The 62,613-nt window shown below is 54.8% G+C and overlaps 1 protein-coding gene across 1 annotated transcript; it reads left to right on the top strand.

The window, feature by feature from the left end:
* Positions 1-11,281: 11,281 nt before the first annotated feature.
* RIPK4 (receptor interacting serine/threonine kinase 4) lies at positions 11,282-27,841 on the top strand. The gene is made up of 8 exons (XM_082655421.1): positions 11,282-11,320; positions 12,155-12,446; positions 17,986-18,134; positions 19,710-19,759; positions 21,257-21,415; positions 22,181-22,284; positions 23,503-23,764; positions 25,480-27,841. Exons 2-8 carry the CDS (start codon positions 12,162-12,164, stop codon positions 26,637-26,639), a joined length of 2,169 nt encoding a protein of 722 aa, XP_082511547.1. The 5' UTR covers positions 11,282-11,320; positions 12,155-12,161; the 3' UTR covers positions 26,640-27,841.
* The last annotated feature ends 34,772 nt before the right edge of the window (positions 27,842-62,613 follow it).

The following is a 62,613-nucleotide window of genomic DNA, read 5'->3' as shown; positions in this document are numbered from 1 at the left end:
GAATTCTTAGGGAGAAGGGCCAGCAGCATCCCCGGGGTCGCGGTCCTCTCTGCCCCTTCCCTGCTCACCAGCGCTCCCGGGCGCCACAACTACTGAGCCGGGGCTCTAGAGCCCGCGAACCACAGCTGCTGAAGCCCGTGCGCCTAGGGCCCGTGCTCCGCAGCAAGAGAAGCCGCCGCAGTGAGAAGCTCGCGCACCGCAACGGAGAGTAGCCCCCGCTCGCCGCAACTAGAGAAAACCCGCGCGCAGCAACGAGGACCCAACGCAGCCAAAAATAAATAAATAAAACAAATTTTTAAAAAGAAGTTTTCAGTGATATAAAAATTCTTGACACTGGAGTGGGTTCAGTCATTTCAGCGAATATGAATGTTTACAAAATTATAGATAAGATTTCTCTGTTTACTAAGAAACTTGCTATAGCTCATTAAGATGCAAAATTCAATCCAGTATGCATTTTCTTATGTAATAGTCTAATAAGATTTATTGTATTTGAAAGCTAACGTTAAAAGTTTTGAAATTCAATTGTATATGCTTGATCTCATATATAAAACGGTATGTTAGGAATTTTTTTTAAAGCTTACAAGTGCTAAAACATCTACAGTTTAAAAATGATGCATCTTTATATTTTGTGCCTTTTAAATGACTTGCTGTGTTGATTTTAAATCTTTTCACCTAGTTCATCGCTGTTACTTGCCATGTATTTAGGTTAAATATTTGCACAAGAAAATGACTATAAAAAATTTCCTTTGGAGTTTCTTAGATGGCCATGCAGTAACCATGAAGGTTTATCTCCTCACACAGTAAAATAAACAATGCTAAAATAACCATTAAAATATTGAAACTATAACTTCTTAAATCAGTGATTTGTTTTATTTTATTGAAGTATAGTTGATGTAAGTTACAGGTGTACAACATAGTGATTGACAATTTTTAAAGGTTATACTCCATTTATAGTTATTCTAAAATATTGGCTGTATTCCCTGTGTTGTACAAAATATCCTTGTAGCTTATTTTATACATTACAGTTTGTACCTCTTAACCACCTACCCCTATATTGCCCGTCTCCCTACTGGTAACTACTAGTTTGTTCTCTATATCTATGAGTCTCTTTCTCATTGGAAGTTACTTTTATACTTGGAAACGTCAACCTTACCCCCCAACGACCAATGACCATTAACATAAATAATGATTACTGTCCTATAACCCCACAGGGTCTGGAACCCACCTGTCTTCACGATTCCTGCAAGGGACTTTGTTTTCCTTGTACAGATTAAAAACCTGACCCTCAGAGTGGGCTGAGTGGCCGGTATGAGGACGCTAGTGAAGTTGGAGGCCAGTCCGCCCCGCTGTGGCCTGGATCTTTGGACCCATCCTCCTGCAGCTGGGGGCTGGCCCAGGAGCCCAACGCTGAGCCTGCTGCAGACACTCCGTAAATATGTGTCGAGTGGAGCAAGCAGGTGATTGAAGAAATGAAACTGGTGTGTTTTATTACTAGACTGGTGTGGACTGTTAGTCACCGATGCCGCTGAACTTCCTGTAGATGAGACTCTGATGTGAAAGCAAGTCTAGAGAAAGGTGCCACAAACAGCACCGATGACTCATTTTCTACTCAGTTTGCTTTTTTCCCACCAAAATAATGACCATGCTTATATATTTCAAGGTATCTTTATATATTTTAAATCCGATTATTTTTAAAATGTTAGTTTAAATGTTAGTTACATTTGCCACAAACAAGCTTGAAATAACCATTTGCCACTCCAGTCTCAAGGGGACCAACTGTGATTTCAAGATTATATGGAAAAGGACGCGGCTGCCTGATCTTCCCGAGGCCCTGGAACAAGCACTGTCCTGTTCCAATGTGTGAGCACCCGCGGAAGAGAAGCCCCGGGAGAGAATGGGTTCAGTTACTGGCTGTAAAATTCGATTACGTGCCCAGGGGAAGGTAAGGTCTGTGGAAGCTGAGTCTGAGGCTTCTGTGTGCTGGCTAAGATCAACCTCTCCTTTTCCGTGACTAACATAAAAATACAGATGACGTCATTAGAATGCTCCCGCATCCTGCCCCCATTATTCATCTCATGTGGCCAAAAATAAATCTTCCTTCACTGCACAGTCTACACCGATGAGTGTTTTTTTAGGCGTAGAAATTCGCAATTACACTTCCCGACCTCTGACCCAGATATCTTTCCAAGAGCAGGTTGCATTCAGGCTGGGAATTTTTTTTTCCTCCCAAAGGTGGAAAAACATCTTCTCAAATGGTCTGTTCTACAAGTGAAAAGAAGCCCTACTCTAGGAAAGAACGGGAACTCCTGCTGTCTTCGGAATGCACTTTAGATTTGCTGTCGGGGTAACTGGAAAAAAAAAATGTTACTCTCAAAGTGGAAACTTCGATGTAAAAAAGCGAAAGGTGGATCTCCAGGAAATTACGCTGAGTGCAAAATGCCAATTCCAAAATCTCCCACGCTATGCGATTCCTGTGTGCAAACATAATGTATTTTGAAATAACACAATTTTAGAAATAGAAGGAAGATTAGTGGCGGACGGGGCTTGGGAGTTCGGTTATCAAAGGGCCACGGGAGGGGTTCTCACGTGATGTAATGTCCCATAAACTGACTGTAGTGACAGATACACGAACCTACACAGGTGATCGCATTGTATAGAACTTCTTACTCACTGACAACGACAAATAACATTGGGGAAGTCTGAATAAGACCGGTGGATTGTATCAAAGTATCTACTTTTTTCTTTTTTGGCAAAGTTTTGCAAAGTGATAGCACTGGGGAAGCATTTGGCGGAGTGAATTATTTTTTATAACTGCATATGACTCTACAATCATCTAAACACCCGCGCACACGCAGGTCAACAGCCGCCCGCGGCGCCCGGGCGCCTTCTCACGCAGAGTACACGGGGAGACAGCGCCGGGTCCTCACCGGTCTTTGGATCCTTTTGCTGCGACCTGGCCCGGGGGGCGGGTCGCGTTGCGGACGTGACGTCAGTGGGCGGGGCGTGCACCTGGGCACCTGGGCTGCCGCGGCGGCGCGGAGCTGCGGCTAGACGCGCGCCATGGAGGGCGAGAGCCGGAGCCCGTGGGCCCTGGGGCTGCTGCGCACGTTCGACGCGGACGAGTTCGCGGGCTGGGAGAAGGTCGGCTCGGGCGGCTTCGGGCAGGTGTACAAGGTGCGCCACGTCCACTGGAAGACGTGGCTCGCCATCAAGTGCTCGCCGAGCCTGCACGTCGACGACAGGTCAGCGGCCCGGGCGGGGGCGGCGGCGCTGGGGCGGGCGGCGGGGCCCGGCCTCACAGCGGCGCGCGGCGGCGGGCCGGGGCCGGGGTGCTTGGATTCCGGGCGTTCCCGTTCTCTCCACCTGAGTCGCCTCGGGAGCAGCCTCGGAAGGAGAACCAAGCGCCGGGCGAGGCCGTGAGCCCCCGGCGGGGTCTGCGCCTTTTGCTCGGCCGGAGGGACGTTGGGGGTGGTTTGGCGAGCTCTGGGTCTAACTGCTCACGCCGGTGCCCCGGGCTGCGGCTCCTACGGGGAGCCTCGGGAAGCCGCGTTTGCCTAAGACGGTGTTCAGCGCCCGGCATTGTTACCTGGCTTCCGGTGAGCCCCGGATTTTCAGGGTCGCGGGCTCACCTTGCGCCTTGGACCCGCGCCCCTCGGAGGCTCGTCCGGCCCGCCCAGGACCCACCCGGGCGCTGCGGTTTGCGCCCGGCTTAGAAAAAGTGCCGTGTGGGATCTGGGCTTTGTGAGTGAGTTAGACTCCGTTCGACTTACTTAGTAATTTACTTTGGAGCACAAATTGGTGTAAGACGGTAATTATTTCGGTCAGAAGCCCTGGCTTGGCTTGGCCAGGCCTCCTCGGCGCCCGGGCACTTGAGCGTCGGCGTTACCCGGCTTGGGCCTGGCCGTGGGGTCCGGCAGGCGGCCCGGGGTGCCAGGTTCCAACATTCAGCGCTCTCTGGCCGTACCGTCTCGTTTTAGCTGACTTAATTTAGAGGCCGAGCCTCTGCGGAGCGGCCTTGCACTTATGGTTGGACCATAGTGCCCTCCTGGACCCCAGTTTCCCCATCCCCAAACTGGGAGGCCACCTGCCTGTCCCTCGGTAACAGAGGTGCTCAAGTTAAAGAAGACGGTTGGAAAGGACCGGAGCTGCCCCAGTTAAATTCGGTCGGTGGATTGTGGTCTGTGTATATCATTTTAGGGGTGGGGTGGGAGGAGGGTCTTGAGAAGTAGCTCTTTTGGGGTGAGGGGTGTTCACTCTTTACGGTTGCGTTTTAATAATTTATAAGCTTCGGTTGAGCGCGTTTAAGTTGCCTATCCTTTGGTGACGTTTGCGTTCTACATGGAAGGTGTGTGGTGTTTTGTGTTCTGTGTGGAGAGCGCCCTGTACAGTCAGCCCCGAACAGACACAGCCTCAGAAAAGCAGCTCCTTTGCTGTCTCAGAGACCTGGTTTCCAATCCGCGGCTTCTTGAACGCTGGGGCCTCTGAACTCCAGCTTTTCACCCCCAGAATGGTGGTGCGCGCGTCCCTGGACTGAGGTGCACAGAGGATTGCAGCGTGTGCCCCCTCAGGTCCCGGAGGGGAGGAAGCCCCCGCGCACTTAGTGGCTTTGTGTTTTCCTCCTGGCCTGGGAGGTTATACAGCAGAACTGTTGGTGGCTTTTTGCTCTAAGCGTCGAGCACAGTGTCTCTTGGAAACTTCAGCAGGGTGGTGGCGAGTGTCGCGCAAATATCACTAACGCGCAGGGGAGCTGCTTGTGAAGCTGTGCTTCCCTCGGATCCCAGGAACTTCTCAGGCCGGGAGGGGCGCCCTGGCTATTTTGCTGAAATCCAAACCTCTTTGAACGCCGGTCCCTAGTTAGAGCCTGCAAGGCGCGACTCTTGCCAGTGTGTGGGTATTTTTACGCTCTCGGGGACGTTTATTTGCCTGCTGGAGTCTTCTGGCCGAGTTTTCTTCATCAGCCGCAGGTTTTAGCACCAGCGTCTTGTATCGGAGGAGCCTAGTAAACAAGCACGTCCCCAGGCTGACTCAGCAGCCCGCACCCTCAGGGTCTGTTATTTCCAGCGACCAGGCCCTTGTTTCTTGGGTGGCCCAGGTGGAGGTGGGGTTTCTCCACGTGAGGCGGGCCACTTAGGATCTTGCATTGCCTCGTTGCAAAGCTTTTTGTCCTTTACCTGGAAGGCTTTCCTGCCCTGCCCCAAATAGGCAGGTGGTGGCATGTACTGGACAGCTGGGTAGAGGTCAGCATTGCCCAACAGGAAGAGATTCACCTCTTGCACTTTGCCAGGCTGGGCGGGGCCAGCTGGCGTTCTGCGTTAGCGGCAGGAGCTGGGCTCTCTGACTGAGACGGTGGTCACACCCCTGCTCCCTGTGAAGAAGAGTCTTCTAGGTTCGTTACTGACTCTCCCTGGCTTGAGACGCCCATTAGGCGCTTGTGTCAAGCCCGCTGTGGTGCAGAAGCAGCTGCCTGCCCTGCGGCATTGCCTCTAGGCCTGGAAATGGCTGCTGGGCTCCCCATCCTCCCAGGTTTTGGCAGGTGGCCTCGGTGCTCTTTTGATGAGCTGCCTCCCACCTTGACCCTTCTATTTGCGAGATGCTCCCTGGAGTGGGGAATAAGATTCTACTGGGGGTCCTAGGTGCAGCCCTCAGCCCCAAACCCCTCCCGGCTAAGCCTCGTCTCACCTGTTTGAAGGGTGGCGCCTCTCACCCCTGCCGTGAGGGCCTGACCTTTTCTTTCCCGGGGCCTCCTGCACTGGTTACATAGGGACCCACCGCCAGTACAGGTGTGGGTCCTTTTCATCGCCTGCTTCTCCCTCCGGGCAGGCCCCAGTCTTCATGCCACCCCTTGACCACAGCAGGGCCTGATCCCCAGCGTGCACCCCGGGCCCTCAGAGCAGCAGGCTGCCCCAGGCCACGTGAGCAGGTACTTCTGGGTGGGGAAGGTCAGGGGCTGCCCGGTCCCAGACACCCCTTGAAGTTCCCAGAGAGCAGAGAGACACCTGCCCAGGGGCTTCCAAGGGGCACCCCCGGGGAGTTCCCAAGTGACACCCCATTGATCTGCACTCGCTCTCCTTACGGGCACATCTGGGAGCTTTGGGGGAAGTGTAGCCACCCTGGCTGACCCTCATTGGGGATCACGAGGGTTTGGCCGGAGTCTAGCTGGGGGGGGGCGGGCATTCCCATTTAGGTGGGAACTAAGCCTTGGAGGTCCGTTCCTACGGCCCCCAGCCCCTGGCTCAGAGGAAGCCCAGGATAACTGAGCGCCTGCAGCTGCTGGAGCTTGGCCGCGGCTAGTCAGGGCGAGCCCGAGCAAACCCCGGGTGTGTAAGCACAGAGCTGACAATTGGACAAGCCCGGTTCTTGTCAGTTTAAAAATAGCAGTGTGGGAACCCCTCGCAGGCTCCCTGGGGACATAAGTGGATTGGTGCGCAGCGAGAAGGCCTGGCTGGGAGGCATCAGTAACAAATGATTAAACCGTTTTCCTGCTGCCTTTTCCCACAAGTGGTTCCCAGGTTTCTCCCTCTGAGGAGCACTTTGTTACAGGGTACCCTTCCCTATAGCCCGACCCTTTTCCCCCTTCCCGTAGTTTCCTGCTACTCCTCTTTCAGCAGGCCTGTCCCAGGGCCCGTGTTCTCCCCCTTCCAAGGTACATGCCTCCGGAAAGCTTCCCTCGCCCGCTGGATGTCTTTGGAATTTGTGGCTGGGCCTGGAGGAGAACCCCATTGCTTCTCCAGAAAGTGTCCTTTAGAAATAATCAGTCTGGTGAGATTCCTCACATCTCTCCCCACCCCGATGCCCTCCCCGGGGTGGGGGAGATACGCTTTAGCCAGCCTCAATTGGGAAGAAACATTGAATGGATGTAAGTGCTGTGGATAAAGTGTCTTTAACAAATTTTACCCCGACTTGGTCCTGTTAATGCCTAGATTTTCCATCTCCGACCAAGAGGGGTGGGGCAGGGGTGCTGTCCCCATTCCTGCTGGGAAACGGAATTAGCAACCCTTCCCCGAATGGGAGAAAGGAGGTGTGATGGGAATGATTACAGAGGAGAAATACGACGCCAGCCCCACTGAATCGTGCCTAATCGTAGACACGCTCTTAGCACGTCACCATTCTTAGGTTGTATGAATGAAACTGATGTCCGTGGACTCGGGTGGCCGGAAGGTCACTCGTCACCGGGTGGCGAGGGATTTGATGCCGATGGTGTGGCTGTGAGGAGGCTGGGCTCCTGAAGCCCCCCGGCCCCCCTCCTGCGCCTGGGCTCTGGGACTGGCTTGAAAATCGCTCAGGTGCTAAAGGGATAATAGTCATCACAGGCAATCCACCTCCAGTTCCCTTGTGCTGTTGTGGGCAGAAACCGGGAACACCGCGTCGAGGAAAATATATTAAAAAAATAATAATTGACACAGTGGTGGTTTCATTCTGGGTGAGAAGCACCTTCCCGTCTCCTCCAGCAGTGCCCGGAGAGGGCCCAGTCCAGGCTTATGGAATGGCTGATGCTGCCAGCTGCGGAGCTGGGGGGGAGTGGGTACTGGAGGGTATCCTAGGGGCAGCTGAAGAAAGGCCCCGAGGATGGGGTGGCTTGGATTTCGGCTCAGTGGTTACTAGAATGTAAACGGGATGAACATTTTTTGTGCCGACCCTTCTGAACGCTACCAAAGAGGGTGGTTAGGGGGCCCGGCCAACCCATTCCCCAGGCCTGAGTGAGGGGCTCCCTGGGGGGGGGGTCCCCTGGAACCCCCTGCTGGGTGATCCCGGGACCTCCTTCCTCGCCCCAGGGATGCAGCCATGGCGGGGTCCTCGGCTCTTAGGCATTTCTGACTGAGCTGTCACGGAGAGGTGATTTGTCCTGGAAACGAGGCCTTATCTTCCAGGATAGCTGGCCGTCCTCCACGAGCTGTCCTGGGATGCGTGGTCCGCGGGACCGAGCTGCCTGGTGTTGCTTCCGGAAAGGGTGCGGGCTGTCTGAGAACATTCCGGCTGTGGCCAGCTTTCTGGAGCAGACAGCTGCAGTGGCTCGCCCCCCCCCCCTTTTTTTAAACTAAGGTAAATGGGCTCTCAGTGCGGTGGGGAGGGCCCGGGGCGGGGGAGAGAGCCGCAAACCTGCTGACCTGGGTGCACTGGGGTGGGGCTCTCCCGCCAGCTGCTCTCCTCAGTCTAGTGAGCTCAGCCGTCAGAAGTCACCTGGCTCTGACGTATGCAGCCCTTTGGGCGAATGGAGCCTCACTTAACGACACCTTCAGCTTCAGCGGCATCGACATCCTCCTCAGCTGTCGGTCCGGCTGCCTCTCAGAACGTCTGCTGAAAGCGGAAAAAAGCCATCCTTGTGAGTGGCCGGTCTGTAACTCTGGAACCTGTAGTGCCTGGAAGCCTGCGGGCCTGGAGGGATCCTCCCGTGGTCTCCCGGCGGAAGCGGGTCTCTGTCTATCCTGTGGCCGGACCCGTGCCAGGGCCACGTGGGCGCAGAGTGCTGGACTCACGCTGGTGGGGAGCGGCGGCCCAGCGGCCACTTTAACAGAGAATAAAGGCAGTGGGACCAGACAGGTCGCAAAACTGCTTCTTAAAATAGGAAACAGAGCGGCAGCGGTACTGATCCCCGCCGTGACAGCTCGGGAGAGAGTGTTAGGAGTGTAGTTGAACTGGTTAGTGTAGGCGACGTGAGGTCTTCCCCGGGGAGGAGAAAGGAGATGGGCCCGAGGGCGCCGTTTTCTCTCCTTAACTGACAACCCTTATTTGAAATGTTGCTTGATGCAGCCCTTTCCTCTTTCAGATGTCCCTCGGGACCGGGCACGGCGCTGGGGTCTGCCTGCATGTCACCCTGGAACCCAGCAAGCACTGTGGCTGCAGCCGGCGCTGGCCGGCCTGGGCCAGGCACCTGAACCCACTCTTCAGCCCGGCCCGGGGACTTCCACGGGGGCTCTTGTGGACATCGTGTTTTCCATTCATTGGATCTTTGACCAGAGTGCTAAGAGAGCACGTCATGCCGAGCTCAGTTTTGTCCTAGAGTCATGTCATGATTCACTCCTGATACCTGTCGCACTCTTTCCTGACGCCAGGGGAATTCTTTTGCTCCTTGAGCCTGTTCAGAGCCAAAGTCTTGATCCCCTTGCCCCCTGCCTGCCCCGCTCCTGCTGATTCCATAAATGGGGAGCCACCCAGTGATTCCCAGTAGACGTCTAGGGTCATCCTTGCTACCTCCCTCTTCTCCACATCCAGTCGGTCACCAGGACTTAATGGTTCTCCCTCGAAAATGGGCCCTGCATCCACCAGCTTCCTCTCTCTGCACTCCTGGCAGCCGGGGCCCCGGTGACCACCCTGAGTGCCTTGTGGCCGCTCTGCCCCTGCTGCTTCCAGCCTGGGGCTCTGGTGTAGGAATGGGACAGACCTTACGAGCCCTCGCTGCTGCCCTCTGCCCACCTGAGTCAGGGACCCCCTTTATTAAACGTCCCCAGGTCCCTGTACTTCCCCTTCAAAGAACTTGGATTTTCAACTACACTTCTTTTTTTAGGGGTGATTTCCACCTTCTCCCCTAGAAGGTAAATACCCTGAAGGCGCAAGGAAGGGGTCTCTTAATTGGATGCAGATTAAAATTAAAGTAATTGCTGGGAGTACTTAGGTGGGTGATTCCAGACTGTAGGGGTTTATTTAAAAAAAATTTTTTTTGGCCGCACGGCATGGGCATGAGGGATCCTAGCTCCTCAAGCAGGAATCGAACCGGCACCCCCTGCAGTGGAAGTGCAGAGTCTTAACCACTGGACCGCCAGGGAAATCCCTTTAGTGGTTTATTTTAAATTTGGCTGAAAATGCGTGAGCTGTGTTCCAGTGGTTGTCAGGCTTAACTCTTGGCCTTTGGGGCTGGGTAAGTCTTTGCCTGGGGGGCTGTCCTGTGTGCTGCAAGGTGCAGGGTGGCGCTCCTGGCCTCTACCCACTGGATGTACCCAGCGGCGGTGCCCGATGTCCCCCGGAGGCAAAGTCCTCCCAGGGGAGAACCACTGGTCTGCACCCAGGGATCCTCTCCCTGAGACACCCGCCTTGGCCAGCGCTCACCTTGGGGAGGGCGGAGGGGCGGGAACTCCCCTCCCATATGCAGGGGCCGGACGCGCGGGCAGGGGTGCTGTGGTCCTGTCCAGCTGAGCCCACCGCAGGCGGAGCTGGGTGCTGCAGACCTTGGTAAACAGTGCGGCGTGGTTCCTCCTTGCAGGTGGCCTCCTCCCTGGGAAGTGTTTTCATACCTGTAAAGGAGGCCTGGGAGTGAGCTGCGGTCTCAGAGAGGAGGTCAGATCAGTAAGAAGCAGCCTCATTTCCGTGGTAGTTTCTGACTCTCCAGCAGTCTGGGAAGCAGGCGCAGGCGCGGTGGGGTGGGCAGTGCACCCAAGCTCCGGAAGAGCCCCCGTGGTGGGGACGGAGCCGTCCTGGGTCGTGGGCCGGGGGGCTTGTGTGGGAATCTGCATTCTCGGGCGGGGGCTTGGGGGTCCCTGAGGCCGCCCCGGCTGCTTCCTGCCTCAGTTCCCAGCTCCCATAGGCTGTGTGGTTCTAGACTCTTCCTTTAGGAGCTTCCTAGAAAGCGGGTTCCTGGCACCCACCTAGAGCCTGTGCTCCGGGAGCGGAGCCCGGGAGTCTGCGTTTCAGCCGTCTCCCGGGTGCTTTCTACGGTGGCCGTGGTTGAGAACAGGCCAGAGCTTGGCCTTGTGGGATGTGGCCTCTTCTCCTGAATGTACTCTGAGACTTTGACCCATCACGCTGACACCGACCAAGGCCCTGGATACCAGTCTGTAACGGCTGCACCAGGAAGTGGCCTTAGACCAGGGGTTGGCAGACGTTCCGTGAAGGGCAGAGAGTAGACCTTCGGGGCTCTGCAGGCCACGGGGTCTGCGTCGCAGCTACGCATCTCTGCCGCGAGTGCGGAGACGGCCTCCGCCCCGCTGGACGTGGACGGGCGAGACTGCCATGCAGTCAGTTTCTTTACAGAACAGGGGCTGGCTGTGGACAGCAGCTTGGTAGTCGCCCAGAAGTTAAACACTGAAGCACTACGTGACCAGGCAACTCTCCGCCTCGGCACGTATCCAAAGGAGTCGAAAGCAGGGACTTGAACACCTGTGTGTATAAATGTACAGCATTAGTCACAGTAACCGGAAGGTGGAAACGACCCAAGGTCGTGTCCATCAGCAGAGGAGCGCTAAACACAGTGTGTGTGCTCGTACAATGGAATCATGCTCAGCCATAGAGGGGTGACGTTTCGGTTTGTGCTACAGCGTGGATGGACCTGGACGACATATGATGAGTGAAATAAGCCAGTTACTAAAGGACGGATCCTACACGATTCCACGTATGTGAGATCCCTAGAGCAGGCAGGTTCATAGACGGCAAGGGGAAGAGAGGGTGGGAGCGGGGCCTGGAAGGAGGGGTTCCTGTTGAGTGGGCACAGAGTTCTTGTTGGGACGAAGACGAAGTTTTGGGTGGAGTGCGTGGTGTTGGTTGCACAATGTCGTGAACGGATATGATGCCCGTGAATTGCACACTTGGGAATGGTTACGGCGATAGATAGTATGTTACGTACATTTTACTACAGTTTAAATAATGGTTTTAAAAAGAAGGTGGCTCTTGGGCAGCGGTCTGCAGACCCTGCTTTAGACCAGGCTCCGTTGATTGCAGTGTGGGGTTAGGGTTTAGGAATGATGGGGCCAGCCAGAGTGATGGGCTTCACAGAGAAGGGGGCTGGGCTCTCTGGATGGATAATTCGTTAAAGCTTTTGGTCAAACCTAAACGTCCCTTCCGTCATCCCAAGGGAAGGGATTGTCAGTGTGGCCTCGTCATCTGCAGCTCGGAGCCTGCATTGGCTCAGTGCTACCGGAGGGTTTTCAGATAATGATTGCAGGCTCTCTCCTCCCTGCTTACAACAACCCCACGACGCGTAGATGCGTTTGAATAACCACGGACTGAAGACATGGGAAGGCCTAGAATTTAATTATGTGACATTAAAGTGAGCTCTGTGTGTGTGTGTGTGCGCGCGCACGCACACATACGTGCCCTTGTACACGTGTACATGCATTTTAGTAATTTTCTCAGCCGTGTGGAGCTGCTGATCTCCTGGCCACAGTGCCTGTGCCTGTGGCCAGGTGACCACTACGCACACATTCCTCACGTCTTTGAACTTTTCCAGGGAGCGCATGGAACTTTTGGAGGAAGCCAAGAAGATGGAGATGGCCAAGTTCCGTTACATCCTGCCCGTGTACGGCATCTGCCAGGAGCCCGTGGGCCTGGTCATGGAGTACATGGAGACGGGCTCCCTGGAGAAGCTGCTGGCCTCCGAGCCGCTGCCCTGGGACCTGCGCTTCCGCATCGTCCACGAGACGGCCGTGGGCATGAACTTCCTGCACTGCATGGCCCCGCCTCTCCTCCACCTGGACCTCAAGCCCGCCAACATCCTGCTGGACGCCCACTACCACGTCAAGGTAAGGACGTGAGGGGACCGGGTGGCCGGAGCGATGGATGCCCCGGGTGGGGGGCCGCGGGACTGGAACCTCAGGGCCAGCGAGGGGGCCGAAGAGGAGGTGGTTCCCTTGCGGGAAAGAACTCAAAGCAGAGGCCTCTCTCAGCATCAGGATCCCCAGTCTTGCCGTGTGTGGCTGGTAAAAACGCCACAGATGTGTAACTGGAAAATGGACTCTTATGAACAAGGGTCACGCCCCCAAGTCCTGGATCAGGACTCTAGGTTCTGGGCACCCCGGAAAAAGAGGCTGTGGGTTTGTGGATTCCGGTCTTACTGGCCATCTTACACAATCAGATTGAAGCGGACCTCGGCTCGGCCGTCTCCGTGTGGGCTGGGTCAGCCTGTTTCTCCTTGGTGGTTCCCGGGCTCAGGGTGATGGGAGTCTCGGGTTGCTCGGAAATGGGGGCTGCGGAGTGCTGTGGAGAGGGGCCCTGGAGGGACTCATTCTGTTCTCTTCCTTCAAGGCCTGTGAGTTCTGATTTTTTTTTTTTTTTTTTTTTTTTTTTGCGGTACGCGGGCCTCTCACTGTTGTGGCCTCTCCCGTTGCGGAGCACAGGCTCCGGACGCGCAGGCTCAGTGGCCATGGCTCACGGGCCCAGCCGCTCCGCGGCATGTGGGATCTTCCTGGACCGGGCACGAACCCGCGTCCCCTGCATCGGCAGGCGGACTCTACCACTGCGCCACCAGGGAAGCCCTGATCTTTTTTCTTTGATAAGTTTATAAAGCAGCAAAGCACGAGGGATAATATAACTAAAATCGGGTGCCGTCCCCTTGGAACTGGCCCTTGTTAGTGTGGTAGGTTTGTGTTTCTTTGAAGATGTCTCTCCCTTGGAAGGCCATCGTGTCACACCGTGGGGGGCACTAGCCGTGGCTTTCCCACTCAGTGACATGGGTTCTAGGCTCGCCCACCTGCTGAGGTCACCCTGTCCCTCAGGAGGGCGGGTCAGGAAGGGCCACACGCCGTGGCCGGGGTCCCGTCCGGCTCCTCGGCACCGTGGAAGGAGGGCTGGGCCCGGGGTCGCACACAGCCACCCCCCTGCACCCCGACTCTGCAGCAGGCACAGCACTCGGGCTGAGCCAGCCTGTGGCCAGTGGGGGAATCAGTTTCCACGTCGTACACTGAGCGACAAGGTGTCCTTAAGGCGGTGTCCTTCAAGAATAAGATTTTATCAGAAGCTGGAAGTACCCTTCCGCTAAAGTGAAGCGGGGAATTGAGGGAACAAACAAGTGGGTGGTTCCCAGCCTTCCTGAGTTCTAGCAGCCCTGCAGTCCTGTTTCCTTCTGGTTGGGGTGCTGGCTTCACACGTGGACTCTGTCCCCGACGAGCATTGCAGAGTTGTGATGACCAGCGTGGGGTCCGTGGGCACCAAGTCAGAGTGAAACCTTTGATCTCAAACTTGAATGAGCACAAGCAAGGGGAGGTGAGGATGGGTCCCCACTGTGCGCAAGGCCCTGTCTCTGGGAGCTGCCCCGTCTGCCAAGGGAGGTTCCGAGGGGACGGTGGCTCCTGCTAAGCCGGGGCTCCGAGGGGTTAAATCGAGGCCAGTGTTGTCCAGCTGTGTGTGGTTGAGCAGAGGTTCGAACCGGGTTCTGCGGCCCTGGAGCCCTTGGTCTCCCACCCGCCCCACTGCCGTACATGAGATGCTCACAGACATCACGGGTGGCACGCAGTGGCGCACGAGGGCAGACGGGGTAGCGGGCAGTAGGTGTCCAGACAGCCCCTGGGGGTGCAGTGGGAGAGGGGTCACTGGAACTCCAGCTCGGGTGAGGGTGTCACTGGATGGGACTGGTCTTCGGAGAGGACCAGTCAGGAGTGGGGGCACCTGCAGAAGGGCCTTTCGGAGGAGGAAGCAACCCAAGAAAAGTCACGGCAAGTTCTGGGTTTTTAGGGGCAGGAGAAGCAGGAGGCATAGTTGGATTAGGGTACAGGGTGTGGGGAGGCCTTCCACTCATCTTTAAGGATGCTGAGATGCCACTGTAATAGAACGTGCCTTTCTTAGGGAGACCCCACTGATTGCACCCCATCCCTTTGAACGGTCTTTTCAGAGTCACGGAGTGCAGTTGGCCCAGCGGGGCCTGTATCTCAGCTCACTCCCTTCCCACCATCCGGGCCGCTCTCCTAACAGCCATGTGGGATGTCTGGGGCAGGAGTCCCGCCCTTTGAGGACCACGGTGACATCCTCCTGGGCAGCACAGCCCTCGCGCGCTCTGTCCCCGGCAGGGGGGGTGGTGGCCCTGTCGCTGGGGGACGCCTCGCCTGGCTGTGGGCGTGTCGGCGAGGGCGTGTCGGCGAGGGCTGGTGCTCTGGGTGCTGGGAGTGGCCGGCACATAGTCTCCTCCTGTCCTGTCCACGCCGCGATGCTGACCTGCGTCCAGGGGTGGTCGCCGGTGCTGCGTACACAGTAGGACCGAACGCCCGCCCCGCAGGGCGCTGAGTGCCGCTCGCTGGCGCCCGGGGCTGATGTCCTTGTGGTCGTTTCTGCGCTGGCTCCCGGGGCTCCTTGCTTTGAGCGCTTTCTTCCTCCTCCGCTTGTCCACCCCGGCTTGGCAGGCCTGGCACTCGTGGCAGTTTTAGGAAGTGGGTGAACGTTCCTTAAAGGACCAAGGGGCTTGTTAATAAGGACCTGGGGTGGCTGGGAGCAGTGTCCACTGACAGGAAGGGAGGGGACACTGCAGCTCCGAGGAGGTGGCCAGGCCACCAGCCCCTCTTTCCCAAAGGTTGGGAATGCACTTCTGTGACTCCTTTTTTTTTTAAAATAAATAAATTTATTGATTGATTGATTTATGGCTGCATTGGGTCTTCGTTGCTGCTGCACACGGGCTTTCTCTAGTTGTGGCGAGTGGGGGCTACTCTGCGTTGCGGTGTGTGGGCTTCTCATTGTGGTGGCTTCTTTTGATGCAGCGCACGGGCTCTAGGCACGTGGGCATCAGTAGTTGTGGCTCGCGGGCTCTAGAGTGCAGGCTCAGTGGCTGTGGTGCACGGGCTTAGCTGTTCCGCGGCATGTGGGATCTTCCCGGACCAGGGCTCGAACCCGTGTCCCCTGCGTTGCCAGGCAGATTCCTAACCACTGCGCCACCAGGGAAGCCCTGTGACTCCTTAACCAGGTGGGCAGTCACCCTGCACAGCCCCAAACAAGCAGAAACTATATTCACAGGACGCGTTTTTTTCATCCTCAGGAACAGCTCAGCGGGAGCCTTATCTGAGGTTCTAAGTCGGCCGCTCGATTTCTGGGCAGTTTTTAGTTGATGGTTATTTTTAGCAATACAACTTTAATCTGGAATCTTGAAATAAGATCCTAGGTTGTCACTCCATCCCCTTCCCTTGGTCCCTGGAGGCTACATTTTTTGTCCATAGGTAGGATGACTGGAACTGAAAATTTCACAGCAACCACCTGTTTTTGGAAAGTGTATTCAAGACACTTTAATATTAAATTAATATGTGAGGTTAATATTAAGTATGCTAAGTATCACTACTAAAATATTAATTCTAGTGACAGGAGTGAACGCATTTCAAGTTGATAACGGAATAACTCGATTTAAAATCTCAAGCTATACTTGGGGCCCACTTTGCCCAGACCAGGCTGTATTCAGAGGGCTGGATACCCAGGGTCCTGTTCTCTGTGGTGCAGAATGGCCTTTCACTCCAAGGTGGCACGGCCCTGACCCGGCCCTTCGTTAGTCTCTGTTAGTCTCATCCAGCTGGGCCCGGCAGGGGAAGGGCCGTGTCCTGGGGGCCCCTGTGAGCACTGGCTCTGGGCAGTACCGAGGCGGACGCTGAGTGCGGGTTCGTTTGTAAATTATAGGGCGCTTGCTGTCCTCAGGGATTGCCACACTGTCCTGCTGTCTGGGAACCCGGGGACAGACGAGGCAGGCCCTCCCTGGGCGGGACAGGTGAGAAGGAGCAGGTGCAGAAATCCTGTGGGCCGGAGGGTCGGTGGCCATCAGAGAATTCTCATTTCTGAGTTTGCCTTTTGGTGCCGGAGGTTTCACGTAGAATTTAGGCTTATTTTCTTTGCGTCAAGTGTGTATCTTGAAGCAGCAGAAATAAGAAGAAAAGGCTGCCAACGTGGGGGTGGGGCACCAGGTGCCAGGATCCCTGCATGCCCGTCTGTCCTCAGTCCTGAATCTGACACGTCCACACTGCTGGGAGTTCGGTACTGAAACTTCCCCGCTCGTCCACCTGCTACCTTGCGTGGCTCTGTCCCCGGTCCCGAGCTGCAGGGTCGGGGTGATGGGTTCGTTCTGGGGAGCTAGCACTTCCCTTTCCCGAGTGGAAAGTTTCTTGGAGGTCGGAGAATGGACCGCTGCTGGGGACCCCGAAATGGCCAGGCCGGCCTCACTCGTGTGGACCCACACCCCCCCACCGGGCAGAGCCTGACTGCAGAAGTGGGGGCCGGGTCCAGTGTCACAGGCTTTCTTCCCATCCCCCACGCCCCCCCCCCCCCCGCAGATGTGGTCAGAGACCCCTTGGAGGAGCGAGTCCCCAGTCCTAAACCCGCCCTGCTCAGCGGTGATGATGCCAGGCCCCTGGCTCACCTTGTGGGCAGGCGAGCCCAGAACCAAAGGCCTGACTCGGCCGCATTTCCCATCACCCCAGAGGCGTGTTTGAGGGGAGCCCGGAGTTAACTAGAAGGCTTAGAAAAACCCACGCGCCTCGGAGGAGAATTTACGAAGGGGCCGTTTTCCACGTGGATCCTGAGTCCCTTAATGCCAGAGAGTGTGGCCTAATCCCACACAGCGTTTCACCGCCTCTGAGGGCTCTGATTCACACCCCGGGTTGCAGGAGGGGAGGGCGGGCGCCCCGCAGTGACTTCCCCCTTGTGGGTTCCCCTGAGCCTTCAGGACGCCTTGACCTTAGGATACGCGGAGGTAGAGGTGTATGGGGCCCGAGCTGCTGCGTCCAGGTGCCCCTTGGGCCGGTGGGCCCTGCGGCGGAGGGGATGTGTGTCACACCTGTCGTTTGGGTATTGTGTTTGGAGCCAGCAGGTGTCTGTTCCTAGAACGCTCCAGGTGGAGGACAGAGGGCCGCCGAGGTTGGCAGTTGTGTTTTGCTCGCTTTAAAGGGCTTCTGAAGGCGCGTTTCTCTTTGAAGAAGCAGCTGCTGCTTGCCCGCCGGCCCAGCTGTGCGATTGCATAACTGCTTTGCCTCTGAGGGTGCCCCCTCCCTTGCCTTCCTTCTGCCAGTGAATTCCTTCCTTCAAGTGTAATCTTTTCCCCTGTCCATCAAGCTCCTAATGGTTTCAGGCATGGTTCTTCCCAGGCTGGCTGGGCCTTCCCGCCTGCGCCGGGGAGCGCAGGTGATGTGAGAGCCATGGTGCCGATTCCTGAATGCAGCTGCTCAGCCGGGGGTGGGGGGTGGGGGTACTGCCCCTGCCCCCGACGTTGCCAGGGTCCTGGGGGAGGGCATGCTGATAAAACGTCCTGAAGCAGCAGCTCCGGCTGCCTCACTCAGCAAGCTGCCAGCCAAGCCTGATGAGCTCCTTCCCGCCACTGCATTGCAGATCTCCGACTTCGGGCTAGCCAAGTGCAACGGGCTGTCCCACTCGCAGGACCTCAGCATGGACGGCCTTTTCGGCACCATCGCCTACCTTCCTCCTGAGCGTATCCGGGAGAAGAGCCGGCTCTTCGACACCAAGCACGACGTGTACAGGTGTGTGTCAGGCGCGCAGCCCCAGGCCGCCAGGGGCTCCGCGCCTGGATTCCTTGTGCTCTGCAGGGGGACTTGGCCAGGGGCTCCTCCGTGCCGCCAGATAAGAGGTTCAGTCCAAAGGAAAGGGCTTTTAGGCGGAGGGTCCGGGCTACCCCAGGACTGGCTTACAAGAGGGAGTTCTCTGCTGTGAGCACTGCTGGCCCAGGATGGAGAACGTTAGTGGTTGGTGTCAGTTAGAGCCGGTTATGCAACCGGACGGGCAGCTCCCACACCGTGAAAGCTTTGGTGTTTGTAGGATGTAGGGAACATGGGCTCTATTGCTTGTCTGCTGAGAGAACCTGCTACTTCAAGTGGTCTCTGTGTCTGTCTGCGTGTGGATTCCGGCTCCAGAATCCAGTCCCCTGTGGCCCGGAACTCACACTTCCTAACGTCACTTACGCGTGACAGGAGCACAGACACCCTAGAGGCTGTTCACAGACTGGCACCGGGGATGTCTGTGCTGGAGAGCAAGCGTGAATCATTTGGCGCCTTCCTTTCCCACATGGTGAAGGTCTTAATCACTCAGACTTCTCGGAGAAGGAAAGCAGGAGGCGGGTGCCGGCAGGCACGTAAGCCCCTCATTGTGGTTCTTGTCTCACGCGGTGACTGTCACCCTGAGCCCCGCCTTCGGGTCACGGCCACCGCCTGGAGTCCTGGCCGACTGGTTTGACCGTAGCCGCCCGTGCACGTGCTTTGCTGGACTTTGAGCAGGACGTCTGTCAGGGACTGGTGCACAGGGCGCTGGGCACCCGCCTGTAGGGTTTGGGGAGAATAAGGTTCTCTGTTGATTTCTGAGTTGAGAGTTTCAACTTTTGAATTTGTAGATTTCAGTTACTTTTCAATGGGGACTTCTTGCCTTTCGGTAAACAGCTGCCCTTAACCCAGTGCAGGCTGGTAGCTCAGTGCTTGGACTTCTGATTCTGTTGTTATTTTTTTTTAATTTTACCAGATTGAGCTCTTTCGGGGTATATCCAGAGTAATCATATATATATAATTAATATATAAATGACATAAAGGTAACACACACACACACACACACACACACACACACATATATATTACACACAAGTATATATAATTTCTAACAACCAAAAAGGGCTCTGGGAGGTTCAGCCGGTGCCCCCTCATCTTTTCCACGCCCTCAGATGACGTCAGTGGGCTCGAGCCGCCCAGAGCTGTCGTCGGTATTTTGAGGCCCAGTGTTTGCAGGAAGATGGTGTGAGAGAAGCAGACTCCGCCGTTCTCCCCTCGAGCTGACGGTCCAGGAACCGGGTGGCGGTCCCTTCGGGAACCCCTCCTGCTGTTGGGACTGACGGTTCAGTTGATGGAGTTTTGTCTGTTGTCTGACATTTGAGCTTTCCACATGCCTTGTTCCACAGTAAGAGTATTTGCCCATTTAAAAAACTGCATGAAAGATACCTTGGTGTCCCCTCTCTGTCTCGGAGTCTCTCGAAGGCGCTGGGGTGGACTTCCTCAAGCTCGTCGCTGTGTTTGAGGCTCCGGCACGCAGACACTGACGTGCCTCTTCCCTTCCAGCTTCGCCATCGTGATCTGGGGCGTGCTCACGCAGAAGAAGCCGTTTGCGGGTGAGTGGACATGTCTAGGGGTGATGCAGCCGCCTCTCCCCGAGCAGTGGAGGGCGTGCTCTGTGGTCCTTTCTCTGTGTCAGAAGTGCCTGCGGATCACAGTCGGGGCCGCTCTGGGCCGTGGTGCTGGCGGGCCGTCTGGTGGGGAGCAGGGCTGCCTTGTCCTGCCCAGCAGGTCCGCACAGAGACCCACCCCCCACCTCATTGCAGGCTTTCATATATGCCGACGAGGCGCTCTGCCGTGCAGCTCACATACGGGGAAAGGCACCGATCTGATGGGGTCTGTTCAGTGACTCTTGTTAGGTACTAGCTCATTGTTTTGTGTGTGTGCTATAATACACGTAACATAAAATGTCTCATTTTAACCATTTAAACTGTACATTGTGGCATTAAGTGCATTCACGGTGCTGTATAGTCGTCACCACCGTCTGGTTTTAGAACATTCCGTCACCCCAAAAGGAAACCCCGGGCTGCTTAGGCAGTCACTCCCTTCCCCGCACCCCAGCCCCTGTTGACCACTGATCTACTTTCTGTCTGTGTAGGTTTGTCCGTTGTAGTGATTTCCAGATACATATTTTTTTAATTTTCTAATTTTTGATTGTAAAACACACATCACTTAAAAATGGCCATCTGAACCGTTTTGAAGTGTACAGTTTGGTCACGTGAAGTGTCTTCCCATTGTGGGGCAACCAGCCTCCAGAATCATTGGGTGGATGCTCCCCGGGTCAGCACACCCGGCCCGAGGGCTGTGGGTTTCCTCCCCCTGCCACGCACCCACCATGCTGATTTCCGGCCCCAAGGTCTCAGTACCTTGACTCGGTTTATTGGAAAAGTCAAGTACCTGGGCTACGCACTCTCTTCTGGTCTGACCAAAAAGATCTAAGAACGCAGATCAGAGTCAGCACGTGGCCCCCAGGTCTTTTGCAGGGTTTTGTCTGTACGTCGTTACCCTGTCTCCCTGCCATCTCCTGCTCAGTGGAGGTCCGTGGTCTGGATTCTTTTCAGCGTGGCCAGGTGGCACTGTCGCTCGGGCCGCCGGGGGCCTGCGCTTTGGGGTAGAAATTCAGGAGGACGTTTTCGTCACTGCAGGGCAGTTTGGGCCACTTGGGGCCGGGCGATGTGACTCGTGACTTTCAGCGTTCTTCCCTTTGGTGGGCGTGGGCCCCTTTGGAACCCATCTCGTTCCCTGTTTTTCTCCTTTGAACTTGGTTTTCCTTTGAGTTCGATGCCCAGAAAGACCTGCTCTGTGATACAAGGCAGTGATTCCATTTGGTAGATCACAGATAGTTTCTAAAACCTGGAAAACAGAGGACAGATGTGCCCTGCAAGGTGAAGGATTAAAGAATGCTCTGTGCTTTGAAAAGGAAATACCGTGTCTCCTGGGCGCTTGGTGGTGACGTGCCCCAAACTTTCCCACGGTTGTCACTCCTCCCGAAGATAAGAAATCCTGCCTCGGCCCCACGGAGCTGCCCTGACCTGTGCACCTGCCCTTTGCAGATGAGAAGAACATCCTGCACATCATGGTGAAAGTGGTGAAGGGCCACCGCCCCGAGCTGCCGCCTGTCTGCAGACCCAGGCCCCGCGCCTGCGAGAGTCTCCTGCGCCTCATGCAGAGGTGCTGGCACGGGGACCCCCGGGAGCGGCCCAGCTTCCAAGGTGAGTGCCCCCAGAGGGCGCCCGGAGTATTGCTGCTTGAGGGTCATGCCGCTGTCCCAGGTGACGGAGTCGACGGCCGGAACAGGGGAGGCTGTCCGGAGACAGGAGCGCCAGGGCGAGCCCGGCACCCGCAGGCTGTGCCCGCCGGTGGCCCCTGCCTGTGACGGGGGCGAGGAGGCTGGAGCCACGTGGTCAGCTCCAGCTGTCCACCCCCGGCTGTGGCCCGCTGCCCTCAGCGGCCTCCTCTTGGTGTTGCAGGTTCAGGTGCAGCAATGCATCTTTTAGGGACGATGCGACCGCTGGCCTGCGGCTTTCTTTGCATTTCTCATGGCGCCTTGTTCCTGGGGAACGGCTGTGTCCTTTGGTTAGGAGAGTGATCCTGACGCACTTGAAATTGATCACGACGTTTAAAACGTATGGGGAAACCAGCGTGAATGCGGTGGGAGCCTCTCGCCAGGAGCCGGCAGCCGGGCTGTCGGGGTACGCGCTCCGGCGGGTCTGGCTTCTTGGGGAAACGGGGCCTCCGTGGCTCCTGCTTGGAGTCTGGCCAGACCCTGCATGTGGTTGCCGATGGGGACCCGTGCGGGGTTGCCATGAGCTTGGCCGGGGGCCAGCAGCCTGGGAGGCCACAGTGCTGACCGGTCAAGAGGCTGGACCCTGCAGGTGCTGCCTCTTCTGTCCCGGCCTGAGGTCACACGTTTAACTGGAGCGTTTGTGTGAGTCAGTGTCGAGGCGCTATACCCTTTTGTGTTTTGTCCCCCAAAGAAATCACTTCTGAAACCGAGGACCTGTGTGAAAAACCTGATGATGAGGTGAAAGAGACAACTCCAGACCCGGATGTGAGAAACCCACCGGAGGCCGAGGCCGAGGTAATGGGGACCCTCCCGGGGGCCTGGTTCCCCCTAACCTGGCTTTGGGGGTTGAGTCTCTCTTTTCTGCAAATGCCCTGCCAGCCTGGACCACTCGCCCCCTGTTCTGAGGCTTGGGCCGTCCCCCGCCCCGCCCCTGCCTGCTCGGCCTTGGTGAGCTGGACTCGGAAGCCTGCAGGCCAGATGGGGGAGGGGGTCTGGGCTCTGGGGGTCTGGGGGTCTTTTTGCACCTGGAGGCTGGGGATCTGTCCACTTTCTAACTGCCTATACACGTTTTGTTTTATGAGTGCCACGCAGGTTAGGTGAGATGTGATCAATTCTAACTGCTAACTAAATAAATACCTTTCGGGTAGTAAGACTCGTGAAGTGGGGCCTGCTAAACTAAACTTTGTTGGGTGATATCTGGTGTTATCACCCCAGGCTGTGCTGTAGGGCCGGGAGATAAGTAAGCATTGATGGTGTTTCTGCTGTCTGAGCAGGAAGGGGCGTGTGCGTGAGGGCAGAGGGCAGAGGGGCAGGGAAGGGGACCCGGTCCCCACCACCCCCACAAGGGAAGAAAGGCCCAGGCGTGGTGTGACTCGGTGCGCCAGGCCACCAGTTCCCGAGGAGAGGGAAGATTGGGGACAGCTGGGCGGGAACCAGGAGGAATCACGAGCCACCTGCAGATTCTAACTCCTCGGCACAACCTGCGTTTCTCGCGGCCGGGCAGGAGGGGGCCCTCGGAAGGGCCCGTTAGGATGGGTTGGGGTGGAGTGCCGTGCTGTCCCTGTAGCTCGGCCCCTGCCCCCCACCCTTGTACACACGCGGCCCCCCAGCTAGACTCGCACAGCTCCGGGGAGGGTGGCGGGTTGTTAGGACCCCAGCCCATCTCCTTCCTCCGTTTCGTATCAGCGCTGACCTGTCCCGGGTGGACACGGCCAGCACACAGGCTTCACCTCCTGCAGCTTATTCACGTCTTGTCCGGATAACTCAGGGCCACGTCACTGCGCAGATGGGGCCCAGCATGGTGACGGGCATTCCGTCCCCATCGTCGTCTTTTCTTACCATGTCCTCCCGCCGGGTGGACCCAGCGCAGGGTCTCTGGGCCCCCTAGAACCATGGTAACGGGAGTTAAATTCCCTGCATGGCTCACGGGGGACCCACGTGTTCCCCACCTCCTCCGCCCGCCCCGTCAGGTCACGGATGGAGCCTCATCCCCTCCGTGTGCTGTCTCTGCAGGCGCCCGCGGCCACCCCGCTCAAGCGAGCCTCTGCCCCGACCTTTGACAACGACTACAGCCTCTCCGAGCTGCTGTCCCAGCTAGACTCGGGCATCTCCCAGACCCTCGAGGGCCCGGAAGAGCTCGGCCGCAGCTCCTCCGCGTGCAAACTCCCGTCGGCGAGCAGCGGCAAGAGGCTGTCGGGGGTGTCCTCGGTGGATTCTGCCTTCTCCTCCAGAGGGTCGCTGTCCTTGTCCTTCGAGCGGGAGTCTTCAGTGGGCGGTGAGTGGAGGGCCCATCCCTGGGAAATAATGTGCTTAACTGGGGGCCCGGGGGGCCGAGCAGAGAGTGAGCAACTGAACGGGCTTCCTGACCTCACGGTAGCTGTCCTGTGTTTTCTGCAGCCCTTCACTGATTGGGTTTGGCGTCAGTGCAAATGCAGAGATGCACGTGGGCTGAGCAGGTGTCACTTAGATGTAAGAGGGGTGAGTCACACCCCTGGCTGTGCGGGTGGGTCTCACCCGTGCCAGCCCGGCACGCAGGGGCTGACCTCCGGTTTGCAGGTTGAAGAACTCGAGCTGCATCAGGGAGCCCAGTGGATGTATGGAACCCCTCCCCCTGGAGACCTCTCTCTCTTGTAATGTCAGCCCTGTACCCCCTTTCCCAGACGGTGAGGGGAAAACACCCGCATTCCTTCTTATTCGTGCGCTCCCATCTACCACAGCCGTGCATGTTGATGGGCAAGCTGGCCTTGGAGGTTGTGAGTCCCTGGTCCTGTTTATATACCTTGGGTTTTCTGTCTAGAAGGTGCTTTCCCCTGCCCCTGCCCTGTCCCAGGTGCTGGCCCTCGGGTGGGGGCCTGCTGCTAACTACAGCCCCCTCGTTGCTGCCTGTGAGGATGACGTATGAGGTGTCCTTTCCGTGAGGAAAATATGCCTGCTCACACTTAGGGCTACAGTGCAGGGGTGGCCAGAGGGGCGCGGGAAGGGTACAGACCCCAGGAGGAAGGGGAACTTGTTTTTCCTGGGGAATCGGGGAGTTCCTCCTGGAATGAGGACTCTTCCTAGATGCCGTGGACCTCCTGGAATTTTTAGAGTGGAATACTTGGGATGAGAGGGGGCACTTAGGGTTGAGGAAACTCCTTACAGAGGCACAGAGGTGGGGAAGGCCTGGCTGGACTGGAGGTTAGCAGCCAGCGATGAGGCTGAAGAGAAAGAAGCACCCGTCTCCCACGGAGAAAGATGTGGAACTTTCTCTCGGGGCCTGCTACCCTCAAGTGACGTCTTCATGCTTGGAGAGGACCAGTCACTGGCCCATCTCAGAAGCAGTGTTAAAACACTAAGTCCCCATTGGGCTGATTCCATTTTCTTAATACACCCCATGCCCCCTCCTCCAACGCAGGGCCCCTTGAAAATGTTTCACGTGAGGGCGTCTCGTTTCATTTAAATCGGAACCCGACAATGTAATAGGATTTTTATGTTAAATTTAACCTTTACATCGTGAATAACAGTCCTTCTAAAATGGGAGACTCAGTCCTTTAAGGAGTATTCTAGAAAGCGTCCTTCATGATATTGCTGAGACAAGAGGCATCATTTGGAGGTTGGGCTGGGAGCAGGTGGTGGGCCCTGGAGGAGTGGCCTGGGCTAGGAGCTGCCAGCTCTCCAGTGGGTTGGGGGCTGCTGCCTGGTCTGTGCTGCCATTTCTGAGTACCAGCTGGGGCCTGAGTTTTACATCCCTTATCTAATCGCGACCCTACCGGATGGGTAGAATGATTTTTACTTTGTACCTCGACAGAAGAGCACTTTGGAGACATTCGTTGCCCTGCCCGAGGTCTCCCTACTCGATCTTAAATTAAACCAGCATGGACAGCACAGCACTTAAGCGATTTCAGATAAAAAGCGGCCTGGAGGCCACGGGGAGTTGGGGGCCATGTAGAAAACACTGGCCGGGCCCGGGGAGGCAGCCCCACGTGACCCCTGCACCTGCTCTTCCCACAGATCTCGGTGCCACCGACATCCAGAAGAAGAAGCTCGTGGATGCCATCGTGAACGGGGACACCAGCAGGCTGATGAAGATCCTGCAGCCCCAGGACGTCGACCTGGTCCTGGACGGCGGCGCCAGCCTGCTGCACCTGGCCGTGCAGGCTGGGCAGGAAGACTGCGTCAAGTGGCTGCTGCTTAACAACGCCAACCCCAATCTCACCAACAGGAAGGGCTCCACCCCCCTCCACGTGGCCGTGGAGAAGAGGGTGCGGGGCGTCGTGGAGCTCCTGCTGACCCGGAAGATCAGCGTCAATGCCGCGGACGAGGACCAGTGGACGGCCCTGCACTTCGCGGCCCAGAATGGGGACGAGGGCAGCACGCGGCTGCTGCTGGAGAAGAACGCCTCCATGCACGAGGCAGACTGCGAGGGCCGGACGCCCATGCACGTGGCCTGCCAGCACGGCCAGGAGAGCATTGTGCGTATCCTGCTGCGCCACGGCGTGGACGCCGGCCTGCCGGGGAAGGACGCCTGGGTGCCGCTGCACTACGCCGCCTGGCAGGGCCACCTGCCTATCGTCAAGCTGCTGGCCAAGCAGCCGGGGGTGAGCGTGGACGCCCAGACGCTGGATGGGAGGACGCCCCTGCACCTGGCCGCCCAGCGCGGGCACTACCGCGTGGCCCGCGTCCTCATCGACCTGCACTCCGACGTCAACGTCTGCGGCCTGCTGGCGCAGACGCCCCTGCACGTGGCCGCGGAGACGGGGCACACGAGCACCGCCAGGTTGCTCCTGCACCGGGGCGCCCGCAGGGAGGCCGTGACGGCTGAGGGCTGCACCGCACTGCACCTGGCCGCCCGCGGTGGGCACCTGGCGACCGTCAGGCTGCTGGTGGAGGAGCGGGCCGACGTGCTGGCCCGGGGGCCCCGCCGCCAGACGGCGCTGCACCTGGCCGCTGCCGGCGGGCACTCGGAGGTGGTGGCGGAGCTAGTCAGCGCCGACGTGCGTGACCTGTCTGACGAGCAGGGGCTCAGCGCACTGCACCTGGCCGCCCGGGGCCGGCACGCCAAGACGGTGGAGACGCTGCTCAGACACGGGGCCCACGTCAACCTGCAGAGCCTCAAGTTCCAGGGCGGCCCCGGCCCCTCCGCCGCGCTCCTCCGGCGAAGCAAGACCTAGCCTGCCGCCCCCGGAGACGGGGCCCCCGCGGGGTTCCTGTCCCCGCGCCGTGCTCCGCTCGCCCTGTCTGCGGCCTGCGGGATGCCTTCGAGAGGCGGGTGGCCGCCGACTTGGGATTCGCGCCGGCATCTGCTTGGGCATCGCCTGCGCACCCCCCCGACGAGGCTGGTCAGGGTGTGCGTGACCACTGCCCACGGGTGCGCCCGGCGTTGGAGGGACGGGGGGTCGGAGGCATTTGGCTGCACCCCCCGCTCCTGCCGTCGGTCCCTCGGTGACAGGGCCGTGAGCCCCCCCACCCCGTCGTGAGCGGAGCCACCTGTGGCTGGGAAGGTGGTGTGCAGGAAGAGCTGCGTCTTTTCTCTCCATTTGCAGCGGCAGGCAAAGAAGCCTGTTCCAGAAGGCTTTCGTGGAATTCTTGTTCTCCGGAAGAATACCTTTCATAGACGAACAGTGTCAGCTGTCGCTTTAGATCCGTGAAAAACTTCCATCTCATTGGATCGTCTGCCTTCTGCGCAACAAGTGTGAACTAGTGGTTGGTTTTTAAAGCAAAAACGGTCATCTCACCGGCCCTTTCATACCCAGATTTGTCCGTCACTCAGTCCTCGTGGGTGGCCACACACGTGTGCCGTGAGTGCTACCTGCCCTAATTCATGTCTCGTTGCAGAAAATGTTTGAACTTTAGAGTCAAGTGTCTAAAAGTCAAGAAAAATTCACTGACGGCCTCAGTTTTGGACTCAGAACAGTGTTAGCGAGCTAGATGCACCACCTTCCTCACCGTTTTCAGCCGTCAGTCTTGGCCGGGTAGCGGTTTGTGCCGAGTGATGCTGTTTTAGGGTCTCCAAGGGGGTTTCTGACCTGCCTTACAAACGGCTACTCTTTGCAGCGGCCTCAGCTTTTGGGGTGTGACCCCCCAAGTCAGCTCCAGGAGACAGCCTCACGGTCTTGGATGTAAAAACCCCGTTCTTTAGTTGTCACCTGTGTCCCACATGCACCCGCCCCCCAATACCATGATTAGAGTCAGTTTGCTGCAGGCCCCGACCCTGTATGCAAACACGCCCTTTGGACTGGTGTGTGAAACAGAGATTGATGTTAACGTACCATGTACGTTAATGTGAATCTGTGGGCAGGATCCTTCTTTTCTGTGACAGGAAGTATCCGGGCTGCTTAGAACTGGCTATGTTTTAATATGCCTTGTGCTTTGAATGTGTTGTGTTACTGTTGTATGTAGAACACGTGGAAGAAGAAGCTTCCGTTTGATGTCAATAAAGCTAAGTTCTCTTCCGACCTTTTTGAAACCGATGAGCCTACATTTTCATATACATGAGCTCGAAGAATCTGATTTCTGAAAACCAGATGTGAGGCAGTCACATGTGGGGTGGAGATGCCCTTTGGAAGGGCAATCTGTGTGCCCTGAATTTACCCGTGATCTGGGGGGGATGGAAGAGGTGGAAGGGTGGACCCGGGCTTCCTGCCTCCTTAGCCCGGGACCTTCCTCCTGCATGTGTGAACCGTTAGGGAAGAAGCTCCCAACACCAGAGTTTTTATTTCTTTGTAAGTTTTTTTTTTTGGCCATGCCCTATGGCATGCGGGGTCTTAGTTCCCCGGCCAGGGATTGAACCCACGCTTCCTGCGGTGGAAGCATGGAATCCTATAACCACTGGACCGTCAGGGAATTCCCCTTAACTTTACATTTTGAAAGAATTTTAAAATACAGAAAAGTTGTAAGAATAGCACATAGAACCCCGGTGTCCCCTTCGTAGATTTTCCCTTTGTTTCCATTTAATTCTTTTGCCTCGTCATTCCCTTTTCTTTCGGATCTACCCACCCATCCATCCCCCAACCCCCTCATCCGTTCATCTCTTCGTCCCCCGTGCACTTATCCATCCATCCATTCGCCCCACCCATCTCCCCACCCACCTGTCCATCTGTCCGTCCATCCACCTCTCTGAGTAGGTCGCGGAAAATAGGCCTCACGACCCCTAAGTACTTCAGTATGTGTTTCCTAAAAACAAGGACTGTAGCCACGGTGTATCTATCAAAATCGAGAAATGAACGTTGATACGATGCCATCATCTCATCTACAAATCCTTGTCAAGGGTTTACTGACTGTCCCCAGAGTGTCCTTTATAGGAGAACAACCAGCCAGCCACAGTCTCAGGGCTCCGTTCCATCCTGGCCCAGGATCTCGCTGTGTTGCGTTGTTAAGACTCTTCAGGCTTCAGCCCTCGTTTCTCAGTGTCGTCTTTCATGACCTTGCCTTCAGGGAGCTACAGCCGGTAATTTCGTGGACTGCCCTCAGCGTAGGTTTGTCTTAGTTCTCTTCTGGATTTGACCTAGGCTAAGCATTTTTTTTTTTAACATCTTTATTGGAGTATAATTGCTTTACAATGGTGGCTAAGCGCTTTTGGCAGAAACACCACAGACGTGACACCGTGTATGAAGTATAGCTTACCTTTTAATTTTTTGATTTGTATCATGTGCTCACGAATTCCTATTTGAACGCTTATTATCCTTTATTTTGGCGTTGGAATTATCCCTGATTTGGCCAGTTTGCACTGGCTCTCGCGTCCCTTTGATGCCTCCCCATCAGTCGTTGAGCACTTCCTGCTTTCTGACACAATGAGGTGGTCCAGGCACATGCTGTACTTCCTTCACCCCAGCCTCAGAAGCAGCCATTTCTCCAAGGAAACCAGTTTCCTTCGGTGAAGAATGGTATTTAGAAGCCGAGATCTGGGCGTTAGATACGCTCATTGTTCCTGGAGTGCCACTGCCTCTCGTCCCTCAGGAGACAGATCTGGGAAAAGCGTGTGTGTGTAACTTTCATGTATACACACATACATGTCCCCATGTCTTCTTGAGAACGATGATTTCACATCGATGCCTTCAATTACAGCCCGACACCCCAGGGTGTATTCCAGCTTCTCCGTACTTGTATCTGTTTCCTCTGACAGTGAGGAGGTTGGTCCCCATCGTCCTCAGTACATTGTGCCCATTCGCCCCGTCCCTATGCGTGTAACGAATCTGCCTGCTGTGCTGGCTGCCCCCTCAGCCTCTGTCCCTTCTCGCCGCCTGAGCCAGCAGGTCCCTCCCTGCCTGTGCCCAGCAGTGCGCCAGCTGAGAGCTCCCTGGTCCGTGGAACGAGGATTCTTTTAAAAATCCTTTTGCGCCAGGAGTCGAGACGCAGGAACTTTCACTTACTAAGCCTCTGCCGTTTGGCTTAAGTTTCCTTTTCTTCCGGTGTGCACCTTCTTCACTTCCCTTCCTGTCTTGAGGTAGTTTAACAACATTACATTTTTCCTTCTTTGCTTCCCGTAGAAGTCGGGCCTTTCCGCCATTTTTCTCTGATCCCTATTTCATGCTTTTTCATTTAGGAGCATCTTCTGGTTTGAGGACGGCATGAATTTTTCTTAGATTTTCTGCTCTAGAAAAAAAAAAAAGCCTCTTTGTTCTTGGGGGGAAACAAGAGTGAGTCTTTTTTTTTTTTTTTTTTTTTTTTGCGGTACGCGGGCCTCTCGCTGTTGTGGCCTCTCCCGTTGTGGAGCACAGGCTCCGGACACGCAGGCTCAGCGGCCATGGCTCACGGGCCCAGCCGCTCCGCGGCACGTGGGATCCTCCCGGACCGGGGCGGAACCTGCATCGGCAGGCAGACTCTCAACCACTGCACCACCAGGGAAGCCCCAAGAGTGCATCTTAAACTTCAGATGCTCTGCTGTTGCTCTGGGGCTGAGGGTCCCTTGGGACACCCCCAGATAGTGCCCCCTGGGGCCTGGCCCGGGGCAATATCAGAAAGACATGCCAGCCTTTTCTTCAGCAGCTCTGAGAAGTGGAGATGGTAGGTTCTGGAAGAGAAGAGGCTCTTAGCTGGAGCAAGTGGATGCCCAGGGCAGCGCCCTCCAGCACTGACATCCAGGTCCACAGATGACCCGGCTCACTGCAGAGTCCTTCCCGCAGCCTGGGAATGAGGTCAGAACCAGCACCGAACATACCCTTGTCACCACCCAGGACCACCCGCACGGGAACCACCCAGCACGTGGTAGCAGGGGTCTCAACCCCAGCCTCGGGGACGTAGTCCCCTGGGCTCAGGTGCCGCTTGACTTTATTGCCACCATGTCACTGTTAGAGACACACCTGCAGCCACACTCCAGAGCAGAGAGGTCGGACACCTGACCGTGACTGGTGTGTCCCTTCTGTTTCCACGGTTTCAGGACTCCGCGTCCAACAAGCGTTAGGCCATCGTGGGCGGGTGCAGATTCCTCCTGAATCCCCGCTGGGCAGAGGGCGGCAGCCGTTCAGCTCCTGGTGCGCTCCCGAGATGTCTGGGTGCGGAGGGCTCCCTCGCCAGACAACTGGCTTCCCACCTGAGCCCTCCCTCCGCAGCACTGACTCGCCAAGAGTCACCACCTTCCAGGTCTCTCAACCTGGTTCCAGTTCTCCGGGGCCTTTGTCTGCTGGAGGTATTTCACTGTCCAGTATCTTGGGTGAGGCAGGCAGTGTGATTAAGGCCTCCTGTTGACACGGCAGCAGAGAGAAAGTGGGCCTTTGCAGACGCTGGCATTCAGCAGAGTCCTTGCCCCTAAGCTTACGCTTCGGTGGCCGGCTTATGGAAAACTTTGACTCTTGGCCCTGGACAAGTTTTCCTCCCCACTCGGCCTCCCCTCCTCCCGTCCCCTTTTTCCCTTCTCCCCTTCCTCCCGCCTTCCATTCCTCCCTCCCTCCTCTCTCCTCCCATCCTTACCTCCCTCTCTTCCTCTTTCTCCTCCTCCTTTCCTTTATGATTATCCTATGAGGTCAGGGGCTCAGGATCTCCCACACAGGACCTGCACGACCTTCTCAGGTGCCGGAGCTCTAGGCATTCTGTTGTGTCCATATGCGCCAACATCGTGATCAGGGGACAGTGGCCCTGATGGTGACTGTTGAGTGAGAAGAGGCACCGGGTGGGCAGTATTCCAGGCAGTGGTGCTAGTCATAGCTTTGGGCCCCCTTGGCAAAGAAAAGTATACTGCTTTGTGCCAGTGTCAGGCATGGCTGGATCCAGGTGTTCACAAGTGTCACCCTTCCCCGGTGTTGGTTTCGTTAAGGGGCAGGCAGACCCCTTGCAAAAAAAAAAAAAAAAAAAAAAAAAAAAGGCCCTGGCCTCTCCAAGCTTAAATAACCTCAGTTCGAGGATCCCAGTAGAAAGAGGACTTCTTTCCCCCAGTATCTGCCCCTTCCCAACCCCCAAATTACACATCGTTCATAGAAACTTAGACAGTTTTTTTTCTCCCCACATTTTAACAGCCCTGGGAGAGTAGATGGCATCTTACAATTGAAGTTGGCAGAATTTTTTTCTCTTTTGGAGGTGCTTTAGGTAATGGTACATTTTATCATTCGTGGCATCTCAGAATTGCTGTAATATGGTGGCCTCTGTGCCTGGTAGCGCCATTCCTAAGACCAGTTGTTGTAGCCAGGGGAAGAGAACGTTCTCGTTGGCAGGCTGGGTCAGGCTGGGCAATCTCAGCCCGGAACATGGGGGTGGTAGCTTCCTAAAGGAAAATCAGGACACTTCTGCTGGAAAAGGTAGATTAGAGGCTGGGCAGTGACAGCTACAGGTGTCATCACACAGGGACCCCCACAGAGAGCCCTCGGAAGAGCTGGAACCACCTGGGGACCTGAGCTGCATGTGGAATGGGTGTCTGGGCATCTTCTCAGGAATGGGACAGAGGGGTCCCTGATCCAGGCCCCTCTCAGAACCCCGGGAGAAGGGCAGGGATGTCCCGGAAGGACCACCGTCAGCCAGGCCGTGGAGACAGTACCCAGTGGCTTCCCAGACACAGTGGGTGTGTCAGAGAGCAAATCTTGGGGTCACCCACTAGATGCATCAGAAGTGGGGGAAGAGCCCCTGTTCGCAGGCTCCGTGAGGTCGTCACCACCTCTGGAGGGAACAGGAGTCGTCCCTAGCTCCTGAACTTTGCCTGGAAGGGGAGGTACAGAGCCAGGACCCCTGCCCTCCCCAAGCCAAGCCGGACCTAAGAGGGTGCCCACCTGATTGAAGGGGACGAAGCCACCGAGTAACGGAAAGGCTTGTAGGAAAAATGCCCTTGCTCCGGTGACTGCCCCTGGGGGCTGCGGGAGGGAAGAGCGTTCCAGAGCCTCCCAGGTAACTGCTGTGGACCATGGTCCTGAAAGGGTTACACAAAGAGTAAGCTACCTCCCTGACTGTTGGAAAGCGCTAACATGTATAATAAAGATGTTTACACTACGAGAAGCAAGCTCGAATTAAAAAGAAAAGAAAAACGTTTGGCTGCTGGATGAGGATGAGAAAACAGTGCAATGGGAGACAAGACGGCCCAGGGCAGGGGGCGTCCCTGCTGGTCATTTCACACCTACGAGCACGTGTACGGAAGAGAATAAAGGGATAGCTGTACGTAGCTCCAGTAAGATGCTCGTCAGTCTGCAGGGTGCTGCCCCGGAGCGTGAGGGCCCAGGGTGCTGGGGGAGGACACCCACTTTCTATGACACGTGTCTGAGCTGGGTGCTCAGAGCCTGGAGGTTTCCTCAAGCTGTGGTCCCTCGGTGGCCACCAAAGAAAATGAGGTCTCCCTCCTTCCTTCCTCCCTGAGTCACTGCCTGGGCTGGTCGGGCCACCGGACAAGCGAGCCCCAGCTGAAGTGGCACCTGGCGGGGACAGTGAGTGTGGTCGGTGGGGAGGTGGCCCCCGCTCGGGAGAAAGCTGTCTCTTGGGGACACTGCTGCCTCCTCCGTGGGCTGTGGCCACGGGACCTCCTTTTCCTTTGGTCTTTCCTGGGTGGCTGTGGGGAGAGAGCCCTGCTAATTAACCAACCAGCTCCCCAGGACAGGAGGCATCTCCCTGTCTCTCAGCCTCTCCCGGTGCTTCTGGGAACAAAGCCAGCTGAATGTGTTGATCTGACATTAAAAACGTCAGTCTTCAGGGGTGAAGGTACCAGATTCTGAAGGGCATAGACAGACACAAGGAATCCTCAGCATCCTCCTGGGCCCCCTTAGACGCAGACCTCTCCCAGCCCCCTGCTCCATCAAAGGCGGGACACGTTTGAACCAGACGTGCCTGGACCCAGTGACCCCCGGTGTGTCTGGAGTGGTGTTGGGGGAAGGAACTCAATGAGGGGAAATTAGGCCAATTCTCTATCCTCGCAGGTGAGAGTGGCGCCTCCCCTGCCCCTCTAGCCTCTCTCCCTTCTCTCAGCACCCAGCACCTCTAGGCAGGAAAAGATCTATGGCCCTGACAGTTAAAGGTCCCCACCCTCCATCATCCTGCAGAGACACCTGCTCATTGATAAACCCGGCCCACGCACACAGGGCTTCCAAACATCACTTACTTACTCGTGTCAGGAAGATAAACAGTGAACCCCTCACAAGAAAGACAAAGACACCACCCCCAACCAGCCCAACAAGCAGAGAAAACAATCACAGAAAACAAAGTATGGAGAGAAAACTTAAAAATCTACAATTATCTCAGAGAGAAAACAGAAGATTTTTTTTGATGTGGACCATTTTTAAAGTCTTTATTGAATTTGTTACAATATTACTTCGGTTTTATGATTTGGTTTTTTGGCCACAAGGCATGTGGGATCTTAGCTCCCTGACCAGGGATCGAACCCACACCCCCTGCATTGGATGGCGAAGTCTTAACCACTGGACCACCAGGGAAGTTCCGAAAACAGAAGATTTTAAATAAATGGAAACCAGACAGGTGTGTGTGTGTGTGTGTCTGTGTGTCTGTGTGTGTAAACATTTAAAGAACAGAAACTGAAAATTTTTAAAATGTGATGGGAGAAATGAAAGTCTTAAAAGAAGGAAAGGTCAGAATCATTCCAGGAGGCCCAACATCCCAATAATAGGAGTTCCAGAAATAGAGAAGGAGGCAAACATGCCCAAAGTAAAGGATGTGACCCTCAGCTAGAGAAGGCCCATCACATGGTGCAGAGCAGTGTCTGGGTGGACAGCCGTCCAAAGCACAGCACCCTGGAAAGTCAGGATGGGGATGAAGAGGTGGTCCTAGAAGCTTCCGGGGGCTGGGGGGTGGATTCTAAATCAGATGACATTGGACTGCTAGACAACAAAAAAAAGCTAGAAGACAAGAGAACGATGCTGTCAACACTCTAAGGAAGGTGGTTTTTCAGTCTAGAACTTCTGTGAATTTTCTCCTTTAATGCTCAACTTTCTGTGTGTATTTCCATCTTCTTATCTCCCTGTGCTACAGTCTGCATGACTGACCCCTGAGCAGGAGGAGCTGTATCTTCTAGCTGCTGAGTGGAGCTGACTTTGTAACAGTGGGGCTGTGTCTCATCTGTAGGTAACTTATCCACTGACGTTTTTATTCCACTCACTCTATTTTTTATTTCTAAAAGTTTTACTTCATTCCTTCTGACTATGTCTTGTTCTTTTTCTTTTCAGTAGTACCTGTGTTCAGTTCCTTGTTTTACATCTATAATCAATTTAAACATGCCCGTTTAAACCTATTATCTGATAAGCCCATTACCTGAGGTTCTTAGGGACCTCATTTCTCTGTTTATTGGGTCTGCTGGTGGATTCTTTCCTTGTGTCCTACAATTTCAGATTGTGAGCTCATGTTCAGTAGGGCTCTACCTGGGGGCATCTTTTGTGCCTGGGCTGAGGGTTGGTCTTTCCCGAGGGGTGTTGTGTTTGTAAGATTCTCAGTTGTATTGTCAGCCTGTGATCATTTTTATGCTAATTTCAGGGCTCCGTGGGTCCCCAACTATGCAGACAGTACACATTTGAAACTCACACCCGAAGAGGACTGGCCCATCACAAGTTCTCTAGGTTGGTTTTGTTTTGTTATTGTTTTTTGTTTATTTTTTTAACCATCTGTGGCACAGGCTTTCAGGTCTTCTCTGTTTGCTGGTAGGTGGATAGATTCCTTTGTTGGGGTGGGGGGGCTTCAAGGGTCTCACTTATAACAGCTGCCTCACATGGGCCCCCAGCCTTATCTAGTGTCTTGGGATGTTGACCCAACTCCCCAGGTATGGAGACTGGTGTCATCTCACTGTCTGAAGCAGCTATGTTCACCAGGCTGGTCTTCACTTCTCTCTTCTCTTTGACCCTAGAGATTTTGTTCCTTTTCTTCCTGGTATGTTTAGCTGGTCATTTAAAGGGATTCTCACATCTTACACAGCATTTCTAGCTGTGTAGTAGGAAAGTCTTCATGTTTGGTCCACACGGGAAAGGGGCAGGTCCAATCATATTGACCTGGTCATAGTGATATATAAAGAGTGAATTCTGATTTCATGGTGGATGGTGACATAACTCCCTTGGGTGGCTGTGGGTATGGGTGGGGCTTCATCTTCCACAGTCAGAAATGAAGACCTAAAATCAAACAGAAAAAGCAGACCAGCAGGAGAGTTAACATGTGTGATGGGGTGAACACTAAAGCTTTGAACTTCAAGATTTGAACGTGGCTGCCCCGCTATGTGAGAGCGGGATCCGGGTGGTGGGCAACTGCTAGGGCAGGCGACGGCTGATTTCTGTTTCCTTGTCTTGAGCTTTTTACTTTTTACACTGTGTATTTTTACTGATTTGAGTTTGAAAACACACAAGCTAACATGAAAGAGTCTGAAAACGCCGCTGACACTTGGTTTTCCGATGAGAGGGGCCCCTGGGGCTTGGGAAAGAGCAGAAGGCAGGGTGTCACGGCAGAGACCCGTCTCGCTGAAGGATCCCAAATCTAGGGGATCTGCTTTCACTTTTTAGGGCAGCTGCCTTGACTTTCAACATCAATTCAACAAGCGTTCTTCAGTACTTCCCAAGTGCCGGTGCCTGAATTAGGAGCTGAGGACCTCCCGGCTTTCACGAGGGAGAATGGGAGATGCACACGCGTGACGCCCACCCAATCGACCTCAAAGACTTGCTCCGTTGATTTAGATCTGACACACTGACTTTGTAATTAATCCACGCAGATTTTCCTTTCTATGCAAACCCACCCTCAAAGGCTCACGGTGGCTTCTTGGGAAGGTGGCGTCACCAGGGAGCTTTCCCTCTCGTCCCTTTAGCCCGAGTGGGAAGAAGCAGTGTTTACTTGGTGCTGAGTCACTGGGTCAGGCTTCATTCGTGAACCTGTTCCTCCCGTTCCCTTCCCTTCCTCCTCCCAGACTCAGGATTTCCCTCTGTCTGTGGGAGGCTGAACCTCGACTGCTCTCTGAGACCCTAACCAGGTTTCCTCTAGCTGCCCCAGCATGTGGACCAACCTGGTTAGTTCACGTGGCTTGGGTGGGTGGTGGCAGCAGCGTGGGCCCCCCCGCCGAGAGCACCCCTGCGGCCTGGTCTGGTGGGTGTGGCCGAATCTGCTAAGGCGAGTGCACGCACCTTCCCTTCCCTTCCTTTCCCATCACGGCGGCCTCACCTCTGCTGGGAGGGCCGGAAACCTGGGTCCCAGGCCTGCCTGCTGCTCCTGCCTGCGTGCTCTTGGTCGAGCTGTGATGCCTGAAAACTGAGGGTCCAAAGGTCCATGAACTGTGAAGAACTATGGGTGGTATATACCCAAAGAGTTGCAGACAGGGACTCAGAGAAGTGCAACACACCACGCTCAGAGCAGCACGTTCACAACCAGCAAAGGGGGAAACAGCCCAAGGACCCAGCCACGGATGCCTGGATCGACCCAGTGCCGCATCTCCACACAGCGGAACGTGTGGAGCCACATTCAGCCGTAACGAGGAAGGAAGGACGGATGTCCGCTACCACGTGGATGAACCGCTAAGTCGCGACACTTGGTGGAAGATGACAGACACCATAGGTTACATATTGCATGATTCCATTGATGGGAAATGTCCCAGATGTGGTGGTCAGGCCTGGGGGCAGGGGCTGGCGAAAAACTGCTTGGTGGTCCAGGGTCTTCCTTCGGAGGGCGGGAAACGCTGGGGTAGCACAACACTGCGGATGTACTGGATGCTTCCAGTCGATGACTGTAAAATGGCTAATTTTATGTTGTGTGTGTTCACCTCAATAAATTAAAAAAAAAAAAAAAAAAAAGGTCCCTCAACAGAAGCAGTCCATGGCTGCCAGGACCCGAAGTAATGCCAGCAAAGGGCTGCTTGTCCGAGTTCCTCTTCGAGTCCCGCTAATGAGGTGGGTGGTGCCCGGTGCGCCCACACTTTACCCGGATTTCTGTCTTGTTTTATGCTTTGCCGCTTTTATAGGTATCAGGAAGCTGTGCGGCGTGAAGATGTTGGACTAAAGCATCCGTTCAGTCCATCTTTCACGCCTTCATTTCCGACGTCGTTTCCACCGACCACATTCCCGCCAAGCAGCCTGGGCCACCTCTTGTCCTCTGGGTCACAAAGGGCAGTGCCGCCAAGCCCACAGGCCCAGAGGTCCCCAGCCTGAGGAGTCAGCCCTCAGGTGGCCGCTGGGTGACGGTACTGGGAGGTCAGGGAGACCAGGAAGCCCCCTGCGCGTGCAGACAATGAGCTGGGGTGTGTCATGGGCTGGGACGCTGGGAGGGACTTGGAGGCTGGCCGGAAACAGGGGCTGCGGGAAGCAGCCTGTGTTGCCTTCAGGGTGAATTTTGGCCCCTTTTTGGAGTCAGCTGAGCAGTGGCTCAGTACACTGTCCCCTCCTGTGGCCCCAGCATGGGAATGAGGACGGAGCATCCTGGCCCGGCCTGGGCTCTTCCCAACAGATAGGATGAGCTATTAGGACCAGGTCTCGTGGGCTGGCGAGATGGGCTTCAGGCCAGGGTGGCTGTCCAGGCGTCCCCGCCTCCCACCCTGCCCTCCACCATTTCCTTCGTGGGTGGCCGGGCTCGCTCCCGGAGGAAATCTCCACGACACGACCCCCTGCGTGACTGGAGTCTCCACTCACAGGACACGTCTTCCTGGGGAGGGGGCAGCTCAGACCTGGGCCCCCAGAACCACACCTTCTGTAGGAGCTTCTAAAATGGCAAAACAAAGATACTCCCAAGATGTCGGAGGAGGCCTGGGTGGTCTGATGGGCTGTGTGGGCGCAGGGGTGGGTGGAGTTTCCCGGTGACTACCGGCAGCGGCGGCAGGAATGATCTCCACGCCCTGGCCGTGGCAGTGTCGAGGACGAGGGGTGGGGCTGACACATGCAGGAGGGGCTGGGGGAGTTCTGGGGGCTCTGCTGGGTTACTTGGCCCAAATCCGGCCCCCTCCAAAAGGCTCCTCCCAGCCCTGGCCGAGCCTGGGGAGCTGCGTGTCTGATGCTCGTCTCCTCCTGGTCTTGGGGGAGGGAGCAGGTCTGTCCAGAGAAACAGAACAAGAGGATGTGGAGATACATAAATTCAGAAATGTACCGTAAGGAATAGGCTTGTGCAATTACGGAGGCTGGGAAGTCCCGATCCTGTGGGGTGGGCCAGCAAGCTGGAGACCCAGCTCGAGTCTGAAGGTCGTCTGCTGCGGCAGCCCCCTTCTTCAGGGAAGGACGGCCTTTTGTTCTATTAAGTTCTTCAACTGATGGGGCGAGGCCCACCCACATCACAAAGGGCAATCTGCTTACTCCAGATCCACCAGTTTACATGCCCATCTCATCCAAAAACACCCTCGTGGGAAGTCCCTGGCCGTCCAGTGGTTAGGATCCGTGCCTCCGCTGCAGTGGGCACAGGTTTGATCCCTGGTCAGATCTCGCAAGCCGCACAGTGAGGCCAAAAAAAATTTAAAAATAAATAAATAAAAATGTAAAAATACAAAAACCTTCTCAGTAACATCAAGAATAATGTTGGACCAAATGTCTGGGCACCGTGGTGTAGCCAGGCTGATGAATAAAATTAAACATCACATTCCCCCCACCCTCACCAGCAGCTCTGGGTTCTGAGGGCTCTGCACAGCGTCACCAGCTCCCGTGGAGCCCCCTTCAGTTGGGTGAACATCAGTGGCCCCACCTGGCACCCAGGTAAACCCACAGAACCGAAGGTGCTGGCTTCCCAAGGGATGCAGGGTGGGTTGGCAGTGCCGCTGGGGCCTGGAGCACGCCTCCTCTCTGGAGATGAAACAGCAGGAGGGAAGAGGTTAATACAGACAAGCACACAGCCGCTGAGGACGCCGAGTCACGGGAACCCGCTTCTGCTGATCCGGGCACATTTTTCCTTCATTCATCAAAGCCAGAGATGGCCCGTTGGGACCTGCCACAGGAAATCATCACGTCAACCTACCTGAACACGCCTTCCTGGGTGGCCTCCGCGTCGTCCTCACTCACAGCCCGGCTCTCCCTCCACCTTCAGCCCCGGGGAAGGGCTCCCTGCGTTCCCACTGCCCCTCGGAGGGAAGATTCCTGGCCTGCCTGAGTCAGAGCATCACAGCCAGGGGCCTACTGCCCTGACCTTGTTGGTTCAAACCGAGGCCACTGTCGCCACAGCCCAGGGATGAGGAGGGTCCTGACTGGATGGGGCTGGGGGGTGGGTGACGGCACTGACAGCTTACACGTGGGAAGACCGGGGCCCCAGAGAGGCGAACCTATTGCCCAAGGTCATTTTCTAGTGAAAGTGTATCCCAAATACTGCATGAGACATCCTATGCTAAAAAGTTAGCCGTGGGGCTTCCCTGGTGGCGCAGTGGTTGGGAGTCCGCCTGCCAATGCAGGGGACACGGGTTCGTGCCCCAGTCTGGGAAGATCCCACATGCCGCGGAGCGGCTGGGCCCGTGAGCCATGGCCGCTGAGTCTGCGCGTCCGGAGCCTGTGCTCCGCAACAGGAGAGGCCACAGCAGTGAGAGGCCCGCGTATCGCAAAAAAAAAAAAAAAAAAAAAAGTTAGCCATAACACAGTTTATTAATTTTTAATTAAAATTTACATTTCTCAATTTTACTAACATTTTATTTGAAATTTTCAAAATGATTCATAATTTTAGCATAAGTATACCCCAAACATTGCGTGAGACTTACAAAAATTGATGAATAACTTATGGATATTTATAATTTATACTTGTACTTTATTATTTATGACTACTTATGATTAAAAAAATTGTTTATCTGAAATTCACCCTTAACTGGGTGCCCTATATATTATCTGGGCAACCCTATTTATATAACATCTTCCTAATCATTCTTGGTTGTTTGAAAATTATAAAACTCAAACATTTTTTAATTTGTTTTTGGTTTTATTGAAGTAGAGTTGATTTACAGTGTGTTAGTTTCAGATGTACAGCAAAGTGATTCAGTTTTATATATGTGTGTTAGTTTTCAGATTCTTTTTCATTATACAAGATATTATTACAAGATATAGAATGTAGTTCTTTGTGCTATACAGTAGGTCCTTATTATTTTATATATAATAGTGTGTATCTGCTAATCCCAAACTCTTAATTTATCCCTCGCCCCCGCAAAAAATTATTTTTATATACTTCAGAACTTGGATTTCTCCCATGTAAGTTTATTCCATTAGTTTTACTGCAACCCACAGATGTCATAATTCTATTAGAAAAGGGGTTAACATTTCTTGCGTTACAAAGACAACATGCTTTGCCATTTGCAACACCAGTCATGTAATGAGGGGAACAGGATTCTCTCCAGCCGGTGACTTGCTTGTTTCTTGTCTTTGCCTGCCACTTCGGGGCCAAGGACTCTGGGGGAGGCGTGAGGGTGACAGAATCAGAGGAGACACGGCCCTCGTCTGCAGAGGCTGCAGCCCCCAGTGGGCGCTGGGACAGGACACGGTGGCAAAGCGCCCGGGGTGGAGCTAGACTCTAGCCTTTGTCCAGCCCCACTTCCGGTCACCATCCTGGACCTCCCTCCTGGCCCCTGAGGGTCCAGCGGCCCCACTCACACATCTGTCCCCTCCCCCTGGGGCTTCCCGGCTGGGCCTGCTGCCCGCCCTCCCCCTCCTCCACACAGTCCTGGCCGTTTTCTCCAGGAAGGCTCTGTGCCCCACATCCAGGAGTGTCAGGTCCCCGCATGGACCCCGTCGGAGGATGCCCTTCGTCGCCTGTGGTACTTTCCCACGGGTTTGCACCGAAGGAACCGCTGAGGGCGTCTCCCCAGACACCTCTCCCCAGAACCACCAAAGAACAGGTAACAGGTACCACTCATAACAGGTGCCCCACCCCATCAGGAGAGGAGTCGTTTTCTTTCTGGCAGATGCCAGGCAGATGGGTGTAGGTAGCGGTGAAGGGTTGGGGGTGGCAAGGAGGAAGATGAGGGTGCGAGAAGAACATGTATTACACGATCCCATTCATACGAAATGTCCAGAACGGGCATGTCCATAGAAAAACAAAGGAGATTTTTGGTTGCCAGGGGCTGGGGGGGAATTGCAGGGTGTTAGTGAAAGGGTAGAGTGTTTCTTTCGGAAGCGATGGAAGTGAGCTAAAGTTGAGTGTGGGGGTGGTCGCACAGCTCTGGGAAGGTACCAAAAGCCACTACGCTGAACACGTGGAAGGGGTGAATTGTATGGTGTGTGAGTTGTATCTCAGTAAAGCTGTTTAAAAAAACAATGGCTGCTTGATAACCAGCCCCACTCCCCTCCCGCTGTGAAGTGAGCTTAGCTGAGCTGTGGACACAGCAGCTCCCAGGACAGGTTCGGTCTGGGATGTGGGCCCCCTCCCCCCGCCCTTAGCTGCCAATTCTACAGACGGGCTGCGTGCAGCCTCGGGCCTGACGTTCTCGATTCCATCCTCATGGGGAGGGCTGGCCTCCAGCTTCTAGGCCACGGGTGAACTGCTAACTGCTGTTTTCTGAACTTGTAGAGACAGAGGACACATGTTTGTGGATTGTGGCCACAGCCAAGCCCAGCAGATATGTTTATACGCTCCCCAGGGGAGCCCTCAGAGCCTCGGTGGCAAAGAGGTTGAATGACACCAAAAAGGGGCAGAGCCAGGACCCGACCCTGGTCTCTGATGCTGCCATTCTTGACCCTCTGCCCAGAGCTTCGGGCCACAGGCCTGGCCTCAAGAGGGACATCCCTGGACCAACAGAAGACACGGATTCTACAGTCCTGTGAGGAGGAAGCACCAGGAAGTTGCATGGGCAATGGCTGCAGGGGTGAGGTCTGAGGACAGCTGGTCGGTGCCAGGCCCCCCGTGCTACCTTCCCCGGCCCTGTTCCCGCTTCTGAAAGATGGCAGGCTGGGCTGGGGCGTCACTTCTCAACCTCGGTGTCCTGCCTTGAACAGCATCCCCTCCAAAGTACGTCCAAGTCCTACACCTCGGTACCTGTGGGTGTGACCTATGTGGAAACAGGGGCTTTGCAGATGTAATGAATATTTAAGGATCATCCTGGATTTGGGGTGGGTCCTAAATCCACCGACTGGCGTCCTTAGGAGACCGAGGCAGAGGGGGAATAGTCACCCAGAAGAGGAGCACGGAGACAGACACCCATGAGGAAAGCCACGTGACGGAGGCAGAGATGGGGTGACGCATCTGCAGGCCGGGGAGCACCAAGGCCTGTCGGCCACCAGCAGAAGCTGGACAGGGGCCTGAGACAGACCCTGCCTCAGAGCCCCCAGAGGGAACCGGCTCTGTGACACTTGACCTCAGACTTCCAGCCTCCAGAACAGTGAGAGAATAAATGTGCCTTGTTACAGCAGCTCTGGTTAACTCATACTCTCGGGTAGCGCGAAGACAGGGTGAGAGGAAAGCTAGTCCTGCAAACTACCAATGCCAATTTAAGCTACCTTACTTATAGCTCTCACGTAGTCATAAAAGCAAAGCAAACTTGTAAAGTCAACACAGCCTAAATTTTTAAAATACCATTTAGGTAAAGAGCATGACTTGTCTTGCTGGATTAGGTCTGGCTGAAAGGAAGCCTCCGCAATGACAAAGTTGTGCTTTTGCAGGCGGGGCCGCGGCCGCAACCCCACGCCTGTTCTCACTTCAACTAACAAACCACCTGGGCTGTGGCGGGGGTAGAGAGTTACGCCCTAAGTCCACGTGGCCCTTTTCTGTGTAGCCCACGCAAGGAGGGTAACGCTGCCCGCCCCTGCCCCGACCCCAGCACCCCCCCGCCCGCCCGATCCCTGCCCAGCCCCGCCCCCAGCCCCGCCCCCATCCCCACCCCCATTCCCCACTCCATCCCCATCCCTGCCCCCGTCCCCGCCCCCATCCCCATCCCCGCCCCCATCCCGCCCCCATGCCCACCCCCCCATCCCCACCCCCATCCTCATCCCCGCCCCCGCCCCCACCCTGGGGCTGTAAGAGACGTCCTGCTGTGGTTTGCTGGGCCCAGAGCCAGTGAGAGGAGCAGGGTTAGGCCGTTTGTCCAGTGGGTGTGGATGGACAGGCATCAGGCCCACCAGCCCCTTGCAGAGAGCAGGTGGCGTTCAGGTCCTGGAGATGTGAGTAGCCTGGTCTTTACTCCTGAGGAGCGACCAGTGGGGAAGGGGTGCTCCCCAGCGGGGAAAGGCCTCCTTTCGGGACACGAGTGGAGCCTCGTTCCCTGGGCCGGGTTTTCTTGAAGGCAGCCCTGTGTCTGTGTGCACCTGGGGAAGTGAAGGCCTTCGGGCTCTGCCGAGTTCCCTGTCTTGGCCTCTGTGTCCTCAGCTGTAAATCCAGGCAGTTACATTTGGGGCCCGTAAGGTCCCCCCTAGGCATAAAACTGGACCATCGTGCTCAGAGGCCGTGTCCGGAGAGAAGAGTCTGGAAGTCGAAGGTGGCAGGAGGGAGATGTCAAGCATGAGGGGGAGGGCCGGGCCCTGGGGGGTGGGTGGGCGGGGCCTGGGGACGGAGCCGAAGTGGGAAGGCGGCCGGGCTGGCTCCCCGTGGCTGCTGTAACGTGTTAGCACAGCTCACGGTGCTGCAGGCAGGAAGTCTGATGCGGGCCCCGCTGCGGTATGATCAGGTGGCAGCAGGGCCGGTTCCTTCTGTAAATCCCAGGGGAGAATTATTCCTGCCTTTTCCAGCTCCTAGAAGCTGTCCATCTTCCTTGGCCTGTGGCCTCTTCCTCCGTCCTCAAAGCCGGCCATTGCCTCCCTCCTTCTTCGGCTTCCCCAGAGGTCTCCTCCTCTGACTGTCCTCCCAACCCGGATAATCCAGGATAATCTCCCAGCCCAAAGATCCTTAACTGAAGCTGCAGAATCCCTGTTAGCAGATAAATTAACACTCACACGTCCCAGGACCAGTAGCATCATCCCTGGCGGGGGGAGGGGGAGCGGCCTTTATTCTGCCCACCATGGGCACCTCCACCTGAGAGCAGAGAAATGGCCCATGGAAGATGCTCCGTACACGTACTGAGTGAAAGAACAAGGGGTTGGATGAAGCCGAGTCTACGCCTGCTTGTTAGTTAATGCAGGAGATGTTACAAGACCTTCTCCTGCTCCGGGAGCAGCCGGGTGAACGATGTATTCAGTGGGTGCCTCATAAGTGTTTCTGCCCACCTGCCTGCCTGCTTCGTGGCTTGAAGGTCGGCAGGAAGGTCGGAGAGTTCTATAAATAGAACCTTTACACCTCCAGACCTGCTGCCCAGGTCTGGTCCTGCAGAGGGTGAGGTTGGGGGCAGGCTTCCCCTTGGCCCCCTCCTTGCTGTCCTAGGGGTGCTGAGCCAGTATCCACTTCTGCCCTTGGAGCTGCCTGCTAGGCACACCTAGGAGTCAGAAAGCAAGGACCTGTGACAACACGAAAAGGGCCCTTGTCCTGGACCTTAGGGAAAGAATTAGTGACTACTGTGTGAGAATAATAGCAACTAGGCCATTAAAGAGAAGGGCCAGGTGGACCTGCCTTCCTACTGCCTACCCCCAGACTGAACCTTCAACCCCACTGGACAATCCGCCTCCGCTGCAGGTGTCTCGGTCCCCAGGGCAACTGGGAATCATTTCACAAACAGAAGTTTATGGTCTTGTGGGAATGGGGAGTTGAGGAAATGTCAAGGGGCTATGTTTTCATTTATAGCATCTGTGTATGTAGGTGTTAGGCCAGGTGTCAGCTAGATTCCACTCAGAATGACTCAGCTGGCCTCCTGGCCATTTATTTGTCTGTCAGCAGTATGACTCTAGTGCTTTTGGCCATAAATAATCGAATCCCTAACTCTCAGAGGCAAAAGCAATACTTTCTTAAAAAATTTTTTTTGAGTGTATTTTTAAAATTGAACTATAGTTGCTAGCAATACTTTCAATTGCCTCATGAACTGTGGAGGGAGGGCACTGAGTTGAAGAGATTTTCTTGGCTTTCCCCACAGTGACAAGATGGCTGCAGGGGCTCCAGTCATCACACCCTCCTAGGACAACAGCCAGTGCAGGGAGGGGCAGGCAGCAAAGGGCTTCTTTTCTCACAGCTCTTTTATTACCTTGTCCAGAAGCCCTTGGGGACTTCATCTTCCTGACCACTGACCAGACAGAGTCCCACTGCCACTGCCGGACTCAAGCACTTTAAAGAAAAGGGAACAGGGAGCAGGGAGCTTCCTGAAGTGTCCGGTCTCTGCAGTGGACAGCCTGTCTCCCCTTCCACCCCCATGTGCACACATGCACACCACACACACACACCTGCACACACTCACTTTTGGTCCAAGCAGTTCCCAAGGGGCAAGGCTAACCCCCTCTCAGGAGTGGACACCCCAGCAATACCTGACTCCATCAGGGCTTCCCCCACCAGGCCCTGAGGAATGAGTGAGGGGTGGGCTCTGAGATCCTGCCCAGCACTTTTCCTGGCACAGTCTGGAAGGAGGAGCCCACTGGAGTTAGCCAGTGGCCAGGACCTAGCGGGCGCTTTAGGGCCACCTGCTCTTTTTTTTTTTTTTTAAATGTTTTTTTTATTGAATTAAAGCAACAGCATACATTTTTTTTTGGAAATTATAAGGTTAATATAGAAATAAGTGAAAAATTAATCCTATGACGTCTGGATCAACTACCTGAATTTGCGAAGTGAATAACAAATATTCAATTCTCATTTTATCAACTGACTTTGACCCACAAGTGAAAAACACATCATTCCTTTTGATGATTTCTGTGGGATGCCTGTCAAGCATTGCAAGTAATAGAGAATGTATCAGACTACAGAGCAATAAAGAGATTTACAGCAGAAGCGCTGATTAAAATGATCAATGCCCCAAACTGTGGAAGGAGCATTTTGCTAGAAGATGCAGACGGATGGGTTTTGTGTGAAGGCAGCGCCCTAGAAGGCCCCCTCGCCGCCCCCCCACCCCCAGTCCCATGGCTCAGGAGCTCCCCATTTCCCGCAGCCGGTCTGTGAGGCACCCAGACAGTACAAGTCCACATTTTGTTTATAGCCTTGCAGACTCTTTTCTAAGCAGCAGAATGTGTACCCTTTTCCTTTAAAAAAATAAAAATGAGGTCGTAATCCACAGCCCATCTTGTGATCTCCGTTTTTCCTTTGGGAAGATGGGGACACTTCGTCAGGGAATATACTTCTGCAACCGATGTTAGTCGCGTCCCTGCCGCACACGTGCGCCTCGGCTGGCGCAGCACAGCCCACTTCACCCCTGAACGTCCTGAGTCTTCCTCGTTTCCTGGTGGGCAGCAGCCTCTGCTTGAGTGATGGGGCCACCTGGCAGGGCTGCCACCTGCACAGTCCCCTCATCCAAAAGTGCCCCATTTGGGAACTGCACCCAAACTACTTTTTCCAGTCACTGTTCTCATCACAGCCCCGTCTCTGTGGGTGCTCAGACCATCATCAGACCCCTGAGATTCCCTCTTGAGGGTTAATTATTCATGTGGCCCGGGACCCACGGCGGCCAGAGTCCACTCCGTCCCCTCCTCCATGCCTGCAGAAGCTGCCCTTTTGGACTCAGGTGCCAAGGAGGAGAGAGCAATTGTTACTGGAATCATTAAAATCGTTTCTGGGAAATAGACAGTGGTTGAAAAAATTGGAAGATACAGAAAAGTATAAACAAGAAAATAAAAACCACCTGTAAGCCCACGAACCAGAGATAACAGCTATTAGCAATTTAGTGTATTTCTATCCAGGTGTTTTTCCTGAGTATAACTCAGTCAGCATCCCACTAGGTATGCAGAAACCTCTCTAAATGTTTAAAACATGGTATGTTTAATGTGGAGAATCGATTGCATGAGGATAGAAGAGCTGATAGCCCGTGGGGGCGGGTGGTAATGTTCAGAACACCCAGTTAAATGTGAATTCTAGATAAACAACAAATAATTTGGGGGTACAAGTATATCCTATGCAATATTTGTTTATCTGACGTTCAAGTTCAAGTTTAACCGGGCATCCTGCTTTGTTTCTCTCCCCTAAATCTGGCAAGCCTAGATGGAGAGACAGCCCGGAGATCAGCATCTCAGGGAGCACCATCCCCGTCCCCCTTCCCTCCCCTGGCTGGAGAGAAGGGAGGGGTGTTGCCAGGACCAAGAGGCAAGATCCCCCTCCACGCGCCCCTGCACCCTGAAAAGCTAGAACAGAGGCCTGTTGGGCGGGGCTGGAGCTGAGCCCAGGGAGTGTGCTGTAGAGTGAATGCTTCTCCCTTCCTCCGCCCTCCAGCTCCAGCCGGTGCCTCTCCTTATCTGAGCCCAGACAGCTATCAGGCAGCCTGGGAGGTGTGGCTTGCTGGACCCAGCCCCGAGATGAGAGGCCGGTGGCGCCAGGACAGATGCAGCGTGAGACTGCACAGCAGAAGGCCAGGGTCCTATGCATTGCTCCCCACACTTTCTCTGAGTGTGTAACTTTCAGAAGTTGTAATATCCCAGAGTACAGAGTTCTATAGTGTACCTGACTATTGCAGAATTGTGCACTTAGGAACCGTGATTTCCCGCTGAGACTCTGCGGGGCAGAGCGCTGCAGGGAAGCTTCAAGACCCGCGCTTGAGGATTTCAGTGGCCCTATGGCTGGGCTCCCTCCTGTGTTCCTAACCCGAGGCTGCCAGCAGTTTGCTAAGGTCTGGGTAGAGGCTGCCCCACATACCCAGGTGTCGGGAGGCATCAGACACACCAGGGACATGACGCTTGGGCCACGCCGTGAACACGCTTATTCACGGACAAGAACTTGAACTTTGGGTCACGGTCACACCCACACATGGCTGTCTGTGAGATCTTCGTGCCTGTGGAGCGCAGCAGGTGGTTCTGAGATTATGCTGTTTTTCCTCGCCCCACTACACGCATGCGTGCGTGCACACACACACATGCACACGCACACGCACATGCACGCCGTGGCAGGGCCCTCACAAGCTTTCCCACGGTGCGCTCCCTCTGCCTGTGTCCTGGCAGGGTGTCGACAAGGCACGGAAAACCAAGTCAGCGCTGGGCCTGGAGCGTGGAGGGAAGGGGCGGCCCTGCGCTCTGAACCGGCCCTGCCTTGTACCCACTGTGTGGGTCTTGGTGAGATGCCAGCCCTTCTGAGCCGCAGTGTCCTCCTCTGAAGCTGGGCCCACACTCGCCTGCCCTGCAGGGATGTGGGGTCATCAGTGAAATACCGTGGGAGGAGCCCTGGGCATGGAGCAGGTGCGGAATAAACGGGCATTTCGGTCACCACGTATCCAGTGGGCACTCATTTGGGAAGACCAGGCAGGAAGCCCCCCACCGCCTGCTGGGGGTCAGCTGCTGACAGTGGGGCACAGGCCCGGGTCCTCTGTGGCTTCAGGGAGGGGTGTTACCTGCTTTGATGAGTCAGCAGGGACATGGCGGCCACCCCACTCCCCGCCCTGCCTTCACCTGCTCCCTCTGGCCTCCCTGCTGGCTGAGGCCCGGTTCCCAGGAGGCTGGGACTGTGCTGCAGGGGGCGGGCCGGGCCCACCCAGCTCCTTGCCACCTCCACCCCTGCCCGCAAGAGCCGTCGTGGGTGACTGGTGTGCCCAGCGCCTCTTGCGCCCTGTCCCCCGATCCCAGCCGCCGCTGTGCGAGCAGGTCCGGGGGGGCCCCATCTGCAGCTCCCTGTTCACTGTCTGCCCCCGGCTTCTCCTCAAGGAGGCCACCTGGTGTGCAGTTCCCCCCTGGAGTTGCAGGAGTGACCCCTCGACTGTGGGAGCTGGGGATGGACGGGTAGGGCTGCTGCCTGTCCAGACTCACCTGACACCTCTGAGGCCTGCGCCCGCTTTGACCCACCCCACGCCCCCTTTGACCCACCCCACGCCCGCTTTGACCCACTCCACGCCCGTGTCTTGCATCGTTTTTCCTCCGCCTGTTTCACCCTCCTTCACCCCATCGTTGGGGCTTCCTGCGGTCCCCTCCTAACAGTGCCTGCACACAGGTCCTCTTCCAGGCCCTGCATGGGGGAACGAGGTGTGGACAACTGCTCCCGGCCAGCCTTCCAGGAGGACACAGGACACTGGTCAGGAGCCTGGAAGAGGTAAGATGGTCCGTGAAGCTGGATCAGCTGTGACCCCTCTGAGCCCAGTTTCGGGAACTGATGGTGTCGTGTTGACGCTCAGATGTCACCATTTCTAACGAGTGTCCAGCAGGCCGATACTGCTGCCATCTCAGGTCTGCACCTGCGCAAAGGCTCTCACAGCATAATGGTGCTTCCCGAGTCACACGAGCACAGGGAGGACGGACGGGTCCCTTCGGCCTTGCTTGTACGTGTTTTCTCTGGTACCAGTTTTTAGGGTTGAGGCTTCCTAACCTCAGAGAGGCCCATGGCTCTGAAGCCCGAGACCTGGCCGGCAGCCTCCTGGACTGTAAAACGTGGGCGGTGCTGCTGAAAGGACCCACTTCACCACAGACGGTAAACGGCGTGCTCAGCCGTCAGAGTCAGGAACGTGCCACCTTTAACCTTGAACGAACGCTGCTTGCCCCCTGGGAAGGTCACCGGCTTTCCACCTGCAGGGGTCTCCCCAGGACTGTTCGCCGGGGAGCCAGATGCTCTTCCTGGGTCCATGACCTGCTGCCCCACCAGGAACTTGACCCAGACTGGACCGAGCTTAGACCCCAATCGCTTTCTAGACAAATCGCAAAACGCCGTCAGCGCCCCCGCAGGTGTATCGCTCCCACCACCTCAGCTTTGGCGCCGTCGGGGTTCTGTGCCCTGACTTCGCATTTCACTACTTTTGTTCTGTCGGCCCAGGCATGAAGCTGACGCGCCTGGAACGAGCTGGGCTTTCCCTCCTACCCCTCCCACCCACTGCATCTTCCCGCATCTCTCCCCTCCTTCCCCCTGCCCCAGCTCGTCCAGGACGAAACAGGCAGTGCTATGGGTTGAATTATGTGACCCCCAAAAGATGCGCTGGGGTTCTTAACCCCTGTATCTTAGAATGTGACCTTATCGGGATGCAGGGTCTTTACAGAGGTGATCAAATGAAAACGAGGCATCAGTGTGAGGCCCTAACCCGATATGACTGGTGTTCTTATAAAAAGGGGAAATGTAGACAGAGACAGACACAAACGGAGGGAGACGGTGGGAAGACACGGGGAGAAGGCGGCCGTGATGAAACGCAGCGGGACCCTATGGTCCTCCCCCCGTCCCATGTCCTCCGCCTGCCTTTTGTCTGTGGAAAAACTTTAGCCAAAGAATAAGGTTAATTAGAGACGTGAGAAAATGCAGAAGCAAAAGAAAGCAGTCAGACAGGACAGAACAATAAAAGTTTAGTCACTAAGCAGAGTCAGGGACCTTTAACTCCTTCTCAAGGGCTATAGATGGTATTCTGAGCCATGTCCTGTGAGCTGTCTTATAGAGACGGAAACCTCCACCAGGTGGAAGAAGTTAACTACATGATGACCAGGCTGTAGCCATGACGTCAGCTGCCGCAATTCCAAGAACTGGCCTCAAGGAAATGGGAACAAGCCGACCCCGGAACTGAAGACTAACTGTACCTAAAACAATCCAGACGACGCTGGTCAGACCACCGATGACCAAGTTCAAGATGACGGTCCGAGCTGGCTGTTCTGTTTCTGCATGCAGCCCCCTCGCTCCGTCTATCAAAGCTCTTGCCCCCTGATTGTCAGCTGGTGGCAGGGTCGGGGTGGAGTCGGCCTTTGGACAGGAGTCCACCCTCTCACCCCCCCAACCAGTTGCCGGCATCGAAAATAAAGCAAACTTTCCTTTCCACCACTTGCTTCTTGATTGGCTTTTAAGCGGCGAGCAGCCGGACCCCACTTTCGGTTACGGTGGGACTGGGTGATGCATCTGCCAGCCAAGGGACGCCCAGGATGCTGGCAAACGCCAGAAGCTGGAAGAGGCGAGGAGGGACCCTCCCCTGGAGCCTTCAGAGGGAGCGTGGCCCTGCCGGCACCTTGATCTTGGAGTTCTAGTCTCTAGACCCGAGAAAATAAATTTCTGTTGTTTAAGCCCCCAGTTTGTGGTACTTTACTAAGGCGGCTCTAGGAAACGATACAGAGAGTTAATTCACCAAAAGTGGGGGAAATAAGCTTTGCAAATACTGCCTTGATCAGGGGCTCGTGTTACACCCGTTATCTGTTCTCCTTTATGAAATGGTTGCACGTCCATCAAGATCTTGAGAAACTGAGTGTATTTTCAAAGCTCAAAAGGTTTGCTTGCTAAGAACTTGTCTTGAAAAGAAAGAATCCCTTTGTAGACCAAGTTTATAGACTTATTTTATCCAGATAGTCACTGGTTTGGTTTTCTCAGAAATAAGAAAAGTATGGATATAAATGTCTTGGCATTTGAAAAAAAGGATGAGGTCAGCTGCTCTCTCAGGTCTTAGCCGCCACCATGGTCCTGCCCGACCTGCCTTTGGAAAGCGTTTGGAGCCACGGTGTGAGCTCCAGGGGCTGCCGTCCAGTTTGGAAAGCTTCCCTTTGTCTATGGAAGGCTGCACAGGGAAGATGGGGGAAGTCACAGCGATCTCCATGGTCACCCTGTGCTGATGCCTGGTGTGGAAAATGTGATTCTGTCACCCTTGATTCTGGATGCAGGTTGGGACTCATTGTGGCAGTTGGACTGGCCTGCAGGAGGCCCCGGGGCTGCCTCCGCGTGGGGCAGGGGAGGGGCAGGGCCTCCCCGGCAGCAGTCCAGTGAAGCCAGAGAAGGAACAGTGCCCATCCGTTCTGGCACGTTCCTTCACAGCCTGCGTCTGTGTGAGCATCCCCTGCGTGGGCTGAGTCACCTCCCCAGCTGTGCTTGGGAAACACCTGGAAGGCTGTTGAACTGGGAAGTGGACAGGGGGTTTGGACCCTGCCCTGCTCCGATCCCACACGGTGGGTGGCCCAAACCTTGGGAAGGATGGTCCTGGCCTGTCTGGTACCCGGCTCTGACCCCCTCAGAGGCCTGATGACAAGGGTGAGGGTCTAAAGGAAACGTGCTGAGTCCTGGCTTTGCAGCCCTGCACTGCACACGGAGACCACGCACACCTCCTTCAAGGGGTCTTGTGAAATGGACACAGTCTGAGCCCATGAGTAAGTGGCCTGCCAGCGTTCACCTTCGTGACGGTGGCCATGGTCCCTGGCTGGCATCAGACTCCGAGGGTGGGGTGGCAATGTACCCAGGCAGGGACTCAGCGTCCCTCCCCAGTGGGAGCTGCCCTTTCCCCGAGGGTGTGGACCCACATGTATCCTGCCCTCCTTCCTCGTTTCCTGGGCTGGAGAAGACTGAGTCAGCCTGTGAACATGGTAGAGGAGACCGCCTTCCACAAAGAAACATAAATGCCAAGCTGGGTGACCGCTGCCCGGAGCCGCCTCCAGAGAGGGCGTGGCCCAATCCTCCTGAAGGTCACAGACTGTCTGTGCCAGGGGTTTGAGATCATCTGTCTTGACGTTTGTCAAGCATGTTACTTGGAAAAAGGTTTGGAGGCTGCATCCTCTTGGTTAAACGCCCTGCAGGACTGCTCAAGGCCTTCATTGCTTGCCTGCTCAGGGACTCAATAAACAGGGGTATGGGTGCAGCATTGCCCCAGGTGTATTTGACTTCAACTTTTTTTTTTTTGCAGTACGCGGGCCTCTCACTGTTGCGGCCTCTCCCGTTGCGGAGCACAGGCTCCGGACGCGCAGGCTCAGCGGCCATGGCTCACGGGCCCAGCCGCTCCGCGGCACGTGGGATCCTCCCGGACCGGGGCACGAACCCGTGTCCCCTGCATCGGCAGGCGGACTCTCAACCACTGCGCCACCAGGGACGCCCCATTCATCTTTTTCAGCAATACCTTTTTTTTTTTTCCCCTGCTGGAGTATTTGATGGGAAATGCTCTTCTCACCCAATCTCTTCATTTTAAAGATGAAGAAGAAAGTCATCACCAGAGAGGTTATGTGACCTGCCTGACGTTACTCAGTAGCAGCACTGCTGGGAGGAGAACTCACACTCGGCTCTGCAGGCAGCTCTCTTCCTTGCAATGTACAGAGAAGAAGAATAAACCCCAAAGCAACTGAGAAAGATTTCTCTTTCTCCTCAACTCAAAATATAAAGTACCCCCATTTATAAGGAAAAAAGTTAGCTCAGTGGCCCTTGACCTTGTCTGGGAGCTCTTCAAGGGACTTCAGGTTAAACATGGTAGACTGAAGATATACATTCATCAGGTCCTTTAAAAAATCCTCCAGAGCACCAGCACGGCAACAGTAAGAAGTCACCTCACGAGAACAAAGGGAGAAGAAGAGGAAAAAACAGCAGGCAGAGATGTCCATGAAAATTTCGATGCACAGACAATGCCAGCGGCCTCCCCAGTTCTTTTCTCCCTTCTTTTTGCCGACAGAACCCCAGTTTTGGCTGGGGCCATCATGCTCCCAATTGCCTTGTGTCCCAGAGCCCGTGTCCCTAAGGGTGTCCATGTGGTCCTGTATAAGTGGAAGTCTGCTGGAGATCCTGGGAAAATAGCATTCCTACATCGGAGCCACTCCTTCCCCACCATCTTTTCTTTTTTTGCCCTCCTTCTGTCTCCTTGGAATGTGGACCTGAGGCTGGAGTGGAGTAGCTGTCTTGTGAACATGAGGGTGAAAGCCACACAATGAGGATGACAGAGCAGAAACACAGAAGGAAACTGGGACGGTGATAACGTCACAGGCTGCTGTCCTAGCCCTGGATGTTTGGGTAAGAACAGTAAAATGCTGTTCGGGGTTTCCCTGGTGGTGCAGTGCTTGAGAGTCCGCCTGCCGATGCAGGGGACACGGGTTCGTGCCCTGGTCCGGGAAGATCCCACATGCCACGGAGCGGCTGGGCCCGTGAGCCATGGCCACTGAGCCTGCGCATCCGGAGCCTGTGCTCCGCAACGGGAGAGGCCACAACGGTGAGAGGCCCGCGTACCACCAAAAAAAAAAAAATGCTGTTCGGTCGAGCCATTGAATGGGGTTCTGCCACATGAAGCCAAATGTAATCTGTAGGTGACGCACTGGCACTGCAGACCAGTGAAAAGTGAAGCAAGACTACCTGCCGAAATGATCACCAACCTACACAAGCAACTGACGGCAAAGCTCCAGAATGGCTGAAGAATTGGAGGCACCAAGGTTGGAGTGAGGGGCCAGCTGAGCACTGTAGAGCTGACGCGCAGAATGTATGTCATAAGAAACACTTAGACCCTAAGCTTTCCTCCCCCAACCCACAGAGACAGACAACTGTCCCACCTCCGTTGAAGAGAACTTAGGATGTATACACTGCAGGGAAATTAAACCAGACAGGCTCTGGGCTTGGTGACTCGAGGAAGAGCAGAAAGAAGAAAAAGTTACGAAAGAAACAATACAAAACATTTGCTGGAACTGTACGACATAACTTTCCTGATTGAACGAGCGAACCAAGTTTCCTGACAAAACATGAAACAATTTCATCTTGAAATTTCAAAACACTGGGGATTTAAAACATCCTTAATATTTATAGAGGAAAAACAATGGGATAAATTCAAAGTATCAGAATTTCTCAATAATAATATTAGAAAGCAGAAAATAATGAAGCAATGCCTTCAAAATTCTAAAAAAAAAAGTTTTATCTAGAATTCTTTATTTATACAAACTGTCAATCAAAGGGTGGAATAAAGATGTTTAAAAATATGTAAGATTTTCTTTTTTTTTTTTTTTGCGGTACGCAGGCCTCTCACTGTTGTGGTCTCTCCCACTGCGGAGAACAGGCTCCGGACGCGCAGGCTCAGCGGCCACGGCTCATGGGCCCAGCCATTCCGCAGCACGTGGGATCTTCCCAGACCGGGGCACGAACCCGCGTCCCCTGCATCGGCAGGCGGACTCTCAACCACTGTGCCACCAGGGAAGCCCAAAAAATATGTAAGATTTTTAAGATTTAAAAATTGTACCTCACATGCATTCTTTCTCAGGAAGCTACTGGAGGATGTGCTTCACTTGAGCAAGAAAGTAAACCCAGAAAGAGAAAGATGTGGGACACAGGACACACTGTATGTAGCACAGAAAAATACAAAGAGATTCTCACTGAAGTTGAAGGGAACTCTCAGGAGGAGAGCTGTGTCACAAGCCAAGAGGTCAACTGTCCAGATACAAACGGGAAGACGAGAGCTCCAGAAAGGATGTCTCCACTGGAACAACAAACAACAACAAAACAAAACAAAACGTGAATGATTACCTGATGTGTGTGATTTTGTTGAGAGGAGTTTTTCAGGTTTGTCAGATAAAGTTGGGGAATAAGTGGTCCGTAGTATATAAAAAAATTGAGGCAATAGTTAACTCCAGGAAAAACAAAATGTTGCACAAGAAAAGAAAAAGTAATCTTAGTGCCATAAGGGCTGAGTTGTGACATTTATGGAGTCATAATAATGCCAACCCTAAACATTGGTTTGGACAAAGATTACGATATAAGTAAATTATGAAGATGGTGGGTAGGATGGAAGAGGCTGAGAGCATGTGGCAGGTGGTGGTGTAAGTGCGCTAAAATGCAAAAAAACAAGAAATAATACAGTAGTCATTTTAGTTAAAAATGTGGAGGTATAGGGCTTCCCTGGTGGTGCAGTGGTTGAGAGTCCGCCTGCCGATGCAGGGGACATGGGTTTGTGTCCCGGTCTGGGAAGATCCCACGTGCCGCGGAGCGGCTGGGCCCGTGAGCCATGGCCACTGAGTCTGCGCGTCCAGAGCCTGTGCTCTGCAACGGGAGAGGCCACAACAGTGAGAGGCCCGCATACCGCAAAAAAAAAAAAAAAAAAAAAGTGGAGGTATAGATTAAAAAATAAAACAGTCAAGAGACTTGAAAGTAAGTAACTCAAGGGGAAGGGAATGGGAGGTGGGAAGGGGTGTGGTGACAAACAGAAACCTTGCAACACTGACTTATAAAACAATGTATAAAAATTAATTAAAACGGAAGAAACAATAATCTTAATAAAAATTACAACCTGTCTTCTCAGGGGAAAATCTGGACACTTCCTCTGAGCTAGTTTTAGAAACCCAAACCCAGTTGTGTGGACCTCAGGGCAGGCAGGCTAGGTCACCTGAGACTCTCCTTTATGCTGTTGTCCAGTGGCCCCAGTTGACCTTGCCGCAGAGCTGGCTGAAGTCTGAGCACAGGCTTAACGTGATAAGAATCATCTCCTGCCTTTGGCAGGTTCATGGGTTGGTACAGGTGGATTTATAGCTGTGCGTGCAGCCACCCAGTAACAAACGAATGGTTCCAACATATTGGACTGGCAACAGAGACAGTGGGGAACATGGAAACTCTCCACCCAATGCTATTGTATCATCCTTTTCCCTACTGTCTTCTTCAGAGTCTTTTTGTTTTTTTTCCCAGTGGAACCCAAATGCTGGTGTTCAAGCATTAAAGGAGCCTGGGAGCTTCTCTTGCCAGACAGTGGTTTCCTGTCCTGTCCTGACAGTCTGACATGCCTCCTTTAGTGATGGATGGGAGATTCTCCTGCAGCCAGCTCCGCTCCCTCCAACCCCACCAGGGATTCCTGAGGTCCCTGGTGCCCCAGGGGAGAGCGTGGAAGGGGGGGGGGTAGCCCGCTCTCATCCCTCAGCTCACATCACAAGGTCACATCTGATTTTGTGTCCAATTCTGAGAAATCAGAGTCGATCTGTTTAACTTGTGTATTAGTTTTCCTGAGGCTGTCATAACAAATTATACAAACTGGGTGGTTTAAACCACAGAAATTTATTTTCCCACAGTTCTGGAGGCCAGAAGTCCACGATCAAGGTGTCGGCCGGGCTGGTTGCATCTGAAGTCTCCAGGGGCGCCCTTCCAAGCCTGTCTCCTAACTTCTGGTGGTTGCCGGCAGTCCTTGGCGCTCCTTGGCTTGTACATGTTTACTGCAGTCTCTGCCTCCATCTTCGCATGGCCTTTGTCTCTTGATATCTCATCACATTGTCCTACCTCCGTTTGTGTCTGTGTCCAGATTTCTTTTTCCTTATAAGGACACAAGTCATATCGGGTTTAGGGCCCATCTCAACCTAGTATGACCTGATCTTAAGTTGATTACATCTGCAAAGACCCTACTTCTAAATAAGGTCATACTCACGGGCACTGGGCGGTAGGGGATGGACATATCTGTTAGGGGGACACAATTCAACACCCTCCTGGCTGGCTTCACCCTCAACGGCTGCTCAAGACTTCCCCACCCTGGAAAACCCTTTCTTCCACATGCTGTGACCCTAGAAGCTACCTTCCTGTCACCATCCCTCTTCCCTTGTCACCAAACATCTTGAAAACATCCTTCTGTTTCCCCATGAGTACCACCCACCCAGCCCACGCCTTCTTCCTGATTATATGCTCCAGCACCCGTGCCCAGCACCCCTCAACTCTGAACAACTTTTGTCTCCTTCCAAAGTCCACTGCACCCTCAAAGGTCAGAGGTCAAGCCAGTGTGCTGGAGACTGGCCCACGGAGTGGGCTTCACAACTGACCGACTGATGCTGGGCAGGGGCCCCTGACCTTTTGAAACCTCAGCTTCCTCATCTGGAAAGTGGGGATGGTGGTGCTTTCCTCCTCGGGTGACTGTGGGAATTAAATGAAATACACAAGCCACATACTCAGGCTTAGTGCATGGCATCTAATAGGAGCTCAATAAACAGTGACTATAATTAGCAATTAAATGTAGTTTTCCGGTAAGTGGTGGCCTCCCAGGGTGCCGCTGTGTGCGTTCAGGGTCAGTTCGTGAGTTGACGGGCACACCTGCAATGACTCACCTCCTGCAGGGGCTACGCCGGGGCCAACCGCTCCTCCCTGGACTGTGACAACGGTGCTTCCCAGGTACAATGAAGACAAACAGGTTGGCACCGTCAGCCAGGCTCAGCCAGGTCCTCCCGGGAAGCCCAGGTGGGAGCAGGCAGTTGGCAGGACGTGGGCCCCGCCCTCCACAGCTTCCCCGTATGAGGGGCGGCGGCCATGGGCTCGGGTCGTCGGAAAGAGCTCAGAGCTCAGAACCGGAGGCCTGGGGTGGGCCTCGGGGGCGGCCAGGTCACCCCGTGGGCCTGATCTGCCCGCGTCCGCCTCCCACGCCCGGCGCTGGGACATCCGCTGCCGGGAGAGAACCGCGGTGAGTCTTCATCCATCACCTGCCTCCCACGTGGGTCTCTGTCTCCGGGTCTCTCCGCTCCCCGAGACAAGTTGGTGACACGGGGATGGACATTCACTTGCGGGGGAGGGAAACGTCAGTGGTTGGCGAACTGTGCCTCCCGTGGACGCTTTGTTTGTTTAACTGTGGTAAATACACAAAACACAAATGTACCATTTCAACCATTCTTAAGCGTACAGGTAACATTAAATCCGCTCACGTTGGTCTACAGCCATCACCACCGTCTGTCTCCAGAACCCTTTTATCTTTCCAGCCTGAAACTCTGCCCGCATGAGACACTCACTCCCATCTTCCCCCCAGCCCCGGGCCCCCATCATCCTATTTTCTGTCTCCATGAATTGGACACCTCTGGGGCCTCACGTAAGCGGAATCATACAGTGTTTGATCTTTCATGTCTGGTTTCTTTCACTAAGCATCGTGCCCTCGAGGTTTATCCACTTTGTAGCAGGTGTCGGAATGTCCTTCCTTTTTAAGACGGGACACTATTGCGTTGTGTGGGTGGACCACGTTCTGCTTGTCCATTCATCCATCCATGGACACTCGAGGGGCCTCCACTCCTGGCTATTGTGGGTAATGCTGCTACGAACGTAGGGTGTAAATACCTGTTTGAGTCCCTGCTTTCAATTCTTCTGAGTATATACCCAGAAGTAGAGTTGCTGGGCCATATGGTAGTTCTATGTTTAATTTTTTGAGGAATCGTGAATGTTGCATTTTATTTAGTTTATTTTTTTATTGAAGTATAGTTGATTTACAATATCGTGTTAATTTCAGGTGTACAGCACAGCAATTCAGTTATACACACACGTATTTATTCTTCTTCAAATTCTCTTCCCTTATACGTTATTACAAAATATTGAGTATAGTTCCCTGTGCTACACAGTAGGTCCTTGTTGGTTATCTATTTTATAGATAGATAGGGTGTATATGTTAATCCCAACCTTCTAATTTATCCCAATGCTGCATTTTAAAGCAGGGATTTAAAACCACGGTATCACAGGTAAGACGCTTGGAGCAGAATGGAGAAAGTGCCTGGATCTTGCCAACCCAGAGAGACCGGGGCTGGAATTCTGGCTCTGTAATCACAGCCGAGTTACTTCACTTTCCTGAGCCTCAATTTCCTCGTCTGTAAAATGGGAGCAATGCCACCCACCTCACGTCATGCTGGGTTTTGAGAAATTTTAACTTAATTAGGAAAGTTGGGAAGGCTAATGGCTTAGAGCAAGGACTGAAAAGCCACTCCTTGCACCTGTTTTTGTGCTGCCTGAGAGCCAGAATAGTTTCCACATTTTTTAAGGGTTGTAAAAAAACGAAGAAGAACAGGTGTCAGAGTCCGTATGTGGCCGGCAAAGCCTAAAATATTTACTCCCGGGCCTTTTTAGGAAAAAGTTTGTGATGCGTCGTTTAGAGAACAGGCTCTGAAGTCAGAGTACTTGGGTTCAAGAACAAACTGCGTGACCTTGACCAAGTCCCTCTGTCCATCTGTACCTCGGTCTCCTCATCTGTAAAGTGGGGATAACAATGCCTGTGGCTTATTGTCTAATCTGTCAAGTCTCTGCTCAACACGGCCATGCTTTGCTCCTTCTAGCACATTCTGTAACATGTCTCCTGTTTTCTGTGTGGTCTGTCTCCCCAGCTAGGATGGAAGGCTCACCCGGGCAGGGAGAATTCAGACCCCATAGGGAAATGTGAGGGGTAGATGAGTTAACACACGAAGGACATTGAGACGGTGGTGGGATGGGTGAGTACCCAGCACAGAGATAGCCCTGGGCTGGCGCGAGACCCCCGGGTACCTGGGGGGGGGGGGCCGGTCTTCCTACAGTGCAGGTTCTCGGGGGCCTGTGCTCTGGGCACCAGCTCTGCCCCAAACTTGGTAGATGAAAGAGCGGGAAACACAGTGGAGAAGACCAGCGTGCTCCCTGGAGGCTGACACATGGGGTGTGGCACCGGAAGGGCTGCAGACCAGCCCCACGACCCAAGGCAAACATGGTCAGCTCCCCGGGACCTGCCCGACTGGTCCCCACACCTGCTTGAGCAAAGGCGGCGAGATGACGGGTCCTGTTTGCTGCAGTGTCCTCAGGGCGTTGGAGCCACCCTCTGCAGCAGCCCAGCTCTACCGAGGTGACCAATGCCTCAACTCCACTCTCTCAGGTGACCCCCATAATAACCCACCAGGAGGCTTTGCCCCTATTTGACAGATGAAGGCACTGAGGCTCTCAGTGAGACCGAAGTGCTCACTCGAGCTCACTGTTCCTGCCTCACGTCGCCAGGACTTGACCCGGGACGGCATACCGCGGGGTCTTCTACTGTGCAGAGAATGGGCGAATGGAGGATGCACCTAAGAAGGCGGGCATTAGAATCACTGACCTTCTGGGGAAGAGGTGGGAAGACAGACCATCTTTTCTGGAAGAACCAAGGATGAAGTGGCTGGCCCTCGAGGCAAGGCCCGTGGCTGGGGGCGGGGGATGCGGGAGATGGGAGGGGGCTTGGTTTCGTGCTGCAGAGACACAGACTCCTCTTGGACGATCTGCAGCAGAAAACATGGAGGTGCATGCGCTCTGACTTGTGGGAGGCTCCTCCCATGCCTCTAAAGACAGTTTCCCGGGGACAGGAGGCTTAGACGTCACACCCCAAAGACAAGATCTCTATGAATCTCCATGGCCTCCCATCTTGGCCACTCGGGGGCTGACCTAACCTCACAGATGTGCTGACCTGGCTCTTTTCAAGCAGCCCGCGTTCATGTTTTTGTGGTTCTCCCCAGGGCAGGCCCTGCTCCCAGCACAAAGGCAGCCGGCTGGGGGGCGGGGGCAGGGATGGCCAGGAAGGAGCCGTGTGGAGGAGCAGGTATGAGCTGCTCTGTTGACAACAGTATCCCTCAGCAGGAAATGCAGGCTGAGTGACATACCTGAGGTTCAAGAGCAGCTATTAGCCAACAATCCGCTAAGACAGTCTAACAGGACAGCCCCTGGGTTCTAAGGGCAGCGAAGGAGGACGTCAGAGAGGCCCAACTGCCCGGTTCAGAGAAATGGTCCTCGCCCCGCCCAAAAAGGCAGAAAAGGAAAGGGAAATTGCCTGCAAGAGAGCGACAGGAAGCCCTCGGCCGGGAATCCAGGCCTGCACCCCTCCTCCAGCAGCTCAGCGGAGGGGCCGGCGTGCTGGGATGAGCAGCTGGAAAAGAAGGGCCGAGACCCAGGCAGTCTCCAAGTGTCTAGGGCACCATTGGCACACTTACATTGTGTTCCAGCGTGTCGTGACCTCACTTTCCCCTGATTAGACAAGTGAGATGGTCATTCTGATCTTTTTCCAGGCGAGGAATTCTAAACAGGCAAGAATTCATGTGAAAAATCATGCAGCAGGTGAGCTGCAGGTAGAGAGAGGGGCTGGCTGGGTGCACTAGCGCCCAACAGCCCCACCCTCAAATGCGTTTCCCTTAAATTCTCCCTGCAGGATGCTACATACCTTTGCAAATTGGTAACCTGGAGAGCCGTGAAAGGAGCTCTGTTTTATTTTTTAATTTTTATTTGTTTTTAATACATTTATTTATTTACTTATTTTTGGCTGCATTGGGTCTTCGTTGCGGTGCACGGGCTTCACGTTGCAGTGGCTCTTCTTGTTGTGGAGCACGGGCTCTAGGCACGCGGGCTTCAGTATGTGTGGCGCATGGGTTCAGTAGTTGTGGCTCGCGGGCTCTAGAGCACAGGCTCAGTAGTTGTGGCGCACGGGCTTAGTGGCTCCGCCACATGTGGGATCTTCCCGGACCAGGGCTTGAACCCGTGTCC

This window comes from Grampus griseus (genome assembly GCF_964374135.1).
Source record: "Grampus griseus genome assembly, chromosome: 5".
In the NCBI taxonomy this organism is placed as follows: domain Eukaryota; kingdom Metazoa; phylum Chordata; class Mammalia; order Artiodactyla; family Delphinidae; genus Grampus; species Grampus griseus.
Note: the sequence above shows the minus strand (reverse complement) of the source record. Positions and strands in the feature narration are given on the sequence as shown.

Bases quoted from the DNA above. Each gene is read 5' to 3' on its own strand.
- RIPK4 (XM_082655421.1), top strand. From the start codon at position 12,162: ATGGAACTTTTGGAGGAAGCCAAGAAGATGGAGATGGCCAAGTTCCGT. The intron at 18,135-19,709 runs GTGTGTGTCAGG...CTTCCCTTCCAG, and splicing joins ACCAAGCACGACGTGTACAG to CTTCGCCATCGTGATCTGGG. The intron at 21,416-22,180 runs GTGAGTGCCCCC...TGTCCCCCAAAG, and splicing joins GGAGCGGCCCAGCTTCCAAG to AAATCACTTCTGAAACCGAG.